This window comes from Lissotriton helveticus, chromosome 11 (assembly GCF_964261635.1).
Source record: "Lissotriton helveticus chromosome 11, aLisHel1.1, whole genome shotgun sequence".
NCBI lineage: Eukaryota > Metazoa > Chordata > Amphibia > Caudata > Salamandridae > Lissotriton > Lissotriton helveticus.
Window position 1 is genome coordinate 90,370,402 of NC_136072.1, and position 72,089 is coordinate 90,442,490.

The window sequence follows — 72,089 nt, forward strand, 5'->3', positions numbered from 1 at the left end:
CCAGCATCACGGGAACAACACCCGGAGCAGAACACCATGCCCAAAAGGCCCACAAACACCAAGCACAGGTCAGCCAAGAGGAGGACCGACGGGAAGCCCGCAAGCCACCGCCAACCAGACTGGAACCCCCAACAGTCGAATCCAGGCACACAACCACCAGGCAGCAGGCACAAAGCCCGCAGAGAACCCAGGTGAAGAGCCCGAAACCCCAACGGGCACAGAGCCACCGGAAGGAACCTCCACCGAGCGCAACATCCCGGACAGGAGAGAAAAACAAAGAGCCGAAGGCCAACGGGGAGCAGGAGCAACCCCCGAGCACAGACCCAGGGAGCCCGCACAGGAAAGGCCAGAGCAGCGGAAAAGCCGGGAAGGGAAATCGTGAGAAAACCCAGGACGAAGCAGAAACCAGCAAAGCAGAACAGCCAGCACACAGGTCACCCACCAAGGCAGAGAGCTGACAAACCCAGCACCCAGACCCCAGCCCACAGAAACAGGACCCAGGCAACCAAGGACAAGGACCAGAAACAGGACCCATCCAACCGAGGCAGAGGACCAAGCCACCGGAACGTCCTCAGAACCGCAGAGACTCCCGAAAGGGCACCAGGGCAAGCCCCAACGACACAACAGCCGCCAGCAAGAGGACCCCCAGGAGAGCAGCAGGAACCAGAACCGGAACCCGAACCGACCCCAGCCAAGCCCAGAACAGGCAGGCGACCGAAGCCACCACAAGCGGAGCAGGAAGAGCCAGCGAACACCCATCCAGAAGGCAACAGAGGCCGAGCCACCAGGAGAGCACCCCCGGGGACGGACCGACAAGGGCAACAGGGACAACAGACCCCGGAGACCAACCCAACAGGAGTCAGACAGGTAGAGAAGAAGAAAACGAGCCCAGAAACACCACATAAGCCAGGTGCCCCAGCACCTGCAGTGTAGGAGAGTAGGGTCTGCAATCCTATGATCACCCAGATTTTTGCTTTTTGCTGCACTGGTTTACGACTTTCCCTGGCTGTGGGCCTGCTAATCAGACCCACAGCCTAGCTGTTCTCTCTATCCAAATTGTACTCAGGTACTGAATTGGCACTGGGCCCTCTCTAAGTCCCTGTACCCAGGGCTGAGGTGCACCCAGAAGTCTCCCAGGGGCTGAAGCATGTATTGTGCCACCCCTGGGCTGACTAACTAAACTGACACAACTGGCTGCACGACAGCTGGGGCAAGGTGGTGTAATCACCCTTTGCTTTAGATATAGTATACCTATATCTAACCCTAAAAATGGACACACAGATCTCCTATCAGTCACTCCTATGGCAGGCCTTAACAATCCTGAAGGTAGAGTGCTTGGAATCGTGTGAGATGGTGCTCTGGCATGAGCGGAGCCTGTCTGCGGCTTTCGGGATCCATCCCTTAGCCGTTTCCATGATATCGCATACCATATACTCTTAAGTGCATTATAATCCTCGCGGTTATATGCCAACTCTGGTATCGCTTTATCAAAACATGTCGAGTAAGGTGTCATACGAATTGGAATACTAACCCCTCGCCAATTCTGGCGACGGGGTTAGCATTCCACCCTTCTAGAGGGACACGACATGTATGTAACCTGTAACCCCGGTTAAAGTCAGACATAGCCTCAGCTCCACAAAATGGATGCTGCCACCGAGACACAAGTCTGCCCTCCTGCTGCTGGGAGTCCTCCCAGAGCAGGAGGCAAGGACAAAGGGTTTCCTGCCAGGGGCGGTGCCAGCACCGTCCCAGACAGGGTTTTGTGTATTCCAGGTAGGCAGGGCTACAGAGGAAGGTGACTGCAAGTGGCACCCCGGTGCTCACTGTGCATAGGCCGGCTGAAACCAGTTCCAGGGGCACTCCAGCCCCTGGCCTGGGGAAAGCCCGCCAAAGGAGAGGGGTGTAACCACCCCCCTCCTGGTCCCACCCATAGGGCAGGACTTAGTCGCGTGCCAGCCCCCTTTTCCCAGATAAATGTAGGAGCAGGCCCCCTTCCAAATTAGATCTTTGGAATCAAGACACGACTTTCTACGAAAGGACATCAAGATTTCTTCTTCAAGATTCTCCCTTGTGGCTAAGGAGTAGTCACCCTGCATCCGCAGGCACCATCTTAAGAACACTGCGGTCTGCTGTAAGTCCTTCCTCCGGAATCCGACTGCCCAGCTCGACGAGAACCGGCTTCCCTGGCACCTCTGACCTCTACAGCCAAGCTGAGAACCGTGGGTGCGACGAGACCGAGGGACCGGCCATCTTCAAGACTGCACGACTTCTTTCCAGCACGACCGCCGAGGGATCCTCTGGTGAGTGCTTTGGGGACCAAGAAGCCCCGACCCTGAGCAGCTCCAGCACCAAAGTCCAGCCTCCCAGCATCTCCACGATCTGCGTGGGGTCCTTCTGCTTTTTGCTGCTCACCGCGTTGTTTGGCTACTAGCCCGCCGGCTTGTGGCCTTCCTGACGACGCCCAACGACATCACTGCTGCTGGTCTGGTTGCTCCAGACTGGCCCTTGCTCCCTTCCAAAAGGGGAGCACCCCGGACCCTCCTGGTCCACTCCAGACGCCATTTTAGGTCCACCGCGTGGGCTTGAATTTGCCAAGACTTGTTGCCCCAATCCTGGGTCCAGCGACGTCGAGAGCATCATCCATCGTGGGACAGCTCGTACCTCCATCCTGGTCGTCGACAACACCTCCTGGTCCGTGAGACTACAGAGCCCAGCAGCGCCCACTCACCTGACTGCGGTGACTTCACCCGGTGCCATCCTGGTGCCCACTTAATCACTGGCTAGTGATTCAAGAACTTGGTCCCCTCTGCTTTCAGGTTTCTTCTTCCCTGATCCAGGCTTGGATCTCTTCGAACTTTTCTTCACTGGCCGCCTGCCAGCAACTTCTTCAGGCTTCTGGTTCGTCAACGAGGAATCCCGACGTCTTTTCAGACCTATGCAGCCGCAGCCCCTGGGCTAGGTAACTTCGGCATTTCGGTGCCCCAGCATAGCCTCACTACCCAAGGGTCCAGATCCACTGTCGTTTGACCTACCTAGTCTGGTTCGCCCGAGAACAGTAACTTTGTGAGTTCTAGCTTCCATAGGCTTTTTCCCGCCTTACGTGTGAGAGTTCCCACTCTGCACGTGGTGTCCCTAGGCCTCCTGCTCCTAACCTGAGTGTTTAGTATTGTAGGCCTAGCGTTTCTAACGCCTCTGAGAATTGTTACTTACCTGCTAGTAATTCGCATTCCATTTTTAGAGTATATGGTTTTTCGTGCCCCTCGGGCATTTGTGTAAATTGTGCGACTTACAGTATTTTTATAAGAGTTTTGTTGTGTGCTTAGCTCCCTGTCTCATAAAGAGCCAGGGTAGTCTTGTTATAAATAAATACACTGTTTATTTTCATAACAACTTGTGTGGTGTCCTTTCACTGGGTGTTCAAGGGGTAATGTGATGGTAAAACAGCTGGCTTAACACGCCCTCTAGAGTCTTAGCCTTAGACTGCTCGTATCCATGCTACTAGGATAGCTGGTCTATAAGGTTGACTTACAACCAATCAATAAGGGTTGTTTGGACTGATATATAGTGATCACTAGAATAGTGAGCACTGCACATCAGGCCAACTTCTCACATGCAGCCACAGGACCGCCCGGGACAAAAAGGCCCAAACCCACGAAGGAAGAGACCAGGCCCCCCCGGACAAGGGAACGGGGCAGAGCACAGTCCGAAGACAGCCCCCCGACAAACCCCAGGCCCAGAGAGGGGATCAGCGAAGACACACCCCGGGCCACCAAAAACCCGACCACCAGAAGAACCACAAAGGATCTCCCGAACAGACCGAGCAAAAAGACACCCCAGCCGTAAGTCGCAAGAGGCCGACTAGAGAAGGAAGAGGGAACACCCCTGCTGCACGAAGGAGAGCCACGAGAGCAACCGGACATGCCGGAAGACCCAGGTCGAAGGCCCGAGGCCGAAGGGCAAGGACGCATACCCAGCGTACCACACAGACAACCACAGGAAACGCAGAAAAGCAGCGTCAGTGGAGAGAAGCGCCCCCCCCAATAGCCCAGGGCACGCCAAAAACCACCAGGCAGAGCCAGCGGAAAAGCTGCCCGAAAGGCCAACACACGGAAGGGAACCGGCCGAAGCCAGGAGCAGACCCCCAGGAGAACCGGAACAGCCACAAAGCCACCGGACACCCCAGCCCCAGCAATATAACAGTGCGGGCCCAAAACCCGAGCCCCACCAACAGGAACCCAGCAGAGGGAACAAAAGGCAAGCAAACAGGACACCCAGTCCAGGAGAGCCACCCAGCAGGAACCGGAGACGGGCACCGGCAGAGGAACCCGCAACGAACCGGAGGAACCGGCACCAAGCCGACCCAGCACCCATGAACCACCGCACACAGGACCCCGTCAACAGAAACGTTCCGCAGCCACAGAGGAAATGCCAAAGACGACCACCCACAGACAGGGAATCGACCAGACAGCAGTGACAGGAACCCAACAGGGCACGGCACCCAGAAAAGGAGGCAGCAAGTCAGGGCGAACAAATGGCCAAAACCACGAACACCCGAAAGCCAGAGGAGACACCCACAGCGGGGAGAACGGGGAGGCCCCAGTGCAAGGCACGCGGGAAAGGCAGGACGCCCCATCCAGGAAACCCCACATCAAGGAGGGCACAGAAGAAGCAGAGAACAGGCCACCCAGCGCAACAGCCGCAGCCAAGAAGAACAGCAGACCCACCAAGCAGCACGGCCAGGACAGAGTCCGGCAGCACAACGGGAGGAAAGGGGCGACCCCCACCAAGAAGCAAAGCCACTGGAGGAAGAGAGGGATGAGCAGCACAGAAGCGAAACCCCAGACACCAACAGAGCGTGTAAAGAAACCTGAAAACCCTCCAGGACCAACACAGCGCAGAAGGAACACGGAGGGCAGAGGAGAGACCCCATACGGCAGGCCCATAGGCAACCAACAAGCAACTGTCAGCAGGCCAGTACCACAGTGGACAAAGCCACAAGCAGAAAGCACATACAACCAGTACGAGCAACGCACGCCACACACATCGCACCAGCCCCCACCCCGGGACCAAAGGGCAAGGCCAACCGGGAGGGCCGGAACACCAAGGAAAGAAACCCAGAGTCCCAGCCCAGCAGGAAAGAGGAAAACCCAGCCGACCAGCACAGGAGCCCAGCGACCCACGTCCTGCACGCCCACCACCCTGGAGCCACAGACAGCGCCAGAGGCGGGGGAAGGATCCACAGCATCCAAGCACCCAGACGGGAAACAGCCGCCCACAGGAACCGATGGACGAAGAGGGGATAGAAGGCACCAACAGAACCTCCACACACCAGAACACAGGACAGCAGCAGGGCACAAGTCCTAAAGAAGGAAGAGGGGGGACGCCGATTGCATCAGAGAAGCCAGCACGCGAGCAGCGGTCCAAATGAGCTCCGAACTCGCGCCAGAGAGGCCAAAGAGTGAATGTGCGGCTCCAGATGTTCCAGTAAACGAGCCCCCAGAGAAAAAAGCGGGGGGACGGCGACCACCCACGTGGTACCCCGACACGAGCCCTGCCGAGCAGCCTCAATCCAGGAGAGCACCAGCCAGACAAGAGAGGCAGAACAACCCCCACGGAGCCCAGGCGACCAGGGCGCCCAAAGGGGGACCGGAGTCCCAGCCGCAGAGGAAGAGGACAACAGCATGCCCCCACCAACCCCAAGCGACCCAGCGGCAGACAGGCCAAAGAATCAGGAGCACAGGCAGGATACAAACCCCGGCCTCCAGGAAAACGCATCAGCGCCAACAAATGGAAGGGGAAAAACAACTGAAAACGGGCAGAAACCCGCCCTACCTGGCCTCCGGGAAGACAGCATACCGGGAGGAGGCAGCCACACAGCCCGACCCGGAAACTCAGCCCCAGCCACAGGAGGACCGCCGGACACTGCCGAGGATTCCTGAACCACCGCTCCGCCCCCATACCACGAGGGAGACGAGGAGAGGAGGCACAGCCAGGAGAACGCTGCAGAGGGCTCCGCCGTAGCAGAGAACCAGACCGAAGACTCCCCGGCACCGCCACAGAGAGGAGCTGAAAGGTAAGTCTCACTAGGGAGACAGAAAAAAAACAGGTGGGGGCGGGCAGAGTTTTTATGCTGGGGGTGAGTCTGGGTGGGAGGCGGGGCCTCAATTGTGCTGAAGGAAGGCGAGGGAGGGACGGGAGGTAATGAGGCATCCCAAAAATAGCCCACGATCTTACAATGCATTAAGCATAGGTATATCATTTTGAATTAGCTCACTGAAGGTTAGTATTTCTGCTATTGTGTGGTTTTGTAACTAACTTCCAATGTTGTAGAGGGAGATGTCAAAGTAGCTGCAGAGTATGGGCCATTCCTTTCTGTACATTCTATCCTGCGAGCAGGAATTTGTGTTACACAATTCCTAGGAGTTTGGAATGTCCTTGTGAACATTACATAATCCAGTGAAAATAGTAATTGACTGCGAACTACTAAAAGCTCATCTGGATACATGATTTTTGTCCAATATAGGATTGTAAAAAAAAGTCTGCACATGTAAAACTAGTGCAGACTTTTTTGACTAACACAAGACAACTCATTCATCTAATCATCCTGTAAATAGTGTACAAGTTTCAAATTGCCTTTTCCTAAAGTAAGAAGGGTTACTAAGTAAGTTTGTGCTCCAGGGTACCACACAAGCAGACTACTTAATGCGCTTTCAATGAAGGAAAACAAAAATCAAGATTTCACAGCATGTGTTGATCATATACAAGTCTGAAAGCTCAGACTGATGACCAAAAAATGCTTCCTAACAGTACAAACCACCTTAGACACGTCTAAGAAAAAGCACCATTCAAATGCTGATATGAACTCAAAGCTTTAGACAGCCCGGTTTACAGTAATTAAATAGTACATGATTTCAGCAGTAATCCATCCTGGTATGCAAATATATTCAAGATGGTTTAACAGGATACTCCTACAATATACTGGAGCATTAACAATCAAGCACTACATCCAAGTTTCGGTTAGAAAAAACCTTTAAGAGAAAGCAATGGAGATAGTACAGTACACATTGCACTAAGTGCCTCCCCACAGCCCCTCAAAATTAAGCTAGTTTGGTGCTTTCACAGTTGGTAATAAAGCCAAAGAACCGGCCTTATTAAAAACAAAAACTACATTCGGACATTGAATATTTTCCAATCTGAAAATGTAAGTCACTTTAAATGGGCAATCTTCATGCTATCACAATGGCAAGCTCCAATTTTTAAACCCCAAGATTAATACACAAAATGCAACTGCCAACATTTTAGGGAAATGGGTTACTACTAGCACAAGATTATACGCCTACCACAGTCAAATGCAAACAGGTTTGCCTAAGCGAAGATTTAAATCCAAGGCAATAATAATTCTGCTAGAGCTAGTCCCATGGTACAATATCAAATATTCAACCAGTTCATAAGATTACAGCAGCTGCCACAGTATTACACAGGCAGGTGGTTTAGGTTGGACAACACAAGGGACCTGCACCTCTTGCTCATTGGAGGCATGTCTTGATGCAGACTAGCATCACTCAGTTTCTAGACAGTCTATTCCTAGAGACAATACATGGTCTTTATTGTATAATGTAGATTGCTATAGCCCCTTTTGATCAGTAGGACTTTAAAAAGTGAGAACATCTAAACAGGCAAACTATTTATGTAGATATTTTCATGCTGTAACATTAACAATGCTCCATTTTATAGCAGCAAATAAGTGCAAACAGTCTTTGAAACGGTTTGTTCAAGATCTTTGTTCAATTTTCAGCAATGCTGCAAGAATGCTTAAAAAACAATCTCCAGTGGAAACCAGAGTACAATTTCTGTGGTTTGGTTAGTCAACCTTGATTTGAAATGGTTATACATATTTTAGCTCATTTTGTTCACAAGTGTTTTATTTAGAAGATCTCTAATTAGATTCACAGCTGCACAGTGATCTATGATGCATTGAAAAGACATGCTTCAATCTTAACAGAACTTTTCAGCGCAGAAATTAGAGTAAAGCTCAAGGGAGCAAGAAATAAAGTTGGATAAATTGCCATGGTAGACCGTAGGAAATTCTTTCCATGAGTAACCACTTGACACGGCCTAGATATGCTCCATGACGTCATCCAAGATAACGTAGGCTCAAGTAAATTTCAATTTACTAAAAGGAGAAATTGAAGTCCAAGTGTCCATAGTATACTTGGATCTTCCTCAAACAAGCAGCAAGACCTCTTGTGAAACCAAAGCACGAGAAGCGAAGAGCCAAACAATTTCTCTCTTTAATTCTTTAGGGACGAAGCAAGTGTTGACTGTGGTGAAGCACCAAACAAGTTTTACCAAAGAAACTAAAATCGAGAGAATTCAATGTCTACTTCGTGATTTTTGAATATCACAGAGTATCATTTCAATATAAAATTGATTGAAGTTTGCTAAGAGTCACCAAATTTTGTAAAGAACTGCTCTTTCAAAACAGTTCAGATTGCACCCACAGGAAGCATGAATTTTGATTGAGCACCCTCCCCAAATGACGTTGATCTTTTACCACTACAATTGTAACAATTACATATGAAAGGATCTCCACGTACTGTTCAAGTGGAGTGGTCAATAAACTAAATGGATTGCTTTTGTACCACCCAAATAAGAATTAAACATGCGCAATCTGCATGCAGACAACTAATTTATGTTCATCTGTGCGGATGAACATTTGCACATTTGGCAAAAAGAGTCAACCAAACTTCATTGCTAGTGCATTTAATACTTATATAGGGATTTGCAACGCCTTTGCATTTTCAAACAGTATGTAGTACAGAAAGAGGTCATTGAAGAAATAAACCAGCAATAATACCACATTTTAACTGTTATGGACAGCTGCCATTTAATGATTTTGTACAAGAAAAAAAAAAACCTACTTGCATTGGTCACATCCGTCATGCCACCATGTTCATTCCCTATAGCAAAGTCAACCTAAATAGTGACGCTGCCAATGTACTCTATTCCATCACCATTACAGGTATGTTACTAAATTATGCTACCATTTTAAACTCCTTTTGGATATTAATCAGATGTATACAAAGAATTGAATCACCGCAGAAACACCATTGATTACCAATGAGGTGCATGTGATTAGAACATAACAAGGCTTGTTTAACTACATTATAATGCTACCAAATGAGATACCATGCAATTTAGAATTTGGTTCCACTTACCCAATTAACTTTTAAATTATGGCTTTTAGCAAGCATCTGTCAGTCTACCCGCCTTCCAGCTTTATTTAGGAAAGGCAATCTTAATTTGCATCAATGGGTCACAAGTAAAAACTAACATGAACTGGTTGCAATGATCATTTACATAGAACAGGTGAGGGAGGGGGTTTAAGATGTGATGAAATTGCCAATTTGCAAATACATACACAAAATTGCTTTTAAGTGAAAAATTCGGCACAAAGACTTTCAGGGCTATTGCCGGTTTGCACATGCACAATTCTTCAAAGCTTTTCAAACAACCTTATGTCATACATACAGTTTTAATTTAACATGTGGAAATCCAATCACGCAAACATTGAAACTCAGACTGAAACAAGTAATGGTTCAAGAAAGCAAATCATGTTACATGTTAACGGGTGACAATTCTGCATGCAAACCACAACTCCATCTGTTTGACCTGTTTAAAGTATACATCGACTTCTACTGAAGCTCCCTAATAAAATAGTGTTTCCTGTATATGAAACATTTGCCTTTTCATTATCAACAACCCCTCCCCAAACAATAAGTTTGGAACGAACCATGTAGAATCCAAACATTACATCAAAAACACTGGAAGCACTGCAAACAAATTCCTGGGAAGTCATTTACTCTTTTAATATTTCAAGATAAATACAATAAAAGAAAAAGCAACTTAACTGCATTTTTTATTTTTATTTTCAGTCTGATGACAAAGGCCTCGAGTGAAAAATCTGTAGATTTAACTGCCCCCCCATTTGTGCCATTCTGTACCTGCTATGCCGCATACACTGAGCAATCCGACTGCCTGCCTAGATCAAAAGCAGGCTCGGACACCATTAAGGTTACAAAATGTAGCCAACAAATTTGGCATAGAGTACAACAGAGGTAATACAGTTCGTTGCACACAGCCATCAGATTTTGGGGAGGGGCCAGGGAACTGGGAATGGGCAAACTAACTGGCATTTTTAAATCACTTGTGTATTTGCAGGCCACGAATTACACTGAATATTTTAATCCAAATTCAATTATAAATCAGTTTCGTAGTCGACACATTCCATAGGTTATCCTTCTTCCTTACATATTAGAAAGACTTCTTGCCAACATCTTAGTACGGTAGTTTAAGTAATACAAATTTAAACATTGTTCAGCTAAAGTTACCTTCTGCCTCAGGTGCCATTTATCATTTTTAAACAAAAAGCCCAATACTCCCATCTGTCCATGTGAACAAGTACATTATAATCCGGAAAATACTGTAAAACATCCACGAATGACACTTGATCTGGTTTCTTGGACCCACAAGCTGACACCTACAGGAATAGTAAAGGTACAACAACTTTCAAGATTTCATAATAAATTAAAACCTCAGTGATTTTGAAACTGCCAGTTAACCTGCAACACTATTCAAGGATCCAGCTCTATTTTGAAACAATCCAAAAGGAAATGAGGTTGTTTGTGAAGGCCATAGCTTTGGTGACAATCTGAACCAAATTCTTTAGATCCTTTTTATGGACTGCGCTGTTGACTCCAAGTGGGCGATTATTTGGTCATGGCCTTGATAGCAACAGCACATTCCTCCGCCATGGCGCACAGGACGGAGACCTGCAAAATAAATCAAAATATTACCAACATACAATGAAACGCCAAGTGCATAAGTGAAACTTTCACTAAACTTAGCTTCAGTCTGGAAGAAAATTTAACCTAACAAACAAATGGAAGACACATTGTTAGGGTCACAACTTATTTAGAACACACTTTTAGTGTCCTTATTCTAGCAGTAAGGACCAAATCAATCTCACTTTGTACTCAAATAACATGAAGTATAACACGCATTGGCAAAGCCGATAGGTCGCTCGCCTGTGCAAGACCTAATGGCTTTTCCAGGGTCTTAACCATGCAGTTCGGCCTGGTGCCAAGGCGCGACATTTAGTAACAAATGGGTGTACACATGTTCTAAAAAACAGACTGGAAAAAATATAAAACTGCAGAATTTGGGATAATAAAAACTTCACATTGACTGTTTAAAGAATCTGGTACGCACATAAAAGTTATACTACTACAAAATGAAACTATAAGAACACATTTAGGCATATGTAGCCTTTAATTGCATGAATAAAAAGGGGCAGAAAGAAACTGGCAATGTCGAAAATAGCTAGACCAAGAACATGGACGAAGTGCACCCATACGGACCGTTTAAAGCTAATGAAAGAAGTAGCTCCAAAAAGGCAGTGGAAGGACAAGACCTTAAACCATAGTCGATGGGAGGGGTTAGTACAGTGGTTCCCAAACTTTTTTGGACCTGCAGCTCCCCTGACCTATTTGCCATGGCTCCCTATTAGGTTACTTTTTTCGTAGGGTGGAGGGGGGGTGGGGGGGGGGTGGGGGGGGGTAGTGGGGCGGGTGTAAGCTTGGACTCGGAAGTACTTCCATTTTACTCCCTGAAAATAATTGGGATGAAGCTGATGAACATTATAATTATATTTGTAACGTAATAAAAATTAAAGCAGTTGTTAATAATAAATTTCAATTGTTTAAGTGACCAAGTGCATAGAAATCATTCCTGCGTATTTATGTGGCCCGTGTTAATCTCACTAAGCCTGTGCCATGATCTTCCTGACTTTGTTAGTGCCTCTATTCACCTTTTCCCTCCTTCTGTTTTGATGCATCGTTCTGTTTGGAGCAGAAACTTAGCTCAAGCACAACGGAGCTCTGAAGTATGGACTTATCCTCGTCTATTTGATCCAGCTCAATGTTCCTGCACATGCTTAGAGGCCCATCACGTTTGTAAAGGCGCCTAGATGCCCCGCTTTAACCATCAAAATGCTTAGATGCACCACCAATCAATCATGCCATTTGTATAGCGCACTACTCACCCGGGAGGGTCTCAAGGCGCTTGGGGGGGAGGGGTATGCTACTGCTCGAACAGCCAGGTCTTGAGTTGTTTCCTGAAGGTGAGATGGTCCTGGGTCAGCCGAAGGTGGATGGGGAGGGAGTTCCAAGTCTTGGCAGCCAGGTAAGAGAAGGATCTTCCTCCGGCGGTGGCTCTTCGGATGCGTGGTACGGCTGCGAGGGCGAGGCTGGTTGACCGTAGCTGGCGGGTGGGCGTGTAGAAGGTCAGGCGGTCGTTGAGGTACTTGGGGCCCAGGTCGTGGAGAGACTTGTGTGCGTGGGTGAGGAGCCGGAACGTGATCCTCTTGTCGACAGGGAGCCAGTGCAGGTTCCTCAGGTGGCTGGAGATGTGGCTGCGTCGGGGGACATCCAGGATGAGCCGGGCGGAGGCGTTCTGGATGCGCTGGAGTCTTTTTTGTAGCTTGGCTGTGGTTCCGGCGTAGAGGGCGTTCCTGTAGTCCAGTCGGCTGGTGACAAGTGCCTGGGTGACAGTCTTCCTGGTCTCGGTCGGGATCCAGCGGAAGATCTTGCGAAGCATACGCAGGGTGTTGAAGCACGATGAGGAGACGGTGTTGACTTGTCTGGTCATCGAGAGGGAGGGGTCCAGGATGAAGCCCAGGTTGCGTGCGTGGTCGGTTGGCTTGGGTGCGGTGCCCAGGGCTGGGGGCCACCAGGAGTCGTCCCAGGCGGAGGGCAAAGATCCCAGGATGAGGACTTCCGTCTTGTCAGAGTTCAGTTTCAGGCGGCTGTCCTTCATCCACTCGGCGACGTCTTTCATCCCTTCGTGTTAACAGGTTCTGGCGGTGTCGGGGTCTCTGGTGAGAGAGAGGATCAGCTGGGTGTCGTCGGCGTAAGAGATGTTGAGGTTGTGCTGGCGTGCGATGGCTGCGAGAGGTTTCATGTAGATGTTGAAGAGGGTGGGGCTGAGTGAAGATTCTTGCGGGACGCCGCAGATGACTTCGGTGGCCTCGGAGCGAAACGGGGGAGGCGGACTCTGTTCTTCCGGCGAGGAACGAGATGATCCACTCCAGTGCCTTCTCTTGGATACCGATGTTGCTGAGGCGCTGGACTAGGGTGCGGTGGCAGACCATGTCGAAAGCAGCGGAGAGGTCCAGGAGGATGAGGGCCAATGTTTCCCCCTTGTCGAGCAGGGTCCGGATGTCGTCGGTGGCTGCGATGAGGGCGGTCTCGGTGCTGTGGTTGGCTCTGAAGCCGGACTGCGAGGGGTCGAGGGATCCGTTCGTCTCAAGGAAGGCGGTCAGCTGTCTGTTGACTATCTTTTCCATGACTTTAGCAGGAAAAGGGAGAAGTGAGATGGGGCGGACGTTTTTGAGATCGGTGGGGTCCGCTGTAGGTTTCTTCAGGAGGGCGCTGATCTCGGCGTGCTTCCAGCTCTCCGGGAAGGGGGCGGTGTTGAAGGAGGCGTTGATGATGTTCCGGAGTTGGGGTGCGATGGAGGAGTCGGCCTGGTTGAAGACGTGGTGTGGGCAGGGGTCAGTCGGTGGTCCGGTCGAGGAGCCAGGCTTTCTCGAGGGTGCGGCAGGTCTTCTTGGAGTCCTTGAGGTAGTCTGTGAACCAGGATGCCTTCATACTTCTGGGTCTGCTGGGAGGGTTCTTTAGTGGCGCGAGGTCGTCGGCGCAGGCGGTCAGCCACGGTGTGAAGTTGCGGGCTGCTTCGTTGGGGTCCGTTGTGTTGGCGGTTGGGCTCTGGCTGAGGGAGGTGGTGAGCTGGTCTGCGATAGTGAAGAGCTCTTTGCTGTCGTGGGCGTTGTTGTCCAGTCGTTCCTTCAGGGATTTCTTCTTGGTGGTGCGGATGAGCTGGTGGTGCTTGCGGGTAGCGTGTTTGAGGGCGGTCATGTTGTCGGTGGTCCGATCGAGGAGCCAGGCTCTCGAGGGTGCGGCAGGTCTTCTTGGAGTCCTTAAGGTAGTCGGTGAACCCGGATGCCTTCTTGCTTATGGGTCTGCTGGGAGGGTTCTTTAGTGGCGCGAGGTCGTCTGCGCAGGCGGTCAGCCACTGTGTGAAGTTGTGGGCTGCTTTGTTGGGGTCCGTTGTGTTGGCGGGTGGGCTCTGGCTGAGGGAAGTGGTGGCTGGTCTGCGGTGATCTTGCTCCAATTCCTGTGAGGTACCTGTTGCGGGTGGTGGTGGGTCGTTGATCTTTTGAAGCTGAAGTGGACGCAGCTGTGGTCGGTCCAGTGGAGTCCGGTGGCGTGGCTGAAGGTGATGTACTTGCTGGAAGAGAAGACGGGATCAAGCGTGTGGCCGGCGTAGTGGGTGGGGGTGTTGACCAGTTGCTTGAGTCCGAGGTTGGCGAGGTTTTCCAGCAGGGCGGTGGTGTTGCGGTCCTTGTTCTCCAGGTGGAAGTTGAGGTCCCCGAGGAGGATGTAGTCGGTGGAGGGGAGGGCGTGCGGGCTGATGAAGTCTGATGTCTTTGCTGAATTGTGTGCGTGGTCCCAGGGGTCTGTAGACGAGGGTGCCTCTGAGGGTCGTCTTAGGGTCGGTGTGAATCTGGAAGTGGAGATGTTCGGCTGCGGCGAAGGAGTCGTTGGCGTCGGTCGTGATGCGGATGGTGTTCCTGTGGACGATGGCGATGCCACCTCCGGTCTGGTTGATGCGGTCCCTCCTGATGATCTTGTACCCATCCGGGATGGCGATATCGGGTGCAGAGGAGGCGTTCATCCAGGTTTCCGTGAGGAAGGCGACGTCCGGTGATGTAGCGTCGAGGAGGTTCCAGAGTTCCACGGCGTGTCTGTGGACGGAGCGGGTGTTGATCAGGATGCACTTGAGGTGGTTGCTGCTGGTGTTTGTCTTGGCGGGTGCGGGGCAGGTTCGGAGGCAGGTGAACTTGCAGGTGCAGGGTCCGTGGGTGCGTCTCAGGGTGGCTCGGCAGCAGGCGCGGGTCCGGCCGGCATTGAGTGCGTTGAGTGGCGGCGTCGTAGGTCAGTCGGGTCGACTTGCCTCGGCGGGGAGGGCCAGGGGTCCTGGCGCTGGGCGCGGGCCAGGTGCAGACGGGCTTACCTTTGGCGCTCCCGCTGCGCGCGGTCGCTCTGGGGGCGTCATAAGTAAGGAGCCGGGAGGGAGGAGCAGCTGGGTGGCGGGGCGGCGAATGGAATCACAGGGGGGCGGGGCCGCAGGGAGGCAGCGGCAGGAAATTCCAAGAAGCAGCAGGCAATTCCCAGGAGCAGCGGGAAATTCCCATGGTCCATAAGGTCGTGGTAAGATTTGAAATGGCTTGAATACACGGCTACTCTGTCGCTGCAGGTGCTTTGATGCGCCTTTATCCCTGAAGTCAGAGGTACCCTTCCTCTCTGTCACCACCAGCTGTGACAACCACCTCCCCCCTTGCAATACTCCCACGTTTGAGATGTTCACTTCCTGTGTGCTCCTTTCATATGAGAGACTCTCCAGTGGTGCTCCTGCCACCATCTGCGAGGTCCTCCCCATCTGTGCTGCTACCACTGGTTATACACCTTCAGGGTTGTGCTGTGTGTTTCTTCTGTTCTTCCTCTTGTGCTAGAGCTCTTGTGCGTGGTGTACCCATGGGCAACCGAGTTATATCAGAGGCAGTATGGGTGGTGCAGTGTAAGCCTGCTGGGAGGCAGCCGCCGTAGAGCTGCAGTGTTTGTGTGTGAATGGGACACAGCACTGCTTTTCACACTAAATCATTGCTCATTAGTGCCTGCTGGGAGGCGGCCGCACTACAGATGTTTATGAGTGGGATGCTTTCCAAAACGGAGTTTTGGTGACTTCCCAGTCATAAGGCAGAGGCTGAGATTGTGGCAAACTAGCAAAGTCCAGTTTGACGAGATCTCTCCCCGTGGATTTAAAGTACAACAGGCGTACACAAGTACTGCTTTTTGGCTTGCAGTTCTGAGACTTTCAGAACTGCATAACAATAGCAACGGGTGATTTACTTGCCAGATTCTCTTTAGTTTCAATTTAAAATGACAATTAGTTTGGGTAATTTACATAGAGACTGTGTGGTGTAGATCTCGGGGAAATCTCTCATGATTTACCCGATCGTACATTTCACTTCTGAACCGACTTTTAAAGACAATGGCCTAGAGGCGCTGTAGAACACCGGCAGCAACAACGCTTCGAATTGCTCCTGATCCCGCCTAACTGGAAGCTTTTTGAAGCATGTTACGTGCTGGGGCTGTGCCAAACCATTTTCTCGAGTAGACGCTGACAGGGGGGTCGTTCAGAACTCCCCCACGAGAGTCCCAAATGGGTTACTCTGCGCCGCAAAGACGTAATATACAAACTTTCCACATTAAAAAAATCTTATTCAAAACCTACCTTTCCCACATTCCTAAGAGCGCGGCGCCCCAGGCTAGTTCTTACGGTGCACCAGGGTGCCACGGCGCACAGTTGGGAACCACCGGTTTAGTAGATGAAGATAGCGAAGCAGACCACACCATGAGTGACAATGAAGCCAACCAATGGTAAGCCATCGGCTGGTATAAAGTCTAGACAGTAAATTCTAGAGACAGCACATACTATGTCTACCTAGGCAAGACCTAAAATTAACACTGCAGATTTTAGTCAACAGAAAACGCCACACAAAGCATTAAGTACACATTGTTCAACTAAATATTCTGTAGTTTTATTTATGCAATTAAGCACACCTACCATAATCTCTTCTCCTGCCTCATATTTTGACTCAATCTCCTTTCCAAGGTCACCTTCGGGTACCTTCAGATCGTCACGAACATCACCGGTATCAGTAAGAAGAGATAGGTAATTGTCACAAATACCAATAAGCTGTGGAAGAAATGGTTGGAGTAAAATCCATTACTAGAGGGAAATTTAGGACTGGCCATGAAAATTAACTTTATTTACTGAGTCACAAGTAGAGATATAACTCGTTTATCTGCCACTGAGCGAGACAGGTAAAGGTCCAATTAACAGCACAGCTGGTGCTGTGCAGAAAGCATGGCATGCGACAAAGTACTGCAACCCAAATACTCTTCAATCTAAAGATCCCAGGTATGTTGGAGAACAAGAGAAACTAGGAAAGACAGCATGGAAAAAGGTACGTTACACCAAATCCCTGGAACCAGCATTTTTGTTCTTACTATACACTGAATATTATAGCCCAAGAACAATAAACTTTCAGAAATGTGTTCCTGGTTTTTCAATATAACTATTTAAAAAATATGAAAAATTGTTCAAGACAGTAGGACTCCCTCACAAGCTCCTTTTAATTTACCCCATTTTCAACACTAACTGCCAGGGGTTCTATTTATTTTTATGCATTTTGTGACTGGTATACCACATGGGCATGCAGGACAAAGGAACTGGCGGAGTCCAACTGCTATCATGGCTTTTTTTTTAAAGAAACACTAAAGGGGAAATCCAGAGTCCGGGAAGCAAGGGTGGCACCATACCCATTTGGTAAGAACTTTAACCTGTTGTATAAAGAGAACTACAGGGACCGGCAGAATGAACAGCCATTCACGCCGTTACCTTTGTAGTGTGGAGGACATGAACACATAAGCACCTTCTCGTGCAGGCAACAGCAGAATTTTCTTAAACTTATTGTGCAACGAGCACACGGACGAACACTGAAAGACATTGCACAATTAAAGTTAAAGCAGTCTGCACCATCCAAAGAGGAGCAAAAAGGCCAGGAATTTTTTTTTTTTAGTGGGTAGAGCATTGATACTTCGCACCACTTCCAAATGGTCCAATAGTATTTTGTGGGTGTTTACCCCAATATCTATGGGGCAGAAAGTCTAGACTAACCAAAAAAAAGGAAAAAACTGCCTCATCTGCATTAAGTCACACATCCACGCCTAAATCCCCAACAGCTTATTCCAGCGAGCATACACATCACGAGTGCAAAGTGCAGAAATTTGGTTTTGAATATTGTTGGTGTTTTTAACCATGGGCCATCAAAAGGGAAGGAGAGGCTATACCCCATTTCCTCTTGCCATGGTGACTGGCTGCACTATTTGTAATCAGTTAGCAACAAGGGAAGCATTTTTGAATCCTAGAGAGCCTGGGGGATCAGGATTAATTGCTTTTGTGGATCCCAGCACAGTCTCCCACCCCATGATCTGTGACTGTCAAGATATAGGTTAATAAAATGTCACTTACATTTATAACAAACTCCACTTTTAAACAATGATCTAAGTCTTAACACCATACATTCTTAAACCACTATGAAACAAGAGCCCTCCGTCTCCCCCAACGTGGATGGACCCAACGCACAAAGGAACAGACCACAATCGTAACCATGTGAAGATCTCAGATTCCACATGTACAAGGTGTCCTAGTGTCAACCTTGTCAAAAGTCTTTCATAGTGGATTTTTTTTAAAAATGGTAGCATTTGGATCCTCACAGAAAGTACACCTCCCAAAATACATATGGTAAAGATCTCTGTACACACTGGACCTTAGAGTTGCCGAGATGTCATCTTTTGCTCCACACAAGTACATTTATAGAACCCTCAGTACAAATAGTGTGGAGACCTGTGCTAGAATTACTGAATAAAATAATTAAGCAGACAGACTGACACCATTACATGGTTAGTGTAATGTCAATGAGGCTAAGACAATTTAAGCTCGCCAACTTTGACAGACTGATGTCAAGGAAGACAGTTCTTAGTGGGCATTACAAGTGCTGAAATTAAGGCACATGTAGTCGCTCAAAACTAGGAGCCATCCAGTCTTTAAGAGCTGTAAAAGTGTTGTGACGCTCAAGTATGTCAAATTTCTAACTCCATTTGTTGGCAGTCTAGAATTTGCCTAACTTTCTCAAACCTTTCAGTGGGAACAAAAACAGTGAGTAAATTGCTTTGACTGCTTCAGCTGTAAGTTTGCTTTCTAGTGAAGATTTAGCAGGAAATAGCACTTTTAGTGTAACTAGGTGGAATAAAATCAATCAGCAAGGAGACCGTAATGTGGTAACCATCTGTAAACAGCACACATCCTGTTTTTTTATTAAGATTTTTTCAAAAAGGACTTTTGCTTGCTGAAGGTGGGGGAGGGAGGAGTTGTGGCAGTAGTCGAAGTCAGACAAATGCTTTGAAGTGCTCCGGCACGGATGCATTTACTGTATTGTGCAGAAAACATGCATCAGTAGGGAGATAACAAGCGTGTTCCTCAGGCAGCTGGGGGAGGGGCAAAGGGCGAGAGGAGGAGGCAGCAAGTGCAAGCTTTTCACTTGCGAGAGCGAACGCCAGGAGCAATTACTACCATATGGCTCTGCGCGCTCCCGCAGGTGAATCGCCACACGTGCACGCGTTGCCATTGAAGGCACTGGTACGCGTGCACCTTTTTGGCTGAAAAGCCAAAGCGATCTCAAAAGGTCTTGGTCTATGCAGCGCATGCACGATGCGTAGGCGAAACCTAAAAACTACTAATGAGGCTAAAACAAAAACACAGCAACACTGTTTCTAGGAGCTGTAATGGTTCAGTTCTAAAGGCACGCAGCATCTAGAAGTTGAAATGGTTTAGTTAGTCAGGCTCAGAAGCCGTAAACTAATTTTCCACACAATGAACTGTTTGTGGGTTGCTGCCAGCCAGTTAGAAAAATAAAGGATAGAGTAATAAAAGGTTAATCATGCGAACTAATAAATGTTCACAAACTGTATGGATATCCATAAAAGGGGCGGCCATAATATACCCCTTATAATGTTCAAAACGTATACCATGGATTGCTGTGCACAAGGCACATGAACACTGCCATTAGGCCAGAAATCCACTGGTCTGCCCCAAAGAAAATTGAGCCAGTCGCGCACCTTCACTGTCCATTCTGAGCTTTCACTCACAGCGGGATCTTGTATGGGCTAACTCAAGGTATTTAATGCCTCAAAGTCCAATTGCCAAGAAAGGTTTGATTAATCCCAGAGAACACTCAAGTTAACTCAGTACAGATTAAAGGATGTAAGACCACCAATCATGAATGCTCCCAGTTTTCAGTCTTTACTGATTTTAACAGATGGAAGTCCATCAATTTTCCTATGGACTATGAATAAATACGGAAAATAGGCTTTTGACAAGTTGCACTACGGTCAATCATAAATGATAGGTCAACGGATGTGCTGAAATATTAATTTGTGTAACTATTTGCTAATGAAGCTTAAATAACTTCACTAGTACTGCTGCTTAAGCCGTTCTACAATACAAGTGGTTTCAAATGACCGTATTGTAATGTAAATGGGTAACTAAGCCACTCAAACATGAGCAAATACATGTGGGTTAAAAAAATGTGGAAATTATCCCATGGCAGATTCATTTTTTTTTTTACATCAAGAACAAAACTCCTACAAATAAAATAAGTAAAAGTATGGTTAAATACAGACCGAAACGTCAAAAAAGTAAATACCATAAAACCGACCTAATCATAACAGATACATGCCAACACATTTAAAGGGGGATGAAAATCATACGGACTAGAGACCCGACAATTACTGCGGTACTTGATCTCTCCACTACTAATCTGCTAAGGGGCTGCATGGCTGAGACTTCACGTTAAAAATAAGGCTCAAATTAACCAAAGGCTTCCGGGCTCTACGATTTCAATAACCAGTCTTGGCAGTGCAGTTTATACTTCGGAATCTTTAAAGGCACTGTATGTGCTACATTAAGCAAAGTTCCTCTGGTCGCACGGTCATTCCTCTGGTTGCACGGTCATTGCAGGCAATCACTCTTGAAGCATGCGCTTTTAAGATTTGACCAACAAAACCCTGAAGATGGGTTTCTCAGAGTGCCAGAGGGATGAACTAGAGAACTGGTGGTGGAGCCTCTGATCACTTCACTATTGCGATGCAGTTTATCTAAATCAGTCTCTAGCATCTCACATAATGGCAGAGATAGCACGTGATATACAGAGTAAACCTTTCCAAAGGAACCTCTTGCTAAAGCCAGTTTGAGAAAGCTAAATGCTTGACCCTAGGAAAGCCAATTCCTTATGTTTCAGAAACTGCCAGTAATAGACTAATCAGAGGACTATAGCAAGGGGTTTGAGTGGATGCATGACAGCACAAGTTATTGGCAAACAGAAATCTAAACATGCCAGAAAATGTCCAACATCAGAGACTAGTACAACATCCACACGACTCATGCACACCAGATAGCAATGCAAGCCAAACTGCTCACCATCCGAATCCAAAGCATGCCAAGAAGCTACTTTGCTTGCGAAAGGAATTTTGCCTATCTAATAAAAGTTCACTGGATGTAGTGTGTAAAGTGCTCTCAGTTATAGAGTCAAGTCACAATACTGGGGGCTCAACTGTTTGGTTATGTAGGAATGGGGAGACCACCTTGGGTAATTTAGGATTAGTTCAAATCCACTCATTGTGGACCTGGAAAAAGTGTTCCTGCAGTGAGGGTCTGTAAACCACGGATACCTCTAAAAGATATGCCTACAAAGAAGGCAACGTTCCAGGAAGAACTCAAGGGCAAGAATAAAGTGCTCGAAAGTGGGCCCAATAAATTAGGTGAAGGAGATTTCAAACTGGGGCAGAAGGCACAATCGTTGGAACGCCATGTTTAAGGATTCCATAAAAACCACCACGAGGGAATGAAGGCAGTCGCCGAGTGGATGAGGAGCAGCCGCCTGAAACTGAACTCGGACAAGACAGAAGTCGTCATCCTCGGCCCCACCCCCTCCGCCTGGGACAACTCCTGGTGGCCGACCTCACTGGGAACAGCACAAATACCCATGGACCACGCACACAACCTAGGATTCATCCTAGACTCCTCCCTCTCCATGTCGAAACAGGTCAACGCAGTCTCATCCTCCTGCTACAACACCCTCTGCATGCTTCGCAGGATCTACAAGTGGATCCCGACCGACACAAGAACGGTGACCCAAGCCCTCGTCAGCAGCAGGTTGGACTACGGCAACGCACTACGCAGGAACCCCGACCAAACACCTACAATGCTTGAAACGCATCCAGAACTCCTCCGCCCGATCCTCAATATCCCTCGATGCAGCCACATCACCTCCCACCTTAGAGACCTGCACTGGCTCCGCGTCAACAAGAGGATCACCTTCAAACTCCTCACCCACGCACACAAAGCACTTCACAAAACCGGACCAGCCTACCTAAACAGACTCAACTTCTACACCCCCGCCCGCCAACTCCGCAAGCCTCACCACCGTCCCACGCATCGAACAAACAACATCGGGAGGCAGATCCTTCTCCTTCCTCGCCACCAAGACCTGGATCACCCTCCCCACCCATCTGCGACAGACCCAGGACCTGCTCACCTTCAGGAAGCTCCTCAAGACCTGGCTCTTCGAGCAGTAGCAGCATCCCCCCTCGCCCCCAGCACCGTGAGACCCTTACGGGTAAGTAGTGCGCTTTACAAATTCAATGATTAAGAGTGATTTTGGAGATGTTACACAATTTTAACTTTTATTCAATATTTTGCTGGAAAGAACGGCTGTACCAATTTACAGATTGCATGACTATTTAAAGAATTAAGAGTGGGAGTGTTTGCCCCCCCATCAGAGACAGCAGCTAGGAGTAGCCAAACTGATGTGTAGGCAGGCAAACCCTGACTTGGTTTGTATCTACTAGGCATAAGGAGGACTGTGTGGTTTGGAGTTTGCGGATGAAGTGCTTCCACTTAGCAGCATTGCAGGTATGCGCAGTGTACCTTTAGGCTTCCCCAGAGTACGTCCATGTACTTGAGGTAGGTCAATATTGCCAAGCTCTAGGAACTCCGGAGCCTAAGCGCCAGGTTGATCTGCCTGGGTTTTGAGCAACTGCTATAGTTTGTGAGACGGTTTGGCCTGCAGAGCATCTTGCGATGGACATCTGTAGAAATGTTGGGAACCATAGTTGTCTGGCCTACGATGCAGACTAGATGCCTCTGATTTCGTACCTTATATGGTAGAAGTGGGAGAGAAGGAAAAACAGACACCTGACCAGTCCATTCACAGCGCATTGAACATGGAGGCAAAGTTTAGGCATTTCCACATGGTGAAAAGTGGATATAGGTGTCCCACCTGCAAATGTAAGGGAGTAGGACTTCTGGATGGAGCTCCCACTTGTCCACTGGTTGCTGCATCCTGCTAGGAGGTCTGCAAAGTTATCCACTCATGGAAGATAATCTGCTGGATGTACTTGATGGATCTGCCAGCATCAGATTTGCACTAGTACCAACAGCTGAGGGGTGCACGCGCCGGCTTGCTTCTGTTGTAAAACATGGCAGCCCTTGGTCTGTGTACACCAGAACTGCCTTGACTCAAATTGCTTGGAGAAGGCTTTGAGGGCTAGATAAAGGCTTAAAGTTGCAAGTGAATAATGGGAAGACCCCATTGAAAAGGTGGCCACAGACACGGGACTGCCCAATCATTGAGCTGCATTCGCCACCAGCTAGAGGTCTATAGTGATGGTCATCGGCAGAGCTACATATTTGAAGAAGCCGATTGTTCCACGACTGCATAGAGCAATGGGTGCTGGCTACCAACAACAATAGGGCCTCCAACTGACACTCTGCTTGTGGATATTGACCCAAAAGGCACGCCTGAAGCAGGTAAATAAGGAGCTGTGCTTGAGCTCAATGGTAATGCATGAAGGAATAACTCAGGAGACGCATTACAGGTGAACTGAGTGGATGAAGTGCCCAAAAAGGCAGAAGCCCCTGAATGACTACCCTTTGGATGCTGGGGTCCACCGTGCCCACAACTGCATTAAAGACTGATCCTGGAAATGGTTGCACTTTGAGTGACTTCAGGTATGTGACTTAAAGTGTGAGTTTGTGCCTTCACTGTAAACTTTTGGCTTTGTAGGAGAGCAGGATTGCGTTATGCAAGCGATAAACCTGCATTTGTTGAATGTTGTGTTGTAGATTCACATTTTCTACATACTTCTGGCATCTAGTTATAGGCCTTAAGTTAGCAACTTGTTTTTCTAAAGTCTTTCTTGACTCAAGCTCCTGTGACGTCTCTGGTAATACATATGGTAATTGGCTCCTTCAGAATATTTTCTTCACACTGAACTGCTAACATAACTACACATGTACCCATGTTATGTAAAAAGCAAGAAAATGAACATCTATGTTCAATTTATATTCAACACCCAATGACTTCCAGGGAGGAAGCTGGTTGCAGGTGGATCTACAGGACTACATGCAACAACCTATGCTTACAGGGTAAATATCCCAGTTATAGCGTCTGTGCTGTAGCTACATATGCCCAGCATAGACTGTTAAGCAGTTCTCCCCTTGCAGTAGTCAGTGGATGTTGCACATGTTTGAAACAAAGTTCTGAGTATCGTTTGTCCAATGCGTGCGAGGCCATCCACACAACTGTTTGATACATGTGTGGTGTTGACCAAGTAGCTTCTTTGCCGGAGTCTGCTAGAAGGTTACCAAAAATCCATAGAATCACCTGTTTTCCTAGAGAAATGTGGTTTTGGAGGGACTGACAATGTAACTTTTGAGATGGATAGTGAAATGTATCCAAACACATTACATCAATCTCGTAATATCAGCTTTAGATCCTGCATTACCCTTTCTAGGGTAGGTTAAAGATTATGTTAGTTCTGTCAATGTAGTATAATGCCCTTTTAACATCTAGTGTGTAAAGTGCTTTCTGCTACAGAGTCTAGATTAGTTAAGACTACTTTTAGAAAGCACTACTTTCGCCATAATTTTGAATGCATCACACGGACGGTCTTGTCCGGGTGCATTTGAAGTAAGCTCTTGCAAGTTGAGCATGTGCACTGGTCCTCGTCTTCCTAATGAGATAACCAGGAAAGGAGTTTATGTAGATCAATTAAATGGTAGTGTGCGCACAGCCCAAAGTTTTCGGAATAGTTTTTTTAAAAGTTTAGTGTGGTCACTTTTGAGATTACCAATGTTTCTAACGAGATTGTGAGACTTAGATATCAAGCACATTTATACCATTTTAGCCGCTGTCGTGCACCCAGACCAGCAGTTTCACTTTTCTTTATATTGGTACTTTCACTTACGGCAATTTTTAGTTAACTTTAAATTCACATGCAAGCGCCACCTTAATGCAGAGCACTGCACATATCCCCATCACCTTTTGCATACACAGGAGTAATTGAGCACAAAACCGAATACATCCAGAGCACGGAGAAATAGACGCTGAATCACAGACACCTCAGTTTTAACTACACGTTGAACACTGAAGGAAATAGCAGATACTAATCACTGACACTTGCTAGGTCTCCTCATGTAGTTTCACACACTTTTTCAAATTCCAGCTGGTTGTTCCCTGAAAGGTATGTTACCCAAAATGCATTGGAACGCAAACAGTGTATACGAAATTAGCGCAAATTTACGGTTGAAGAAATACTAAAGTAGGTTGAAAAAATTAACATGAAGAAATGTTTTGACAATTAACTTGAAGATTGAAATTCATTTAAAGAAAACCAGGAACCTTAACAGGACCAAGTTGTGCCTGGGGGGGGAACGCCCCCGAGTTACGGGTAAGCATAAGTGCATACCAGGAAAGAAACATTCCATGAAAGAACTATAGCAGACATGAATGCAACCACTAAAGGGAGGATCCATGAGTAGATAGTGTTTTTGAATGGATTCTTTTTAAACCTTCCATAAACCTCAACTGGGATTCTAAAAAGTGGCTGTTCCCGTTTTGTAGATATGCAGCAATGGCTGCGAGATGTAGGCATATAAACGTGTACGCCAAGCCTGTATTTTGTAGATTTAGATAACAGTACGTTCTGCGCTGTAGACTTTGCAGCATAGCAAGCTCTGGCGATTGGTGGTCTGGTTTCTGAAAAAATGTCCATACATTTAGAGAGATGGTCCAGATATCTAAATTCTAAGATTTCAGGAACAATACTGCTAGATTGAGTGGTCTGGGATCCCGGCATCCAATTGTCCCTGGATTCGGGGTGAGAGTCCTGCCTGCCGGAGAGTCTTGTGGAGGGGTGCGGCACTGAGAAGTCGAGCAGGGTGATGTACCATGGTTGCCTTTCCCTTAGAATTAATCTGTGGCCTGTTGAGCTTCCTCACCACATACAGAAGTGGGAGAGGCAGAAAAGAGTAGGCAAAACCGGACCAGTTCAACCAGTGCATTGCCTTGCGACGGATTAAACTTGGAAATTAAATTTGTCATTATGCTCTGTGGCGGAGATATATTTCTGGTGTTTCCAAAGCATGGACCTACAGCAATGTGACATGGGTCCCACTGAGACTTGTTCCTGAATCCTGCTTAAAAGATGCACTAGATTGTGGTTGACCCCCAGGGACATTCTGCCAGGAGGTGAATGCAATGTTGTAGCGACTGTTTATGTATGGTCTGAGCAAGCTGCAGAGAAGGAAAGCCTGTTACTAATTAGTCACTCTTTATTAGAAACACCTTGCAAATCTACGCGAAGAAGAATCAGTGAACCCATTTTATTGTCAGAATGTTCGAGAATGCTACTTGCGCACAGGGTATGTAGACGCCCCAACCCTTTCAGCACATTGCTGCTGCTCCACCATAGAAAGGAATAATACATGTCTGAATCAACACTAGATCTTCTAGATCCTTCAGTTAGGACCACCGACACCAGTAACTCTTGTATGAGGCACATATATAGCCTTGCATTGGGTAAAATTGTTACAAGAGGTCATGCTTAGGAGATATTACTGTCTTAACTTGCAGGTGACTAGGTAGAGGAGCCAGTTGGTTCAAGAAATTGTGAACCGTGGCGGAGCCGGGCCAGCGGCCAAGATGGTCGCACGAGTGCCCGGCTCCGCCGGCTCTCCTCTCCCGCCGCCTGAATACCCAGTCTGCCCCGCACATCATCGGAGCCTCATGTGTCGGAGGGGGTGCCAAGTGGATGTGTTCGCTTCTGAGCGCTTTCCGCACTTCAGGAGCGGAGTTACGGCTATTTGTGTCCCTGGCCAGAGAGAGACTTCCAGCCAGGCCCTGGCGTGATTGAGACGCCGCCAGCGAGATCCACAGCGTCGGATGCTGAGCTTTGGAAGGTTCCGCCCCACGATTGCTCAGGTCAGCCCGCCCCTATGGACTTGGCTCCAGCGCTACCCATGCACCGGGAGGACGGAACGTGTGCTGAGTATCGAGCCGTTTTGATGTGTCCCCCCCCCCCCCCATTCCACTCTAATGGGCTTATTCGGCCCCTACTTGTTGCGGGCTGTTTGGATGGCGTGATGCCTGTCCTGCAAACAGCTGCCTAATCCACGTCTCCGCCATATGGGGCTGGCTCCGGCGCGGTCTCACCAATGCGCCCTTTTGGATTGTGGGGGTTTGATCCTGCGTATTCACCTGCACTGGGGCAAGGACACTAATGAGTGGTGCATGGGGCTGCTGACTCCCTTTCCCCTTTTATCGATCTTGGGGCGGGCGGCCATGACACTTGTTTGGACGGGGCTTGGGGTCCCCCCGACGCGTGGTCAGTGGACCGGTTGAGCCCACGGTCGGTGTTGGAAGTGTAAGCGGTGACGGCTGGGCCATGGAGGGGACGTCCCCCGTGCGCTGAAATGGAGGAGCTGGCTTGGGATTACGACGGGGGGCACCGGACACCGCCGGGACAGAGGGACACAGCGTTGCAGGCACTTTGTATGCGAGACTTTGCCCGTGCAGCTTTTGCTTGGACCTTTCTTGCACAGGTTTGGTGGTGGGTCCCTGCTCTGCTTTTCTTGGCGACATGTGAGAGTGTTTGCATTAGTATCACTTCCTGTATGCTCTTCATAGACTACCTATTTGACGCTGTTTCATAAGCCTATGTCGGATGCCCGCAGAGTCCACTGATCTAATTTGACACATGATCCTTCTATTTGCTTTTCCTGATGTCGAACTCAGCAATTACGAAATGGCCGTCCTGGTTTTCCGATCTAATTTGCTTGGCAGGCAGTCGCAAAATGGCGGCGGCGCCCCGGATGGTGCGGCCGCTTGGATTGTTGCAAGACATTCTGCTCCGTTTGTGTTGGCATGCCCTCTCACTGTGCGGTTTTATTTGTGCTTTCTCGTTTATAATTTCGCGCCATGTTTCTATTCGGGCCGGCGAATTGTATGTATAACATTGACACTTGGCTCCTTCCCTAGCATGGAGAGTTTTCCATATTGTTTGGTCGGCTCGCGGGGGTGGGCTGTATAATTGATTTTGACCCTGCTTATGGTTTTTTCGTATTTTATTCTTTACAGTATTATTGCAGGGGTGCCTGTGATAGGGGCTCCCCCTGGATTCTTTCCCCTTCTGTGGGGTTTTCGTTCGTTCTCCTTTCTTTCGTGTTGAATATTGTCTCTTCTTCTTGGTCTCTTCTTTCTACATTTCGGGTTTCGACAATGGGCGACAGGCACGCTGCTAGGGGGGTGGGCCGTGGCCGTATGCAGTTGTGCAGGGTGGGGGGATGGGTGTGGGGTATAGGGTTCTTTTGGTTTCCTTTTTAGTTCCATGGCCTTTTTCATGTTGTTCTTTTGGCTTTTCTTTTTCTTTCTTCTTCCCCCCCCTTTTTTGAGGGTTTGATTCTAGGTATTTCACTGGGCGTTGCTTTAGTTCAGTACGGGGTCTCTGTCTTACTGCTTCATTCCGTGGCGGGCGGGTACTGTGTGGGCAGGGATCTGACTTGTTTGTCTAATATCCTGATTGTACGTTTTGCTATGTATACCCTGCCTATGATGGTCCTGCCGCAAATATCCTGTCTCAAGTGTAACCCTAGTATTGGTGATATTTAACTGTATGATATCAGATCCTGCATTTTTTCATTTAAAAAACACAAACCTTTCTGATCCTGTTACCTTGTTCCATACAGCTCTCCTGAGTTACGCATCGATACTGTGAGGTGTACTATCTCTTTGATCCTGATTTACATTGTTCGACTGTATTACCTCTGTACCCTTGCTTAACCGTGCCGTTTGTCGGACTATGACTAACTGTGAAATATCAATAAAGGTTTAAAAAAAAAAAAAGAAATTGTGAACCCTCTAGGATTTATGGAGGAATCTTCGGCTGCGACCATATTTAGAATCACCCACAGACAGATGCATTTGGAGGGGTTCCAAATGTGGTTGTGGTATGGATTGTGAACCCCAGCCTGTGGAGCTGGTTGATCGTGGCCTGGGTATCTTTGGCAATTTGTTTGCACTCAGTTGTGTGTGTGTGTGGAGGCCCTCTCAGGAGTGTGACCACCACTGCTAAACATTTAGTGAGTACCCTTTGTGCTATTGACTCAAGGGTAGGCCTTTGTACAGATAATGATGTCCACTTACCACAAACCTTGGGTAAGAGTTGTGAGCAAGACGGGAATGTGGAAGTATGCATCTTTTGGGTAGATTGCTGTAAAGAACTCACCTTTTTGCAATAGTGGGATGAAATCCTGTAGTGTAAACATTAACATGTTCCAATTGGATGAATCTATTTAGAGGCCTGAGATACAGTACAGGCTGTAGAGTCCCATCCTTCATTGGGTTTAAGAGAGCCTCGATACGGCTTTGGAACTGGTTTGATGTAGCTACTACTAAAGCGTCTGCTTGGGTCCCCTAATGTAGAGTGGACCCAAGAACAATGGCTTGTCTACTTAGCCTGCCTGTACATTTTGAAAGCCTGGCAGGTGTATTGCCACCACGGTCGTTCCCTTTTGTCCACAATGAACCAGGAGGTACTTCGAGTGGACATGCCTAATAGTGGCCTTAAAGACAGATTTTTGGAACAAGGAATAAACTTGTGTAGACCCCTTGTTAGATTTGTTTGCGAGGACTTCGTATTGCTTGCTTTAACAGGAACTCTAAATTCCTGTTGTAGAGTAACTCTAGAGTCTCTTTACCGTGGTGTTAATGGAAGCATTTTTTTTTAGTAACCTGATGCAATCTGTGCTCTTCTATTAATTTGTCGGAGATGAGTAACCTCCATTCTTTAAGGAAGAATCCCCAGTCTAGTACAACTGCTGTTTTATGCTGGGGTGTGCTTCAAAGTCACTTTGCCACTGCCCTAGAATTAATTGAAGGTCAGTCCACTTCAACTGCCTCTCCCAGGAAGCGGTATTGTGGCGGGTATTGCCATTGCAGCAGTGTCTTGTGGGCCTGAAAGCTAGTTATGGGGTTCCATGTTGAAACTCCACTATTCAGTGGCATCTTGGTTAGTGTAATTCTTGTATGAAAGATTCTTGAAAATGAACAGCTCCAATTGCCTTTGCGGTTCCATGGTCTTTGCTGAAGATCATTGTCAATTATTGGTTAAACAGTCTCACATGTGAAAGGCATGTTGATGCAGGAGACTTGCACTTGGGGCTTGGCCGTGAGACCCTCAGTGGGGGATGTCTTCTCATGGTGGTTCCTGTGCACGTTTGTCCGCTGGCCATGTCTACTGCATACAGGGCTGAATGTAGGCAAGTGTTCATCTTACACAATTGTTTTTGCCACCTGGTACTCCTCGGGTGCTGCATGGTCTGCTGTATTTCCTCCCATTGCATGTGACCACTGCTGTTGAGGAAAGGATCGCATTAAAGTTGAAGATTCTCTAGTGAGTGGCAGCTGCTCTATACATCACCCTTCCCACAAACTTCATCTGCTTGCTCTCCCCTACATGGTGGAGGTCCCACTGATGTGATGGCATTTCTGCTCTCTGGCTTGTGACCAAGACAGTAACAATTTGTCAAAGAGTGCTTGCTGCTCAGCGTCAGATGTCCCTTTTTAGGCGACATCTAGCTTTCTTCACCCTTTCTATATATTGCGTCCCTGCATTAATAAGAGTATGATGGTTTGAGTCCCTGCATTAATGAAAGTATGATGGTTTGCATCCATCTGTACTCCTGGGGTTGGGCCAGTGCCTCCGCAATCTGCTAACTGCATCCACACTAAAGTAGCCCTTTGCTTAGGGTCTGCTACCGTATATGCCTACTGTAGGAAGCTGGCTCTTTGCATGGTATAACAAAAAAAACCAAAAAAAACAACTGTGCAAAAAGTCCGAGTATCCCTTATTAGTGGACAGGGGCGTAGCGTACTCTAGCAATAAAACATGTTCTTTGTGGGTTAGTATTAGACATACTGCAAATGATACACTTGACCGAGATCCGCACCAATTTAAACAAATAACAGGTCTTTATATAACTTTAGGGACAAAGATCAAGTAAATACGGTCTGATATAGGACTTTACAGGTTTGAAAAGCTGTAATGTTATGTATGGGAGGAAGGGGTGTGCTGCATACATGTCAAATCTTCCAGACTTGTGTTGTGTATGGGGTAGGGTCCAAGGCAGCACCAAAAGGTCACCTCAGGCAGCACTAGGGAGCGGCCAGAAACAGGAGCATTTCAGTGTTGGCTGCCCTGTTGAACTCAATGTGGAAATATCCGTTCAAAAAAAAAAAAAAAAGCTGGGACTGGGGTCTATTCTAGCTGAAACAAGGGGGCTCAGGTCTCACGATGCTCAGGGACGTGGGGGCAACTTCGTTCCTCTTTGGACCTGGGCAGATGGGTGCAGAGGTGTCCTACGGTTTCGGGTTCGTCACAGAGAATCACAGCAGAGGGGGGCCATCACAAAGATAGCCAACTATTTTCCGGTGCCCATCACGTAGTCCACATTCATGGTGGAACTAGACAGAGGGTGAAAACCCCTCAGACTACAGTTCCCCCCCCCCTCAGGTGGCAAACAGGCCTTGGTCAGAGAGGGGGCATCACCCGAGGGAGGCCATATTTGCATACTAATGGCTGTGGGCTCTTTAAAGTTCCCTGCTTTGGAAGGCTAATTTACAAGTCATACTGTACTGAAGGAGGCGTTCCCAACGTCCTGAGAGCAGGGGCCCTCACTCCTGGTGGTCAGAAACCAGTCAATACACTAGTAGTTGCTCCTGCAGATCTGTCCAAATCATGTAGTACAGTGCACCCTGCATTAGGTATGCAAGGCCTGCTGTAGGGGTTACTTGCACTGAGCTCCACCTGCCCATTAACACTTATACTGCAAGGAATGTCTGCAGGCATGGCACACAGGGAGGTCTCAATATTGAGTTTACTTGTCTGCACCAAGACACGCAGCCTGCAATGGCAGTCTACTAGAGTTAGGCAAAGGGTCCCTTAAGAGTGGCACAATGCATGCTGCAGTCCTTGGTGACACTCTTCACTACCCCTGCCCTTGGTATAATTTACTAGGGACGTGCAGGGGTGCCAAAAGTATTGACAATTAGGTAAACCGTACAGTTTTGGGGAAAGCAGGAAGCAGGCGCACTTCTGTCAAATACCAGGGAAAAGGTGGGTGACCACGCCAACAAGCATTTGCAAAGCAATAGGACTTGCAATAACTAGAGTTTAAGCTATTGGCAATGCAATAGATTAATCTTTAGCAAATGCGAGACCCATCCCGTATCATATGAGAACCCCTTCAAAAGTGAGTACAGCAGGCCTGCTCTACAAAAAAACCAAATGATTAAACATACCAAAATTTGCTTTACGTATAATAATAATCTTGCCTCTTGGGGATGTGGCCAGGAAGGCACCATGAACAGAAGTTTCACATGGAGTTTGCGCTTTTAGTCAGGCCCAGTATCTTATTCTGAACCGGTCTCACAGCTGTTGCCATCCACGGCTGCCCCGGCTTGCTCTACGTGCCAGGATATACTGTGGATCCGCCGAAAATGCTGTGGAAGCGGAGACTTCCAGTGTCCACAGAGTGGGGGCTGTGGCTGACATGGGATATAAGCACCGCATTTGCAGGCCCCAGCACCAGAGGTCATTTTGGTGATCCTTTAAGCTGCAGGCGCCCAGCCATCTGGCAGCCTGTTGGTGTGCGCCCTCAAGTGGCTTCCTGCCCTGAACTGGTGGTGCGGTGAAAAGCCGGGTGAAGACATTGACCAGGTGTCTGCAGTTGCACAGCCTTAGTGGTGTGGCCACAGCTGAGGGCCCTGGCATATCAGGACGTCTGACCCAGCAAGAGGCAGCTGCGGGGACTGTGGTCACAAGACAGGACCCTGGTGGGCTCCAAGCACTGGGCTCCCTCCGGGAGTAAACGCGCCTACTCTTTGCAGTGTGCGCAGCCAGAACAGCAAGTTCGCCTCCAGCCAGAGAGCGACACGCACCGTAGCTGGCCACCTATGGGGAAGCAGCACCACCGCTGACCAGTGTGCGCCTGAAAGAAATTAGTGCTCACTGACTTCATAACGCCAACCGTGTAACACCGCAAGTAAGAGGTCGTCATTATGGGCGGTCACAAAAGGATAGGGCGGGAACAAGATGGGACCAAGTAGTCTCGTATTGATTCGGAAGCCAGCGTTGACCAAAGACAATGACACCAGCCAATAAAAAAATATAGCCAGTGAGTAGGCGAGGTTTACACTACCAAAAAAAGATTCCTCTGTGTGTGAGCAATATGCCTACATATTAATGTTACCTTGTTAGTATTTGATAGTGACGCTAATAATTGTGTCTGCACACCAATGAATTTACTTTCAACTCAGATATTTATTTATACAGTTTTGATTAAAAACATTTTTTATAAAAACACATCTTATATAGCACTTTATGACAATCGTGTACTCAAGTACAGGGTACTGCACTGTGTATAACCAAATCCTATTCAGTACAAATCAGAGTAGATATCCCATACACAATAAATAACATCAACTTTCCCGTTTTTAAAAATCTTGGTACACATGAAGTAAGAGTGACCAGGAAGTGGACCTAGAAATAAATCTTTCCAGTTTGGTCCAGAATCCCAAGCGAAGACATACTGTTTTTAAGTAAAGATCTGTCCTGAAGAAGGTGTGATAACAGATCAAAGCACCGAAACGTGACAAAGGATTTTTATTATTGTTTTATTGATGATATATTGTGATATGTTAAAATTATTTATTGTGTATGGAATATCTACTCTGATCTGTACTGAAAAGGATTTGGTTATACACAGTGCAGTACCCTGTACTTGAGTACACGATTGTCATAAAGTGCTATATAACGTGTTTTTATAAAAAAAATTATTAATCAAAACTGTATAAATAAATATCTGAGAGTTGAAAGTAAATTCATTGGTGTGCAGACAATTATTAGCGTCACTATCAAATACTAACAAGGTAACATTAATTATGTAGGCCTATTGGTCACACAGAAAATTATTAACACAGAAAGGAATCTTTTTTGATACTGTTTGATACCCAGTCCTTTCTGGTTTTCTGGGAAACTTTTTTGAAGTTGGCGAGGCTTACACACCACACTACTACAGCATGCCTCAGAGTGAGCAGTGCGTGCGAGCTGCAACTCTAGGCTCTACCTAAAAAGGGGGCTCCAAAACTATTCTCTCATTTCTTGCACCATTAGACATAGTTCTTCAGTTTTATGATAGACCTTGACTTGGATGCAGATATCCCCCCCGTCCCAAAACACCAACAATCCAACTTCGGAAGATAGTTCACTATTTGACCGTTTCGTACCTGAACTAGGAAAGTCAACAAATGAAGGAAGACGCAGCCTCAATGTTTAAACTAAGTAATTGTTCAAGTATTCTTCAGTTACTAATACTTCGACGTCTGGGAACTGGTCATGGATGGTCGATGTCCGTGCAAGCAAAGACTTGACAACCGTGTCAGATTTTTCTTCAATATTCAAAGTTTTAGGTCCAAACAACAAGCAATAGCAATGTGCTGATCTATGTTCCTTTGCAACACATACTGGATGCTGGTCATTGACATAGTTTTGGCAAAATTGCCATATCGATTTCTCTTTAATCCAAATCGTAGTGGTGTTGAAACAAAAGAAACAATTACAGTGCAACATCACAAGAAACAAATTTGAATATTTAAATACCTCATTTATACACTATTTGCTTAGAACTCAAAAATTGTTCAACTCTGTAACCAAGAAATGGAGCCCAAAACTAGCTGATCCAAACTATTGCCCTCTCTCCCATATTGAACCCGATCCAACATCTCTGAAGTAAAATGCCCAGGTTAACATTAGAGACATGGAAAAGCACTACCTTGAATGTGGCTATCGCCAACCAGGATTAATTTTGTGACACGGATTTGTTAAAACTCAACTGTAGCCAAAAAACATCTCAAATAAGCCCCTTGCAATTGGTCGCCAAGAGTGTCCTATTTACCTTGGTTACGTGGAACCACAACTAATGACCCTTAAGGCTCAGAACTGTAACTTAACGAAGACTTGCCCATTGACATAAGGCAGAATAAAATCTGATCTTGGCAGGCTTACCAGTGACCTGTCAAACTACCCCGTTATTAGGCACCCTGCTACTTACCAAGTATACACTGTGGCTCTATCTTGATGGGGAATTCCAGACCTGTCCACAAACAGTCACGACCAACATGGTGTACAACTGTTAGTGTGTTACTGTTGCCATTCTTAAAGCCTCCCGATGAGGACACTCTCACATCTACAATCAAAAGTTGGCAAAGAGTCTGTGGCACTTTGCCTTAACTTTTACTAATGACCTTATTTCTACTAATACATCAACGCAACATGCCAGCTACAGAGACCTACATGCCATCAGAAGTGGCCACTACATACAGCTGTCCCACTAATACAAAACCCCATGTCTAGGAACACATATCAAAGTCCCATTTAAGCTTAGTCTTTGTTTAGCACTCTTGAGACAATGACAGATGCATCCACAGGCATGCAAGAACCAATCGTAAGTGGATTCACCAACCCAGCTTTAAGATTAGAGTGGAAATGTAATCACTTCTGCAAAATGCATAACCACCCCCTTACAATTATTAAATTAAACTGTAGGAATGAATAGCTCCTGGACATGCAGTGCTAAAGCTAGTCTTGTGACCAACAAGGAGCAATTCAAAGACTTGTAACTGTTTCATGAACTACAAAGCCCAACTGTAGTGTTATAAGGTTCTTACATTTTCCGGGAATGGGAATGAGTCAGTAGCGGAGTTCAAAAACCGCATCACCACGACCCCCCCCTTCAAAGAGCACGACTTCCCCACCAATTGATAAGCATCTTAAACTATCAACAAATCCCAAACTACACTCCTTGACACTGGTACAGAAGAGCCAATAGAGGTTCCATTGCAATGAATGAAACCAACTGCATTGCTGTACACATGGGCCTGAATATCGCGTTCATGAATTTTATGTAAAGAACAGTTGGTTTACTCACTTGGTAATCTTGTCTTTTGATATTTGGAACATCCATGTTGTGAGTGGAAGGGCAGATATCTTCATATTTCTTACCACTGAATATATCAATGCCAACCAGGTGAACCTAAGGAAACCAAATTAGACAAATAAGGATAATGTTTACAAATAAACGGCCAAAACCATTCAAACAAGCACTGGTGAAATCATATGGACAGGTAATGTACTAGCTGGAAGGCATTTGTACTTTCAGTTTTAAAATAGCCCTTTGCACATTTTAGCGGAAGCACTTCTTCAGGGGACAAGAGGATACAGACAGCATGACATACTAAAATAATTTTGGACAATCCTTGAGAATAACCATGTCAAGTGAATGGCTGAAGGCACTAATACAAGCAAAAATTATTTGAAAGGGCTAACTCAAAAGAAGGGGCTGTTGTCAGACCTACAGCATCAAATCGACGCAATCAGACTGATGCTTTGACAGTGCATTGAACTAGAGACAATTGCATGTCAACAGCAGACATGCCAATAAGCAGAAAGGAAATGGGCAAGTAAAAAACTACATCCTACCAAGTTGTTTAACTGGCTCAGAGGTAGTCAAATCTGTGCTTCAAAGTTGAACTGAAATAGTGTAATCGTGTCCAAATCAATCCATACGTTAACCAAACCATGGTTAATGCAAAAGCAATTAAATAAACATTGGCAAAGCCAATAGGTATTGCCTCTGCAAGACCCATTGGCTTCGCTAATGTATTTTACCCATGTTGTACACCAGATTGGCTGCGGTTCAGAATGGCTTAAAGTTTGTGGTGAAGAGTGTCGAAGACCAGAATTGAAGAGTAAAGTAGTGTGTGGTAGAGTGCAGTGGTGTAGAGCATTGTGTATTGGAGTAGAGTGCCATAGAGCGCAGTGACAGTCGCGTAGAGTTCAACAGTGTACAGTGTTGCATACTGGAGTCACGCAGAGTGCATGGGGTGGACAGTGTTGCAGAGTAAAATGGTATACAGTACACTGACAGTGGAGTTGCCTTGAATGGAGTGGTGCAGAGCAGAGGCATATAGTGAAGTGCAGTAGAGTATTGGCATAGGAGTGGTGCAGAGAAGAGAGTGGCATAGAGTGGAACATGCATGGAGTGGTAGCACACTTCCATTACAGACAACACTTCTTAAATTGAAGTCACCATTACATTTGCACAGCCATACGGTTAAACTGAAAAGTATACAGTGCACAAATGATGCATGGAAATGTCATCTAGTGTATTGATTTTTATCATTTTAAAAAATGTGTTTTCACCACACTCGTTACCCAAAAATGTGCTTCATTTTGGCTTTTATTATTTGGACACTTAAGTTTTGTTATGTACTAGAAGAAAACATTGAGAAGCGTGTCTCAAGCACTTTGCGGAGCCCGCGTAATGGTCACAACACCTCTCACTTTTGAGACAGAAAGAAAAGTAAACATTAAGCTCCATGGAAGAGCGCCTGACATTTGACCTCAATACACAGCAAATGTGACAAGATAGAGGAGCATGACTGAAAATTCTATTGACCGAAATCTAGCACTGGTGGACAGACAGTAAATTGGGGGGGAGACTCGAGAAACAAACAGCCAGCAAACAGCCAGCAAGCAAATGCGATTTACAAAATCAGTCGATGGCAAACAATAAGCGGAATGCATTCCCAGGAAAGCTTTCTGAAGGTCCAAGATATTGTTAGCCAACCAGACAGCTGTGATGTATGGCAGGCTACGACTTAAGGAGTTGGGCTAGTTTTGTCTGGAAACCAACAACATCCTGGAGCAAACGCTCCCGTTTATCCTGTGTATGATATAATAAAATGCTTTACACTGTTGAGTTAGAGCCTAGTTTGTGTTGCATTACATATACTGGATAAAGTTGCTATGAAATTTAAACCACACTCAAATGAGCACAGCCCAATAGCAACTCAAAACCGATATAAGCAGCTGAATGTAGAAGTGATGCCACCTTCTTGACCCTTAAATTTGTAAAATAGGCTGAAGAAACTGGTGGACCTAACGTGGCAATTCTTAATGCATGTGATATTCCGTGAAACATTTAAACCCATTAGAAATCTGAACTTCTCTTCATAGAAAAAGGATTGTATGGATCCAGGAAACTTTAATGTATGTGTAGGACAGTAATTTTCATTTGCGCTCTAAACTGGATACTTTTTCTCAAGTTATGAGAGCATGAAAGGTGAATTTGCATAAAATCCCTTTGATATTTAATGCTTTTACTGCAAAAATTTATAAACTTCAAACAAATGAACTAAACTACTAACAACTATCAAAAGGGAGAAGACTCTTCTAAACCAAACCCTTGACAACCCCATTCTTTGTGTAAGCATCAGTATGTGCTTAAAAAAAAAGAAAGCTAATAAATCTAGAAGCTGAGTTTAATAGTTAGATGCGGGACTTACCCAAACCTAACAAACCAAAACATATCTGGGATGACCAACTCAAAAAGTTCTATCTTCCAATATAGGTTGGCAAAACAGCATATGGTAACCAAAATCAATTACCCAAAAGTCAGAACATGATGCACCAAAACTAGTTTCAACGAACCGTTCTCGAGACCCTAAAATCTGCCACAAGAAAAGTTTACATTTATAACTCATAACCAAAAGGCTGCAATGGGTAAATAGATCAGTAACTCCTACACCCGAACTGTACAATTAAAGGATAGTCGCCATAACATTTTGAAGGTGACAAGTAACCCAGCAATTAAGTGACAAACCTCATTATGTATACGTAGCTGACAGAATAAGTCGTGCACATACCATCTCTACATTGGTTTCTTCCTACAAACGCACCAGATGCCCAACGTGCATATTTGGTAATGGCAACATACAAGGATCGGAGTCGGATTAACTGTCATTCTTGTGCACGCATATCACATCGGTCGTTTAGCATTTACATCCATTCACCACAATTTTACATACAAAGCCTTCAGAACACCTGGCTACGCTGAAATCACCCATCACTCCATGCAAATTGAAAAAATACCACCCTTCGAGACATGAGCATGATCCAAAATACAAGCCTAGTGGTGATAGGCCTTGTTTCTCAACCTGTGACAGAAACCATCATACAATAACGGGGTGCTAAAACGAGACCGTGCATTACCATCACTTGCAAAAGCAACATGTTATAGTACAGATTATATATTACCTTGGCATGTCCGTGCTTGCCAGTTTTGGAAGTTGACATTTCAACGATCTTGCAGGGACGTCCCTTCAGTACCACAAACCCATTTTTGCGCAGTGCAGAGCACTGCATAGGGAAAGTGGTGGAAGCCCCAGCATCTCCAGTGGTGAAGTCAATGTCATCAGCCATGGCGAGGAATTTGTACCAGTACTGCAACAACAAGATCAACTTTTGTTAAAAGAAAGGACCGCCGACAAAGAACAGAGTAAAGTCGACTACCTCAGGTGCACAACTTTCATTGACATGTTAAAATAGTTTACACCATGGTTTCTAATACAGAAAAAAACGTCTGAAAACTGGCCCGTTTTATATTTAAGTACGAAAGCGTGTCAAAATACGCGACTTTGAATGGTACAGTTGTAAAAGGAGCAGTGTAAAATTTAAGTGGGTCTGAATTTATGAGAAAGGCGAGAATTCGACCCATTGCATGCATGGAAAGGATCCAATGAGCGTAAACATGCATCCCGTTACACTGCACTAAAAACTAATCATGGTGCAAAAAGTGAGCAAAGTCTAAGGCATTGTACATCGCTTGCAGTCACAAACGAGACTTTGTCCCACTCAGCTTCTTGGAAAAGCTCCGGTTGTGTCCTGAGCCCTGTCCACGTGTCTAAGGAACCTGGCTCAGGAAACGGAAACCGGCCTACTGAAGGCGCAGCATCAGTGCCTAGTACCGAGAGCCGACACCCACTGATCTGTTGACAGTTCTCCCGGGATCGCCCCGCGCGGCCTCGAATCCAAGCTACAGAGGGTATGCAAAGCCGTCTACGGGGCCCGCCAGAAGGTACGTGCCCCGCTGTGGAAGCAAGGAAAGAGCGGCCTTCAACCCAAGCAGGACCCGACCTTTGGAGCACGCTTTCCAAATACACGAGGCGCTTACACAAGATGGGGCACACTATCCGCGAGCCTAGCGGTTTCCCCAACTTAAAGAGCCCCAACACTGGCCCCCCTCCCCCGGCGCACTTCGAGCCGTGGTACCGGTGAGCAGGCACAGACTGGAGCAGCGCGCGGCAGCCACCCAGCGATCGGGCCTCCACAGCCCCCGGTCCACCCAGCCTGTGAGCTCCCGCCATCCACCACCACATCCAGCGTCTTCCGCCTTGCTCCTAAACCCCCCGGGTTCCTAACCCCAAGCGCTGCCAGCATAGGCCTCCCCGCCTCCAGCAGCCGCCCCCTCCCCACCTCAGCCGAGCGCCGCCACCACCACCCAACTCCCGCTCCCTAAACGGGGTGCTTCAAAAACGGCTCGCCGACGCGCCGACCCGGCTCTTGGGGGCGCTGGGGGAGAACCCACGCGCCATGCCTAGCCCTTACCTTCCAACAAAAAAAGGAACGTCACTGCGCATACGCGCCCAATTTCACTGCGGCAACCCTGCGAGAAGGGGAGGGCCTAGCCGACGAGCTCCCAGCCACCCTTCCACTTCCGGCTCGCAGGCCTGGCGTGACGCAGCCTGCCCCTCCTGGCGGCCTGGCTTGGCACGGTGACCGCGACAGAGAAGACAGACTACAGTCGAAAAGGAACCACCACCTGCCCTTCAACCTTTTCATTATGATAGCCATCTTGCATGACGCACTGACTCCCGCTTCACACCTCCGAAGGATTGTCAACTGAATCCGCTGTAAAATGTAGCTAATATTTTAGTTTTTTGAGTAAGAGAAAAAAAATGTGTGCAAAAGTATCGGCAACTGATATTTCAAGGGGAAAGTTACATATGTTTTCTCTTTTATACCAGAAAGCTTGAGTCGTTTGCAATAAATTCATATACATTGGCTTGTTTACTTTCATTAAACCGTATGCCTTCTCTCCCTCACATTCGTGTCTTTCTGTGAAAATTAACCTTCGGCAACATGGCGGACAATTATGACAATTCAGATTAGGCTGGTTTTACTTTGTGTCCTTCTTTACTTTCCACTATATGGTCTGCCTCTGGGTTACCTTCTTGCGGGCTGACACCCCGTGCAACCCCGCCTTGCGGCATGCAGGCAGTGGCCACGCCCCTGGCTCCTGTGAATGGCTCACTGCTCCAGGCACTGCTTGCTGCTGCTTTCAGACGCATCAGTTGTACTGCTTTTGCAGCGGCAGCAGTTATATTAGTGCTGCCTGGCCCGAGGTTGGAAAAAAACCTGGCTCCTGGTACCGCCATTATCCTGCCCAGTCATTGCTGACGCAAGAGCCCTCGTGTAGAAGTGGGCCTGGTTGTCAGTGGATGTAATGACTTCTCTGACTTGGAGAAGCAAGGCGGGCAAACAGGGCATAAGCACACCCCATGGAGAGTCGTTTATTGAACACAACTGTTTCCATTAGAAACTGTTACTTTTTAAACAAACTACTCGTATATGAAAACACATGCAAGTGTATTGCATTTAACTGGGTAAATAAACATGTTGGTTGCAGCAGTAGGACATTTATTGTTTTCACTAAAACGAATGCCACAAGAGATCTTAGCTGCTTTTATAGAATAAAAAGCTTACATGGTTCAGATGCTCCTTTTAATTTTTTTGTTTTCAATGTTTATTTTTAATGAAGACATTATGTAACAGCCTACATCCCATTCAGAGGTGAGTAAAATCCGTGATGTCAGTGTGAAAATAGTACTATGGAATGCCATAAGTTAGAGGTAAAAAATAGTGAGTCGAAGCGGGTGGAGTCACGAGGACAAGAGTCTGAAGGTCAACATATAGCATTTGTTTAATTTGCAGCAAGGAAGAATGTGATAGGAATATATGATGTTACAACACAAACCATTAGAACGCATGCTATTACAACGCAGCTACAATTACATTGCATGACTTTACAACGCATACCATTGCATCGCAAAATCAGATGAATGCACTAAAACTTCCATTAAAACGCAAACCACTACAAAGCATACTATTACTATGCATACCATTTCTACGTTTAAAAAAATAATAATAATATTCAAATATTTTTAATTAAAAGTATAACTAACCCCTGGGACGGGATGCAAGGGAAATAGGGGTTTTGGGTGGGGAAGTGTATTAATACACAGGTATTAAAAATAAATACTCACTAATCCACAACTCGCCAAAATGGCAGACATTACAACAAAAGAAGATATAATGAACATTTATAAAACTATCAAAATAATTATAATTTTTGTCATCTTCTAAATTACTCCAAAACTGTGCACAAAACATATTTTCTTTTAAATTATGTTTCAGCATCAAAAAAATGTATAAAAGCAGCCGACCACCATTTTGAAAACAGTGGTAAACTGACTTCCAAGGTGACCTAACACGTTTTTTAAGGCATTCAACAGTTGAACTTTGAATAACACAAACAGTGCCATCTACAGTCTGAAGTAAGTGTACAATTTAAGTATATTTAAAGTACAATATTATCACATAAACCTGAAAAACTAGCAAGTGATATTTTAAATGTTTTCCAGCATTTGCTAATTTTGAAAAACAGCAAGATATATTAACCAGATACAACACAGCCAAAATATCCACAAACTCTGTAAGTAAAAAAAGATTTATTAAAAAGAAATAAATATGATTAGGCGTTTTAATAATAAAATATATATACAACTCTAAAGATTTAGGGCCCAAAGTCCGCCCACCACCGTAACGGAAAATGGGACCGACCGCAAGAGGTGCGGCGGTCCCACTATGCCAATTAGGATGCGCCTGCCACACTGGCGGGCACATTCTTGCCTTTAATATTGCGGCGGGAGGTGCTGTAAACAGCACCCGCCGCAATGTTAAAGGGGCATGTTGTGCATTGCAATGCACAACGTGACAGGCACCGCGCGGTGCCTGCCACCTTGTGCATGACAATGTAGGGGGGTACCATAGGTATCCCCCAAGTGCAGTCACCCCACGCCCCGGGGGCCCGTAACGGGACCCCAATGCAATTACCCCCGGCCGATACCAACATGGAAAGGCCATGAAAAATGCACATCATAATATGAATGGGGGTGCCTGCTCAGACCCGCACGGCAGTCAAACGTAACGATTGCCTGCCGGCGGAAAACGGCAGATGGTCTTTCCGTCCGTCGCGGTACCCCCGCCATCGTAATATGGCAGGGGTAAATGGCGGTCAGGCGGGGAGTTATGGCGTGCGGATCGCCACCGCCGGTCGGGCGGTGGCGATTCACACACCATCATAATGACCCCCTTATATTTGGGCAACAGTCAATAAAATGTAAATCCAAAAACAGTTATACTTTCCTCTAAAAAAAAAAATTGCTTTGTGATTAAATATACTATTCCACATCAGATCTCTGATTACCAATAGTAAAGTGTGTGATTGTGGTCGAGTAAAATGTAATAACAATACACAAGCAGTGTTTGTCTCTTGCAAAATGTGGGAGGGTCGAAAAAACCAAATTACAATTCGAACTATGACCTGTATTTGACTCAGTGAAAGTACAAGATGGTGGGGGAGGCACATTTACTATTCCTACTCCGATCTGTGTTTGCCTCAGGGAAAGTGCTGGATGGTGGTGGTTAAAAATTTACTATTCCAACTACAAGCTTTGTTTGGCTCAGGGAAAGTGCTGGATGGTGGAGGGAGCAAACTAACTATTTCAACTCCGACCTGTGTTTGCCTCAGAGAAAGTTGTAGATGGTGGTGATATCTAATTTACTATTCCAAAACCAAGCCATGCTGACCTAAGGGAAAATGTAGGATAATGGGGGGGGGAGTTTATTGTTCCTAGTCAGACATATGTTTGCCTCTGAGAAAGAGCTAGATGATGAGGGGGCAAACTAACTATTTCATCTACAACAGGGGCAAATTTACTATTCCGATTCCGAGCAGTGTTTGCCATAGGGAAAGTGCTGGATAGTGGTGGGGGTAAATTTACTATTCAAACTCCGACCTGTGTTTGCCTCAGGGAAAGTGGTGGATGGAGGGGGGGGGCAAATTTACTTTTTCAACTCCGAGCAGCGTTTGCCATAGGGAAAGTGCTGGATGGTGGTGGGGTCAAATTTACTATTCCAATTCCGACCTGTGTTTCCCTCAGGAAAGTGGTGGATGGAGGTTGGGGCCAATTTACTATTTCAACTCCGACCTGTGTTTGACTCAGGGAAAGTGCTGGATGGTGGTGGGGTAAAATTTACTATTCCAACTCTGACCTGTGTTTGCCTCAGTTAAAGTGGTGGATGGTGGCGGGGACAAATGTACTATTGCAACTCCGAGCAGTGTTTGCCTTAGGGAAAGTGCCGGATGGTGGTGGGGGCATATTTACTATTGCAACTCCAGGCAGTGTTTGCCATAGGGAAAGTGCTGGATGGTGGTGGGGGCAAATTTACTATTCCAACTCCGAGCAGTATTTGCCTCAGAGAAAGTGCCGGATGGAGGTGGGGGCCAATGTACTATTCCAACTTTGAGCAGTGTTTGCCATATGGAAAGTACTGGATGGGGGTGGGGCAAATTTACTATTACAACACCAACCTGTGTTTCCCTCAAGGAAAGTGTTGGATGTTGGTGGGGGCAAATATACTATTCCAACTCCAACCTGTGTTTGCCTCAGGGAAAGTGCTGGATGGTGGTGTGTGCAAATTTACTATTCCTACTCCGACATGTGCTTGCCTCAGGGAAAGTGTTAGTTACAAATAAATGCAAAGTTGTAGATCTCAAATAAAAAGTGGTTATTTTTTTAAATATAAAAATACCATGCTTATATGCATTATTTGCAACAAATATAAAACATTTATAACATTTATAATCAACAATGTAAAACAATAAAATCAAGGTTCATAGTGCCTAATATTTTAGCTGCAAAAATTGTACATTAAGGGCTCTATTACGCAACGGCTAAAGGGACCGCCCCCCATAGGTGCAGCAGTCCCGCCGTACGCATTATGATGCCACCGCCACACTGGTGGGCGCATTCCACATTCCTAACATTCCGGCAGTCGGTGCTGTCAGCAGCACCTGCCGCAATGTCAGAAATGCATGTCATGCATTTGCATGCACAACGTGACAGGCACAATTCGGTGCCTGCCACCTTGTGCATGCAAATGCAGGCGGGTACCATAGGTACCCCCATGTGCAACCTCCATCCCCCAACACCATGGGGGCCCGCAAGGGGCCCCCAAAAGCAAAGACCGCATTCCTTTCCATGGCAGCAACGCCGTCACGGAAAGGTTCAACATCCTAAGTGAGCACCGCCCGCCACAATGTTATAAATGCAGGATGTGCCCGCCACTGTGGCGGGCGCATTCTAATACCCCCCACAGCACCCCCGCCCTTATGGCGGGCGGTCCTGAATTCCGATAGGATGGCGGGCGGACTAAGTCCGCCCGTCAATCCAAGGACCCCCTTTGTTTTGTTCCTCCTGACAGTGTAGAAGAATACTACACACCTATTATAGAATCTGAATACTTTACTGCAAAGACAAATTGGCACCCCTACTAAATTACTTTGAAGGCACATGGATTGGCATTCTAAGCAGGTCAGGTTACAGGAGGAAACCACATTTCCATTTGAAGTGGTGGAACTGCTATTCAACCTGCTTAGAGGGAGGAGCAAAAACAAACAATGCCAAAGAGGGATGGCACAACTCCTTCAATAAAACAATTGGGAAACCACATCCTAACTTCTATAATTTCTTGGAAGTTTTGAGGAAGGATCAAAGTTTCCAAGAAATGAGAATGTTGCAATCATTCACTGGCAGTTTGAACCCACGAATTTCAAAAAGAAATGTCCGAGCGACTGTTGGGTGCAATTCAACAATTTTCGTTGATGGTGGCTTCAGACTACCTAGATAATATTGTACACATCCTCCATTTCTAACTATACTATCTCCTATAACTCCTTACCTGCCTGTTTTGACCCCAAATTCCCCCTAGTTCAATTGGCATTTTTCTAAAAATACTTAAATTATAATAAAAAGTTAACTCAGGTTTTCTTACCTTCTGATGTCTTCTTTTTTCAACTCTTGGACTTACGTTCAAATCAGATTTCTACCAAGTGTCCTTTGTAGTCATTTAAACCATTGCAAATATTCTATAATCCTTGTTCAAATCCATATCCTGAATTAAACTCTGAAAAAATAGCTCATTCTGAAAAAAACATATTTTTACAGTTAATAAATAAACTGTAAAAATGACTGTACACACCTACAAAAATCGCACCCAAAAAATAATCCTGAAAAAGATATTTTGGGGCCCATTATGATGTCGAGTGGATTGCCACCGCCCGACCGGCGGTGGCGATCCGCCCGATATCTTTCCCTGCCCGCCCGCCATTTACCCCCCGCCATATTACAATGGCGGGGGTCCAGCGGCGGACAGAAAGACCGTCCACCGCTTTTCCGCCGGTCGGATTGCCGGCCTGGCGGAAAATGCACACAATATGGTAGCAGTGCCTTGCAGGCACTGCTACCATATTGGCATTCCATATTATGATGCCTGCAGTGCGTATGCTGTTCCATGGCGGAGACTCCGCCATGCGGTAAATGGCTAAGGGGGCCCGTTGCGGGCCCGCGGGGGGGAGGTGGGTGGCTACACTTGGGGGGTACCCTTGGTACCTCCCTAACATTGGCACGCACATGGTGGCCGGCACCGTGCAGTGCTTGTCAGGTTGTGCATGCCAATGCATAACATGCACATTTTACATTGCGGTCGGTGCTGCTTACAGCACCGCCCGCCGCAATGTAAAAGATGCAGGATGTGACCGCCCTTCGCAGTAAAACCGCACCTCTGGCATTCGGTCCCATTTTCCGTTACGGTGGCGGTAATGAGACCCTTAGTTTGGCAAAGTATGCATAAAAAATCCAGCGGTGCATTCCAATCTCGTTGAAATCCAAATCCGAAATAAATCGCTATCCAAAAATCCATAGTTGCAAGCCGCTCCAAAAACAATTACTTTCTCTACACTTTTGTTTCATTACATTTATAATCTTGATTTTTTTATACATTTTATTAAACTAAAAGTGTTACAAAAGAATGAAACCTGACGTGGGCCTACGACTTCAACCTGTTTTGGAATTAATTTTTATGTTAATACACACAAAATAAACCCAAAACACATTCACTATTTCTAACTATCTCCCTCCTCTCCCCTTACAATAAACAATACCACAATTTTTTTTATTTTTAATAATTTAAAATCGCCTTACCATGACGGACCTCTCCCTTGCATTTGACCCGTTGTGTGACGATCCTCGTAATGACGAAAGTTACATATACACGGCAACGTGACTTCAATGGTAAACCGTGGGAAAACTTACAGAGAAATTAAAAAATATATGTTACAGTTCATAGTACATTCTAAAATTATTTTTAATAAATATTTTTTGAACATTTTTTGCATATTATTTATAATGTTATAATGTTTTTTAATGTTAATAAAAAGAATACATTTTTAAACTACATCATTAAACTGTCTATTGTTTATTTCTTTACTGAATTTATTTTGTAAAAATGGTTTGAGATGTACACATTTTTATGTGTATTTTTACATTCCTATGTAGTTCTATTATGCTTACTTTAATGTTATACTGTATTAAAATTAAATTAATATGTATATTAAATTCATTCTATTTTTATTCTTAATAATTTCTAACGATTTTTTAAAAATATATTACATTTTGCACTTATCTCCTTCCTCCATATTCTACATTTTATTAAAAGTAAATATGTTTTTTAAATAATTTAAATATATATTACTATTTTTTATACATTTTAAATATACTTTAAATATTTATTAATAAAACATACTCTAGTAATACAATTATTACTTGAGTATTAAATTACTACCACACCCAAACCCCCTGTTTTCCTAGCATCCCGTCCCACTGGATTTGTGCAATTTACTTTTTTGTTTTTACAAAAGTATTATTATTTTTTTTAACCTGTGTATTAAATCTTTTAATATTACCTGTCTAATAATTAATTAGATGATGAGTCTTTAAATATCCTCCTCCTTCTTATTTTTTCATTTATTAAAAAAAGTTTAATTATAATAAAATCCCTTTAAACCCCATTAATAATTACTTTTTTAAAAATAACTCACACCCACAAATAATTACATAATTTTATAAATAGTATTCAACCTTCATCAATAAATTTTCTTTGTCCCACTCACCCCCTAATTTATGAATAGTTTTTAAAAAGAATTATTAAACATGTTTTAAGAAAATAATAATTAATACCTTTTCAATATTTTAAAAATGAATCTATGAATAAAATGTAATACACTAGTAATACAAATATTACCTGCTTATTGATAAACACCCCACCCAATCCACAATTGACCATATTAAAAATATTAACCAAGTATTAATATTCCATAAAAATACTCTAAAATTAATATTAAAACATGTATCTAAGTTAAATATGAACAAATAACACAAATAACACTTAACACAAATACTTACCTTATAATGCGTTGTAATGGCATGCGTAGTAAAGGCACATGTGTTTTAATAGCATGCAATGCAATGGTAGTTGCTTTGTGAAAGTTGCGTTGTAAAGGCATTACGATTTAATGCCTGTGTTGTAATGGACGTCTCCCATGTGATAGTACATCTGTTCTGGCTTACTTGATTGGCTACGGACAGCATTTTAAAATATCTTACAAGATTAAGGCACCCACTGCTGAGATCTTTGTTCTATCCAGCAAGTTCCAGGGCATAATACTGGTAGGATAACTCTGATGACTGATGCCCTTGCACAAGAGATCTGTATACGTTGTAGTTGTAGTTGTGGCTCGCCATAAAATAGCTTGAAGCTTTAATGCACATGCTGCACAGTATAGTGTGTAATAATATTAATAATAATAATCATTAGGCAACAGCTGCAGATACATTAAGGCAATACGGGCTTGTCTAAAACTCATTGCTTTTAAAAGATGTTTAAGATATATTCTCCTAGGGAAAGTAAAATATTTACATAAAAGTACAAAATGTAGGGTGTCCTGTGTGGATCTATTGTTGAAACCACAGGGGCCTCTCATCTCATTATGTAAAACAAAACCAGCCGGCTGAGCTAAAAGATGGAGGAGCTGATTAAATCTAAAACGAGAAATTAAAAATCTATCAGAGGCATTTCTCAACCTGCATAAGTAATTCTCCATGCCCTGTACTGATTTTAGGAGAGCATGGCCCCTCACCACTGGCTTGGTTAGCTCGCTATTTTAACGGGCAGCCATGGTATGTTTAAAAAAGTAGCTCCTTCACTATACTCAAGTCCTGTGACTTCACTGAGTCAGGCTTTAAAAAAATGATTGCCCTACCCAAAGTAACAGACATCTCTTTAATATAGCGCAACCTGGGTATTTTTAGTGCATGGTCTAGTGATAAACAATCTGATACAATCAGTCGATTGAGGGCCAACTCGTTATTAGACCATATTTTCACCCAAGCTGCACGCCGGTTTACATTGGGGAACCTGTCTCTGTGGATCTCTGTACTCGGAGTTTTGTTGTAGATTGTGAATGGGGAGTTATTATCTCTGGATTTCTACATTACAGCTTCATGAAATTTCCAGGCCCTGACGAAGTCATTTGGTTTGGATGACCTTGACGAAACACGTGTTGGCAGTGGTTGTTTTTGTACGTGTGAAGATTGGATTAACCCCACTAAAAGATCAAAGAAGAATAAAACGGAAAAACTCACAAAAATTGGGACTTGATATCTTGATTGAACTACTTTTCTTTAGCTCAGGATCTAATGTTCATGGTGTAAATTGTACAAAAGTGGCCCCTTTGGAGTCACACTTTGTCTGATCCTGGTTGGGTGACCAGTATCTGATCCTTTTTGAGCTTACCAAATAGTGTCTTGAACTAATAATTTTTTCTTTCCAGCGCAAACTTTCCCCATTCACCCGTTTTCTTTTGTGTTGTACTGGGTATTTTTAGTGCATGGTCTAGTGATAAACAATCTGATACAATCAGTCGATTGAGGGCCAACTCGTTATTAGACCATATTTTCACCCAACATGTCAGGGGTTTTACTGCCACCATGTCCGTTATATAATTTACTCCTAGTTCCTTATGCACGGAAAACGAACAATGCCCTGTGGGACCTTAAATATACATTTCAGAAACTTATTTTCTATGATCAGAAGTTTGTTGGTTGCTGTATAGCCCCACACCTCACTTCCATACAAGGCCTTGGATATACAAAATGGCTGGTAGAGCTTTATAACCACACCCAGGGTCCACGTACCTAGTTTGTGGGCATAGCTTCCAATGGCTCCCTTGGAGTTGTTCATATCGCCTACCTTCGCCTCTAGCAGCTGTTTCCAGTTCAATTTCTCGGCAAATAAAATTCCTAGGTAATGAAAAGCCGGGACCTTAGCTAAATTATGGGCACCTGCTTTGAATGTTTTAAAGCGGGTTCCCCGGGGGCCAACTTCGAAGACATACAATTTGTGAAGTTGGCCAACAGGTCCAACCCACTCATAAAAGCTACAAATCCATCAGCATTGCATCTTCGGCATATAAAAGAACTGGAATTGCTTTCCTACCCACTCGGGGACAGTCTGTCTGCAAAGATGTCAAAGCCACCTCTAGGCCGTTAATATATAGGGTGAATAAAAAAGGGGCTAAAATTCAGCCCTGGCTTACCCCCCCGGTGCAATTAAAATAATCAGTGGTTCCTGCCCCCTGTGAGTATCTAACTGTGGCTTTAGTGTGGGCGTGGATGGTTCTCAATACATTTACAATAGCAGGCTTGATCCCCAAGGAGTCAAGTAGGGCCCATAGCTTTTTGTGATTCACCCGATCGAAGGCCATGGTGAGATCCATGAAACCCAGAAAGAGGGCACCAGATTGAGCAACCGTGTATTTAGCAATTATCAAGTAAAGATTCAAACATTGCTCTGTGGTTGATTTTCACTTTCGGAAGCCATACTGCATGTCAGAGATGATGTTATTTGAGTCGGCCCACTCTAAGAGCCTGTTAAGTAAGACCTGCCCCAGGACTTTGACTGTGGAGTCAATAAGCGAAATGTGGCTGTAACAATGGGGATTCATTTTGTCCCCCTTCTTGAAGATCGGCACGATCGTGGCAGTAGACCACGACAATGGTATCCTATTCCTTACAGCTGCATTTAACACCCTCATCAGAACCGGGGCCCATATTTCCGTGTTGTCCCGAAAGAGATCTGGTGGAACCCTGTCTGGACCCAGGCCCTTACTCTGGGCGAGTCCTTCACAACCCACACTTATTTCATCCAGGGTGACGATTATCGGAGTATCCGACTGAGGTGACCTTATCTCGATGCCAAATCCCTCGCCTTTCCTATAATTATAAACTCCTTCATAATGGGCGATCCAGTCTTCTGGGGGTATGTGTTGACATAGGGCGGGCTTCAGTGGATCAGAGAAACAGGGTCTATTTATTGCTTGCCAAAATAGAGTGGTGCCCCTCTGCTCACTAGCTTGAATGACTTCTTCCTAAGCCTACCCATGTAATGTTCACCTCCGGTCCTTGAGGCCCGCTTTATAAATGGTGTGACAATCGATCACCCTGTCTCTATCCCTAGGAGTCTCATTCAAGGCCTTCTTTAGGAGGTGAGGGGCCTGGGAGCACTTATCGTCAAACCATTTTGGATGGTTGGGGATGGATTGGGCTCCAGAAACTAATAATAAACTGGCAGTTGACTGCGTTATGGCAATGAATGAGTTAATAATCTCTTTTTTCCGATGCTAATGACTCTAGGCGCTCGTAGCCGCCGGGTGAGGACGCTGTGACTCTGCCATATTCCCTGCTTGTGGAAGTACCTGTTGTTTCTCGTGACTCTTGCCGAATTGGGGCTGAACACTGGTGCGGGACTGCGAGGACCAGAACCTCTTGCGGGCTGACATCCGCCGCACCTGGGACCTCTTCCCGCCCCCACCTCTCCGCACCTTATTACGGCTCGCGGCCCCCGCTCCGCGGGCGCCGCTCGTAGCCACTGGGTGAGGACGCTGTGACTCTGCCATATTCCCTGCTTGTGGAAGTACCTGTTGTTTCTCGTGACTCCTGCCGAATTGGGGCTGAACACTGGTGCGGGACTGCGAGGACCAGAACCTCTTGCGGGCTGACATCCGCCGCACCTGGGACCTCTTCCCGTCCCCACCTCTCCTCACCTTATTACGGCTCGCGGCCCCCGCTCCGCGGGCGCCGCTCGTAGCCGCTGGGTGAGGACGCTGTGATTCTGCCATATTCCCTGCTTGTGGAATTACCTGTTGTTTCTCGTGACTCTTGCCGAATTGGGGCTGAACACTGGTGCAGGACTGCGAGGACCAGACATCCGCCGCACCTGGGACCTCTTCCCGCCCCCACCTCTCCGCACCTTATTACGGCTCGCGGCCCCCGCTCCGCTGGAGCCGCTCGTAGCCGCTGGGCGAGGACACTGTGACTCTGCCATATTCCGTGTTTGTGGAAGTATCTGTTGTTTCTCGTGACTCTTGCCGAATTGGGGCTAAACACTGGTGCGGGACAGCGAGGACCAGAACCTCTTGCGGGCTGACATCCGCCGCATCTGGGACCTCTTTCCGCCCCACCTCTCCGCACCTTATTACGGCTCGCGGCCCTCGCTCTGCGGGAGCCGCTCATAGCCGCTGGGTGAGGACGCTGTGACTCTGCCATATTCCCTGCTTGTGGAAGTACCTGTTGTTTCTCGTGACTCTTGCCAAATTGGGGCTGAATACTGGTGCGGGACTGCGAGGACCAGAACCTCTTGCGGGTTGACATCTGCCGCACCTGGGACCTCTTTCCGCTCCCACCTCTCCGCAGCTTATTACGGCTCGCGGCCCCCGCTCCGTGGGCGCCACTCGTAGCCGCTGGGTGAGGACGCTGTGACTCTGCCATATTCCCTGCTTGTGGAAGTACCTGTTGTTTCTCGTGACTCTTGCCGAATTGGGGCTGAACACTGGTGCGGGACTGCGAGGGCCAGAACCTCTTGCGGGCTGACTTCCGCCACACCTGGGACCTCTTCCCGCCCCCACCTCTCCCCACCTTATTACGGCTCGCGGCCCCCGCTCCACGGGAGCCGCTCGTAGCCGCTGGGTGAGGACGCTGAGACTCTGCCATATTCCCTGCTTGTGGAAGTACCTGTTGTTTCTCGTGACTCTTGCCGAATTGGGGCTGAACACTGGTGCGGGACTGCGAGGACCAGAACCTCTTGCGGACTGACATCCGCCGCACCTGGGACCTCTTCCCGCCCCCACCTCTCCGCACCTTATTACGGCTTGCGGCCACCGCTCCGCCCCCGATTCCTGATTTGCCGAGTTGAGCCCTTGGACCCCTATTAAGAGCAGGGTATAGGGGCAGCAATCTGGGGGGAGGTTTATCACAGGAAGAAAAGGGTTATTGACTGACAACTTTTGCTCCCTCCCCCTACCAGGGCCCAACCAGCAATTTAAAAGCGCCTCCGGGCGCGGGTGTAGTGACATCGGTGCGCGGCGGCTGCCGCGGTCCCTTCTGGGGCTTGTGGTCTACCTCAGGAGTCAGAAAAGCGTCCGTGTGTAACATCTAGGTCACATTTGTAATCTAAGTAGATAGTTTAGCAGGTTACTGCTTTTGTTTCAGAGATCCTTGTGTTACTTGTAGGTCATAAGTTACTATCCATGTATCTTACTAAGTTATGATGAACCATCATCATAGGGCTGTACACACATTGCAAGACATACGTTAAAAATCTTACTGTTGTTTTCTAAGTATTTTGTTATTCTAGAGTTGCTTAATTGTATGCTTTGGGTATACATGCTGTATAAATGGTTAGTATTGTAAATATTCTCAGACAAATACATCTGATATTTTTAAGATGCATGCACATATTTTACATTCAGAATTTGCAAAAGTAAAAAAAACTGCCTCCAAATTATAATTTATCCCTTCAGCATGTGTGAAGTGACAAGCTAAGTGTTTCCCAAAGTCATTGACATCAACATATTAAGTTCCAGGTACTTCCCAATCACCATGATATTCGAACAAAAGGTTGGCAATGGCCTTGTAAGTGAAGCATTTAAGTTGGGCCTATCTGGAACTGAAAAATAAGAGTCCTCTTTTATCTCTGCAGGATGCTGCTCTGAACGCAAAGCACTCAAAGTGAGGCGCCACTGCATGTGTTTCAAGGTATATAAATTCCACCAGACAAAATAAGCACATTTCACTGGTGCTGACCCATAGCCCAGATCAAGTTCAATAATAGCAGCTGGTTCTGGTTTGCAGGTGGTTCCCCCTCTTGTCCTCAACTGAGTACAGATTTAAGTGGAATACTTTACATCATCTGGATACAGCATTAAAGTTGGGCAAACCAGAGAATTTCAGAGAACAGCAGAACCTGGGACTTTGCTTGGCTGTAAGGGTCAAAGCCCTAGATTACTGGGCCAGCTGAGACAGGGTTTTGTTGAAGGTCAGGGGAGGGGAGTTAAGAATCAGACTGACATATAGGTGGATCTGGACGTGATAGGATAGCACCTGAAGGGCTGGAAGTGCAGACAGCTACACGTCACCCTACTTGCTCTGACCCAGCCTACCAGTCTGTTGCAGCTTTTGGGCTTCAGATCAGTTTTTAGCATAACATTATGGACTGGGGTTCATGCCCAGAAATGCCATTATTTTACAGTCACGAGGCCATAACATTAATCATGCAAATGAATGGTTTGCAATGGGAGTGAAACAGTGAAACCCCACGTTCTAATATGTGAACTCAGCAGCATGAAGGCAGATATATTCCTTTAAATTAAATGTTTACATGATGTTTGAGGTTGATTACTAGTCATGATCTAAGATGGCTGTCTGTCTGCCTTTGCCTCATACTCAAAACTGTTATTATCACACACGCACACACATATCTCTCTCTCTCTCTCTCTCTCTCTCTCTATATATATATATTATATATATATTATATATATATATATATATATATATATATATATATATATATACAGCGCCTTGATACTCTCAAGGATGAGAAGCACGCTCTATAAATCCTTAATTGATTGATTGATCCCCCAACCTTCTCTTTAACTATCTTACTCTTTCTCCCTTTCATTTTCTTCTCCCTGCCACACTGTCTACTTCTCCTTCTAATTGGCCACTTTAGTTCTCTCTTATTTCCATCTTTTTCATTTTTCCTGGTCTTTCTCTCTCTACCATTTATTTCTCCTACTCAATCTCTTTTCCATCTCGTATTACCCTTTTCTCTTCTGTCTCTTCCCTCATCTCCTCGTTTTCTTACTGTCTCTAACACTCTTTCTTCCTCCCTGTCCCATAGTTTTGTTACAAAATCGTTTTCCCCCAGACATGAGCCCAGTTGCACTTTGACCTAAAAGAGGGAGAATTTTTCAGGTTTCAAAATTACTAAGCAGCATAACAACAATGTCTCCGGAAATGAAATCATACCGTGTCACTCAAGAGGCTGCTGTCCCACCAGAATGTCCAGGACATGCCACAGCCACTATGGTAACATTACACCTATGTCAGTAGAGACAACCATGTCAGTCACTGGCATTAAGAGATCATTTTCAGTCACGCTAGTGCAATTGAAGTGGATGAAGGCAACAGCTCACAGAATGCATTACATTGTTAACGTAAGCCCTGGACTGGAATATGTAGTTCCAGATAACTCTAAGGAATGTATGATGTTACTACGCATACATTTACAATGCATGCCTATACAACGTAGTTTTTACATCGCGACATCCTTTACCACGCATTCTTTTACATAGCATGCTACCTTTACAACGCATACCATTACAATGCATACCATTACATTGCATTTAAGGTAAGTGTTGGATAGTATAGGGGTAATAATTACTATTCTAACTTCAGTGAGTGCAACAGTAGGGTAAGTGTCGGATAGTGTAAGGGTACTATGCGTTGTAATGGTATGCGTTGTAATGACTTGCGATGTAGTGCCTGCGTTGTAGTGACATGCATTGTAATGACATGTGTTGTAGTGACATGCAATGTAATGGCTGCGTTGTAATGACATGCAATGTAAAGGATGTTGAGATGTGATGACAGCAATGTAAACGTAGTGCGATATAATGAGTGCGTTGTAAAGGTTGTTTCCCAACTCTAAGCCTCTCAACTAGCTATTGAACTACTGGGGCCATGGGGCTCTCCGTTTGCCTAACATCCGTGTTGTACAACATAGCACACCAGATATCACAATTTTTGTATTACTTCAGTGATCGTATGGAAACACTGGACTGGGCACTTTTGAAAAAGCATATACAAAATGACAGCTCTGGTCACAAGTTATAAACAGGAAACAACAACATGCCATAAACCAAAATATTTCCATTGTACACAGTTCAATTTGGGCACAGGCTTCAGTGCGCAGGGTCTTGATAAAAATGGTTTCATCCATCTCACTGTCGCAAACTGGAACAACGGCAAGTTATTTTTTTTGTTTGTTTGTTTTCTGTTGTGCATCATGTATTTATTTAAAGAACGAAACCAGAATGTCAACCGTCACAGTGCAGGTGATAATCAATCATACTTTGCCAGTGAACGTTACAGGATATTGCGTATTGAAGCAATGCTTTTCCGATATCCAAAAAGCAAACTTGAGCCCAACTTAATAGGCGTGAAGATTTTATTTACAAAATAGCGTTTTGTTCGCTATTTTGTAAATAAAATCTTCACGCATATGAAGTTGGACTCAAGTTTGCTTTTTGGATATCGGAAAAGCATTGCTTCAATTGAATTAGAGGGTCACTACCTCGCTTGAGCCCGCCACGGACCAAGCGGATATATATATATATATATATATATATATATATATATATATATATATATACCACCAGCGCCTTCACCCAGGTAAGGATTTGGCAAGACACACTCCGACGACTGCTGTAAAACTTTATTGAAATTACACTGACACGAAATGCAGGCAGTCCATGAAAATGCTAAGGGCAGACATGTTTCAGCCTATCTGGCTTTCTTCAGTGGCGGTTTCACGGTCTACATGCTCTTCCTGGGGGTCAGGCACAATTGCCGATGTTAATAAGACTGCTCCCAATCAGGTGATGTTTTAGCCCCTCCTCCAATTAGCTGTTATGCCTGCATCGTGTCTTCACCATCCCAGGCAGATGCATGCTGGTTATTGTAGTTCGGGCGGAAGTCTGCTCAGTGGCAGAATCACTCCTAGTACCAAGTGATGCCCCAAATCTTGTTGGTTCCGAGCCACAGTCCAGTTCGAGTGCCCGGTCAGGTTGAAAATAAAGCTTCCAGCAGACTCCTTAATCAGGCAGTAATACTGTCTCCTCTCTCCCCATTACAGCCAATAGGACCGTGTATATATGTATATATTTATATATATCTATATATATATCTATATATATATCATTACTTCAGTTCGCCAATCCTCCAGCCTCCAGTGACGGTGGGCTTTGAGCGAGGGAGCGACCCCTCCAATATTAAACACAGCTCTTTTGCATACAAAAAGCGAAGCTCAAGCCCAGATTCATAAAGCGTGTTATTTATTCATAACAAAAGCGTCAAAAAACACCCGCCGCGTTTCGGTGCAGCAGCACCTTGGTCACGGGTAAATCAGTTTCCTGAGTGCCTCCATTATCTAGTGCTCAAACATAAACATAAAAGTAGGACTACCCGTCCCAACACTGTTGTTTCGAACAAACATTGGCAGACATCTTGGATGGTCTCAAAAATATTTCAAATTACTGTGGTTAATGCATGAACACACCTTGTATATAAGGAATCACCACTATTACACCCTAGTATATTTAGATACATTCTAGCATACTAAGCTCTCATGCATTATGTCCATAACCATGTTCTATAATTGTGCCCCAGTGGGCTCACGCCTGTTAATAGGTCACAGAAAAATTCATCCCGCCCCTGTGGGCGTTCCGCTCTATAAGCTGAACAATGTTCAAAACATATTGTGAATAGTTGTAGTCTTGCCCCAGTGGGCTTACATCCTGATAAGTTCGTGCAAGAAACACCACTTTCCCCAATGAAAATCCTTTGATGTATTTCATAAAGTTGTCGTTCAGTTATTCCTTCCCACAGTGTGCAGACAGCAATGTCTCCTACAAAAATAAATAAATATACAATCACTAAATTATTCGGTGCATATTAAAACCTGTGTTTCACGTTAGATACAGAATCATTTACATCCTACAGTTTGACATACATAGGCTATTCTTCTCTTGCTAACCCAGATGTACTTCCATCTCCTCATCCTTATTAAGACCCATCGGTTGTACTGTGTCATACCTGATTATAAATCTTGACTCCAATTGTAAACGTATATACCCCATAATTTGGGAATAACAGCTAACCAACACTTCCTACAACAACGTGAAGGCCAACATTTGACCCACACCAACATGTTATTAAGCATGATGCAGATTTGCCTAAGAAATAACTACTTCCTGTTTAACCACATCATCTATTGCCAGTCCCGGGGGACCGCGATGGGAACCTGCTTCGCCCCCAGTTACGCGGGGTTATTCCTGGGCTGGTGTGAGGAGCAGGTGGCCGTTAACATCTTGGCCTTTTCCCAGAATGTGGTCCTCTGGGCTCGGTATATAGATGATGTTTTCTGTATTTGGAGAGGCAGTAGAGAGGATGCCTTACAATTTGTGGAAGATTTAAATGTGAACGACTGCAATTTGAAATTCACATGCAATATAGACAATAAGTCTTTAGAATTTTTGGATGTAGTGGTTTACGCAGAAGGAGGCAGACTTAAGAGCAGGTTATTTCGTAAGCCGACTGCAGGTAACAGCCTACTACACGCGGCAAGTTGCCACCCACAGAAATTGATCATGAGCATCCCGTTTGGCGAACTATTACGAGCCAGACGTAACTGTGGTACTGACAGAGATTTTGAGAATGAACTGTTAAACATGAAGATACGTTTTAAAGAAAGAGGGTATTCTGACAAAGTAGTCGAACAGGCCTGTTTAAAAGTGAAAACTATTGATAGGAAGGAACTGTTATATCCAAAAGCTAAAATCACAGAGGATAATGAACCCATAATGTTCATTACAGCTTACAGCAATCAATCGTGGCAGGTGAGGAGAAGTCTGAAAAAGTACTGGCAGGTACTTAATCTGGATCCAGTACTCAAAAGCTATGTGAGTGGTCAACCACAGATTACATTTAGAAAATGCATGGCGCTAAAAGATCTGCTATGTAGTAATAATCCCAAAGATAAAACGGATGTTAGATCAATCAAAGGCTTTTACACTTGCGGAGTTTGCAAAGCATGCAAAAATAGTGTTAACAGAAAAGAGATACGACTTTCCAATACCCAGAAACCGCACACAATACAGAAACATTTGACTTGCAAGTCAGACTTCTGTGTGTATGCTCTGTGCTGCCCGTGCCCTTTAGTGTACATTGGGGGCACAATACAGCAGGTCAAGAAAAGAGTCCTTGAGCATACAAGAGCGATAGTAAATGAGGATAAGAATTATCCCATCGCTAAACATTTCAAGGACCTACATAATAAAAACATTGGCCTATTCGAATTTTGTGCCCTGGACAGGGTACCAATTTCAGAAAGAGGGGGAGACAGAGTCAGACAATTGCACCAATTGGAGTCAAGATTTATAATCAGGTATGACACAGTACAACCGATGGGTCTTAATAAAGATGAGGAGATGGAAGTACATCTGGGTTAGCAAGAGAAGAATAGCCTATGTATGTCAAACTGTAGGATGTAAATGATTCTGTATCTAACGTAAAACACAGGTTTTAATATGCACCGACTAATTTAGTGATTGCATATTTATTTATTTTTGTAGGAGACATTGCTGTCTGCACACTGTGGGAAGGAATAACTGAACGACAACTTTATGAAATACATCAAAGGATTTTCATTGGGGAAAGTGGTTTTTCTTGCACGAACTTATCAGGATGTAAGCCCACTGGGGCAAGACTACAACTATTCACAATATGTTTTGAACATTGTTCAGCTTATAGAGCGGAACGCTCACAGGGGCGGGATGAATTTTTCTGTGAACTATTAACAGGCGTGAGCCCACTGGGGCACAATTATAGAACATGGTTATGGACATAATGCATGAGAGCTTAGTATGCTAGAATGTATTTAAATATACTAGGGTGTAATAGTAGTGATTCCTTATATACAAGGTGTGTTCATGCATTAACCACAGTAATTTGAAATATTTTTGAGACCATCCAAGATGTCTGCCAATGTTTGTTCGAAACAACAGTGTTGGGATGGGTAGTCCTACTTTTATGTTTATGTTTGAGCACTAGATAATGGAGGCACTCAGGAAACTGATTTACCCGTGACCAAGGTGCGGCTGCACCGAAACGCGTTGGGTGTTTTTTGACGCTTTTGTTATGAATAAATAACACGCTTTATGAATCTGGGCTTGAGCTTCGCTTTTTGTATGCAAAAGAGCTGTGTTTAATATATATATATATATATATATATATATATATATATATATATATATATATATATATATATATATATCCGAAGCAAGACTCCAAACCACTTCCAGCACACTCGCCGGCGAAGAAAGAGAACGGACCACTCCAATGAGGTAAGTTCTTATTTATTAACCAAGTTTTTCCAGCAGTGACGCGTTTCAGGCTAGATAGCCCTTTGATCACACATCGGTTACAGGGGAAATGTACCTTTTTAAATGTTTGCTTAGTGCATACCTACTACCACCACGTGGTTTGGGTCACATGACCATGAAAATAAAAGAAATACTTGTGGCACGATATACATTGATTATTTGCATTGTATCACATCGCCATTTTATCACAGTTAAATACATAATAGAAACGCAATTTAATTTCTAACATAAGCACCAATGGGTAAATTTTAAAGGACGAAAGCCTATAAATGTATATATATATATCCCAACAAATGTTGCCTGCAGATAGGGGAGCCCACATGAGTACGTCAATTCCAGCAAACATCTTTATTGAAGGAAGGCACAGGAAACAGCATGGTGCTTCGCATCATTAAAAAGTCCAGCCCTGGCGGGGTGTCAGGATATTTGCAGGAGGTGTTGATTGAAACTGCCGTTGTTTTTACCTGAAAGCCCAAAAGCCCATGAGGAAGTGCTGCTGTCAAGATTCAAGATTCAAGATTCAAGATTCAAAATTACTTTATTCGGTTAAAAAAGCAAGATAACCATGAAAGTAGCATGACAAATACAGTTTACAAGAGGTGAAGTAAGCTTATTTTAAGAACACAAAAAGAAAAGAAAACATCAAAGTATAATTCATATATACAATAAAAAACAATCAGTCCGTTTGAATTGATTTACGGCACTTAAAAAACAGTTTTAAAAATTCTGCAATTGAAGCAACCATAAAAACAGTTTCCATTTTCTGGCATTCTGTAAACGCTAGGCGGCATCTATATACATTTAGATCCTTGAGGATAGGGATGATAAGATTCTTTCGAGGAAGAGTATAAAATTTACAAAAAAATAATATGTGTATATCTGATTGATGGGATACTTCATCGCATGGACAAAGACATAAATCCTTCGACCAACAATTCATCAAGGGGAACGATAGTGTCCTAAAAACAATATTCAGTCTAAAACGGGTCAGAAGGTAACGTTCATGGTTAGGCATATACAATGAGAGATATGGCTGCAATTTTTCTCCACATAGAATGTCCTGGTGGGCAGAAACAGTCTTTTTTCTCACCTCTTCCATATATCTCATTTCCTTGAGGTGCACCATACATAGATTTTTCAAATCCTTTCTAGATATGTATTCCATGGATTGAGGGTCCTCAAAGTATTGGGGGCAATTTATTTTCCCAAGAAATTCTTTGACGAAGCCTATCCATTTAAAGTTGCTAATATTGTCCAAAACCATGATGTCCTTTAAAATGGCCCGATTGACAGCACATTCCTCATTTGTCCAGACCTTATGCCAAAGAAGGACTGGCTGAATTTTAATAGTATCTGTAATATAGGGTATACCCAATTCAACATGGCATATCATCGTTGCAGTACTTTGGGGTACGGACAGAATGTGACATAAGAACTTGTTTTCCATGGTTTGAATCACACTAACATTTGAATACCCCCATAGTCCAGCACCATAAGTGGCTACAGATATACAGGTTGCATTATAAACAGTTAAAATCTCCTTTATGGGTTTTTTTCCTATTTTTTTCATAAAGCATTTTAGGGCCATAATAGTTTTAGAAAATAGCAGAGACCTCGCATGAATTGCTGTAGTCCAAGAGCCACCTTCATGGAACAGTATCCCTAGATACGGGAAGGTAGGGGTCCTTTCTAAGGGATTAGTATTTATAAAGATTGGCTTCAAATGCTTGCTTGTTCTGGACCCACAGAACATAGATAAAGTTTTAGAACAATTAATTTTCAAATCTAAACCAAGCATAAAGATGTTAAAGGCTGTCACCAAAGTTTGTAAAGCCATTGGTGTGCGTGCCATCAGAACGGCATCATCGGCGTACATTAATGCCGGGACAGGCCTACCTCTCACCATAGGCATGTCTCGGCCCTCCTGCACGAGATGCTTCTCCATTCCATTTATATATAACAAGAATAAAAAGGGGGCTAAAACGCACCCTTGGTGCACACCCCGGCCAATCCCAAATTGTCTGCTACATTCACCACTATTTCCGTATCTTACACTAGCAGTGGCCCCGGAATAAAGCTCTCTCAGAAAACATATAATGGCATTGTCTACCCCCAACTCGGCCATAATTGACCATAGTTTGGTGTGTGACACACAGTCAAAAGCTGATGTTAAATCAACAAAAGTGAGGTATAGACGTTGTTTTTTAACCTTTATATATTTTTGTTGCAAGGTGAAGAGATTCAAACCTTGCTCTATGGTCCCCAGACCCTTTTGGAACCCAAATTGGAAATCACTTAGCACCCCATTATCCTCAGCCCAGCTCTGTAGTTTTGCTAAAATCACTCTCCCTAAAATTTTTATAGAGGAGTCCAATAAGGAAATTGGCCTATAGCAAGTGCAACTAAGCCTGTCCCCTTTCTTAAAAATTGGGACTATTACCGATGTAAACCAGGTAGGAATTGGGCTATTTACCAAGGCGGCATTAAAAAGCTGAACCAGCAGTGGCCCCCATAGTTCAATGTTAGCTTTATAGAGGTCAGCTGGTATGCCGTCTGGCCCTGCTGCCTTGCCCCCCTTAGTCGCCTTCAAACTAGCTATAACTTCTGGAAGGGTTATAGTCAAGGTACTGGTAGTAACTAACCTTAACATCCCCGCATCCTGACCTGTGTCAGGAGTTGGTTCCACAGCCTTATAAAGGGAAGAAAAATGATCCACCCACTCATCTTCTGTGATAGCGATTTCTAGGCGTGCTTTTTGTTCATATAAAAGGGGGGTATTAATAACCCTCCAGAAAGCTGTCGGATCATTTGATTTTGAGGCAGCGCATAGATTATCCCAGGCCTCCCTTTTTATCGAGGCCTTCCTATCCTTCAGTGCTAAGTTATAGTCCTTCCTAGCAATTCTAATTGAGATTACATCCCGTGGTCTTTTATGAATTGCAAGTCTAAGCTTTGTTAAGGCTCGAGTGCAGTTCCTATCGAACCATTTCCTATTGGACTTTAAGAAGTTTTTCCTTACAACCCACAAAGCTTCCTTAATTGTACTAGAGATGGTATTAAAATGGGTTATTATATCACCGTGCTCTGCGTATTCGTCTAAACAAACCAAGAAACTACTCATGCATTTCCTCAATATTTTATACAGAAAGTCATCCGGAACCAATCTGCTCCATTTAAGGTTATAACCATTTTGAGCACCCAACCTCACGTCCTGGACCATTTGGTCCGGACCTTCTCTAGTATCAGCTGCAACAAATAAGTTCTCCATTTTTAATACCTGTGGCAGGTGATCACTCAATGGTAAATCCATGACATTTGCTTTGATCAATCTACTCGCAGAGCTAAGTGTACATAAATTAAAATCAATAGTAGATGAGGCACCCCGCCCCACAAATGTTGGAGCAAATGGCGTTGTAAAGTGTGCTAGCTCATTAGAAAACCCAAAATTGAAGTTAAAAATCATCTCATTTAATGAGTCGCCTAGTAGGGTGTGTTCAAAATGCGTCAGGTTTACATCTTGTTCCAGCATTAGGCCACAAATACCCTTTTGGCCCTTTTTGCAGAGAGTACAATTAAAATCACCCCCCCATAATAACATAACTTCAGCCCTCTTGCTCTTATCGAGTTCGTTTTGCATTTCTGTAGTTAATGTGTCAAGTACATCCTTAATCATGCTATCTGGACAATTATTATAAAAATTAAGAAGGACCATCTTTGGACCCTTCCTTGTGTAGATTACTATTTTTTGATAATAGCTGGATCCAGGGGAGAAGGAGATTTTATCGTATACTAGAAGATTAGATATATATACAATCAACCCCCCCTTAGGTCTCCCATGTATACTACCCACCGCCGGGGTGAAGTATGTTTTATAGCCATTAAGATGTATCGGGGTGGTAGCCCAAGTTTCTTGGAGGGCTAATATTCCCACGTCGGTAATGGCCTCATCCCAGGTTGGATTAGTGATCTTTTGTTTTAACCCAGCCACGTTCCAAAAAAGCACCTTACAGTAATCTTTTTCAGTAGGTGAAATATCTACACTGTCCCCTAGTCTACTGACCAGGTCCCCATGTATAGACTGATCCCCCACCTGCATTTCTAAGGTTTCCTCAGACTCTAGACAGCTTATAGGACCCAAGCCCAAAGCGTTGTTTGGCAACAAGTCATCTTCCTTGGTCTCGGGGAGTCAATCCACTCCTTCTAAGCAATCATACCGGTTGTAACACGGGAAAAATGAAGGGAATTGCGGGATGCCTGTGCACCCTAAATCATAACCTTGAGGACAAGAGTAAGGGGGCCTCCCTTTATATTTCACCGTGTTCCAACCATCTTCATGCCTCCCAGACCACTGTATGTTGAGGTGGTTATTGTCAAAAGCCTGACCGCTATTACCACCATGGTATCGTTTGTCCCTGGTCCAGCTCCATTTATTGTCCGGTTGTTCACCCTCAGGGTAAAAATAGGATAATGACCTAGCCACAATAGACAAACCGTAATTTCTTGGGGGCCTCGATGTAATGAATTTGGCGGTGCGGGGATTCTCGAATGTTATCACCACGCAATCACCGTGTATCCTTTTTTTATTATTATTATTATAGCCCACCCAAGGAGCCCTTTCAACCATGAGGATATTGCTTTTAAAGGCTGGTGGCAAGGGGTAATTATCGTTTAGCCAATGTATTGTTTTATTTATAAGTCCCCCATTATTTTCATATGATTGATTATCAGGTTGTGGGACTCCAGTAAGAACCACCACGTATGGAAATGCTTCCGGTGGTAGATGTATATTTCTACGTGTCTCCCTTTTTCCAACATTAGTTTTATCCTTGGGAGTTTGCCTGGGTGACGCTACTTTATTAATTGTGGTTGGATTTTTGGGTATAGGTGTAGATTTTGGAAGTGGATTATTGGTGGGTTTTGGAGGTGGATTGATGGTGGGTTTTGATGGTAAATTGATCGTGACATCATTTTTTGCAGCTGTGGGTGGTCTATTCATATTTGGTTTTTGTTGTGGAGCTTTATTGTTCACATTAAAGCTAGGGGCACTAATATCTTTATGGATGTTAGTCAATATTCTTTCCAGACATCGTAGCCTTACCTCAATAGGTTCTAAAAGAGTTTTTAGCATAGCAAAGATGTTATTATTAGCCATGCTTAGGCTACTACAGTCCTCTCCCCCTCCCGCTTGGTTCTCAACTACCCCACTTTGGTCAAAAATACCCTCCAAACTACTATCCAGTATAGTTTCATCTGGCAGGCTTAATGTTATACCCGTGCTTACCCGAGGTCCCCCTACGGTGTCATTAGTATTACTGGCAGCATCTAAGTTAGTATTCTCATTCGACAATGTTTGATCCAGCTGAATTGGGTCGTGGATTTTGATAGTCTGGGGTTTATTACCTTTTCGAGTGGTCGTCTTAGTGGGCTTTTGTTTAGGGATTGCCCCCTCCTTCCTCCCCCTTTCAATTAGGGTACTATCTGATGTATCATTTTCAATTGCCGCAGGGCCATTTTCCAGCAGCAAGGAAAGATTTGGGGTTGCCTCCAGGCCTTCCTGTGAGGCTGATAAATCAGAACCCTGATCCTTGTGTACCATTACTAGTGTTTTTGAAGCGGATACATTTTTAGGTGTGCAAGCTTGAGCAATATGGCCCAGAGAGGAACGTTTTGCCATGGCTAAGTCTTGGGACACCCTTCTGTCCATCAGTATGATCCCTTCATCGATAAGGGCGTTTGTGCGTACTATAAAGTCATCTAGGGTACCGGTTAGTTCCTTTGCCCCAGCGGCTGCCCTACTTCTGGTCTCTGGGTGATTCATAGTGAGTCACACAAATGACCCACTATACAACAGGAAAGAATTATGAACAAAGACCAGTCCCTGTTTCAATACAACAGGTTCTCAGATATTCACACTAATATATGGCACCAACTTATTATTTTTTAGCCAACTTACAGTTTTGCAGTCTCGATGTCCTTTGGCTATTTACAAACGGGCAGGGTATCTGGCCCAGGCCAGGCTCCTCGGGCCTCTGAGGGCCTAAGAGGGCCCGCCCTTTGCCCGGGCTTAGCCCCGGGCGTCCCGCTCGCGTCCCGCGACGCGGGGGTTGCTGCGCTTTATGCTCCCCGTTGGCGCTCTCTGTGCGCAAGCCGCGTCGCTCTGACGCGCCGCCGCGAGGCCTGCCGGGATTTGTGGTCTCCCGGAGCGGCGGCGCGGAGTCCGGTACCTCTGGACTCTTGGCGGTGGCGGCGGTGTCCCCTGCGTCTCCTGTGTCCTCCTCTTAATCACCCCCAATGTGACTCTCGGCGGTGGCGGCAAGGGTGAGTAGGTTTCCCCCGCTCTGCCGGGGTTGCTGCGCTTTATGCTCCCCGTTGGCGCTCTCTGTGCGCAAGCCGCGTCGCTCTGACGCGCCGCCGCGAGGCCTGCCGGGATTTATGGTCTCCCGGAGCGGCGGCGCGGAGTCCGGTACCTCTGGACTCTTGGCGGTGGCGGCGGTGTCCCCTGCGTCTCCTGCGGCTCTTAATCACCCCCAATGTGACTCTCGGCGGTGGCGGCAAGGGTGAGTAGGTAGGTGAGTGCTGCTGTCACGAAAAGAGTCAGGCTGGACTTTTTAATGATGCAAAGCACCATGCTGTTTCCTGTGCCGTCCTTCAATAAAGATGTTTGCTGGAATTGACGTACTCGTGTGGACTCCCCTATCTGCAGGCAACATTTGTTGGGTTGTATTTGCGGCAATGCCTGAGCCGCGGGGAGAGCCCTGCTTCACTTGTGTGAAGACCTGCTGCGGCGCCACATGACGAAGCAGCTAAGGAACGAGCACTCAGCTATTAAAGGTGTGAGGAGGCATTTGAAACAACGGAAGTGCCTTCAGCAACCCCACTTGGAGGAAAACTTTTCTTTATTATCAGCAGGACACGATAACTCACTAGAGTAAAAATATCAACACTACGACTACCAAGAGGCCATGCGGGTGGCCACGTCCCTTTGGGGTGGGGTGTCAGGATATTTGAAGGAGGTGTTGATTGAAACTGCCTTTGTTCTTACCTGAAAGCCCAAAAGCCCATGAGGAAGTGCTGCTGTCACGAAACGCGTCGGGCTGGACTTTTTAATGATGCGAAGCACCATGCTGTTTCCTGTGCTGTCCTTCAATAAAGATGTTTGCTGGAATTGACGTACTCGTGTGGGCTACCCTATCTGCAGGCAACATTTGTTGGGTTGTATTTATGGCACTGCCTGAGCCGAGGGGAGAGCCCTGCTTCACTTGTGTGAAGACCTGCTGCGGCGCCACATGACGAAGCAGCTAAGGAACGAGCACTCAGTTATTGAAGGTGTGAGGAGGTATTTGAAACAATGGAAGTGCCTTCAGCAACCCCACTTGGAGGAAAACTTTTCTTTATTATCAGCAGGACACGACAACTCACTAGAGTAAAAATATCAACACTACGACTACCAAGAGGCCATGCGGGTGGCCACGCCCCTTTGGGGCGGGGTGTCAGGATATTTGAAGGAGGTGTTGATTGAAACTGCCGTTGTTCTTACCTGAAAACCCTAAAGCCCATGGAAGTGCTGCTGTCGCGAAACGCGTCGGGCTGGACTTTTTAATGATGCGAAGCACCATGCTGTTTCCTGTTCCTTCCTTCAATAAAGATGTTTGCTGGAATTGACGTACTCGTGTGGGCTCCCCTATCTGCAGGCAACATTTGTTGGGTTGTATTTGTGGCACTGCCTGAGCCGCGGGGAGAGCCCTGCTTCACTTGTGTGAAGACCTGCTGCGGCGCGACATGACGAAGCAGCTAAGGAACGAGCACTCAGCTATTGAAGGTGTGAGGAGGCATTTGAAACAACGGAAGTGCCTTCAGCAACCCCACTTGGAGGAAAACTTTTCTTTATTATCAGCAGGACACGATAACTCACTAGAGTAAAAATATCAACACTACGACTACCAAGAGGCCATGCGGGTGGCCACGCCCCTTTGGGGCGGGGTGTCAGGATATTTGAAGGAGGTGTTGATTGAAACTGCTGTTGTTCTTACCTGAAAGCCCAAAAGCCCATGAGGAAGTGCTGCTGTCACGAAACGCGTCGAGCTGGACTTTTTAATGATGCGAAGCACCATGCTGTTTCCTGTGCTGTCCTTCAATAAAGATGTTTGCTGGAATTGACGTACTCGTGTGGGCTACCCTATCTGCAGGCAACATTTGTTGGGTTGTATTTATGGCACTGCCTGAGCCGAGGGGAGAGCCCTGCTTCACTTGTGTGAAGACCTGCTGCGGCGCCACATGACGAAGCAGCTAAGGAACGAGCACTCAGTTATTGAAGGTGTGAGGAGGTATTTGAAACAACGGAAGTGCCTTCAGCAACCCCACTTGGAGGAAAACTTTTCTTTATTATCAGCAAGACACGACAACTCACTAGAGTAAAAATATCAACACTACGACTACCAAGAGGCCATGCGGGTGGCCACGCCCCTTTGGGGCAGGGTGTCAGGATATTTGAAGGAGGTGTTGATTGAAACTGCCGTTGTTCTTACCTGAAAACCCTAAAGCCCATGGAAGTGCTGCTGTCGCGAAACGCATCGGGCTGGACTTTTTAATGATGCGAAGCACCATGCTGTTTCCTGTTCCTTCCTTTAATAAAGATGTTTGCTGGAATTGACGTACTCGTGTGGGCTCCCCTATCTGCAGGCAACATTTGTTGGGTTGTATTTGTGGCACTGCCTGAGCCGCGGGGAGAGCCCTGCTTTACTTGTGTGAAGACCTGCTGCGGTGCCACATGACGAAGCAGCTAAGGAACGAGCACTCAGCTATTGAAGGTGTGAGGAGGCATTTGAAACAACGGAAGTGCCTTCAGCAACCCCATTTGGAGGAAATTTTTCTTTATTATCAGCAGGACACGACAACTCACTAGAGTAAAAATATCAACACTACGACTACCAAGAGGCCATGCGGGTGGCCACGCCACTTTGGGGTGGGGTGTTAGTATATTTGAAGGAGGTGTTGATTGAAACTGTTGTTGTTCTTACCTGAAATCCCAAAAGCCCATGAGGAAGTGCTGCTGTCACGAAACGCGTTGGGCTGGACTTTTTAATGATGCGAAGCACCATGCTGTTTCCTGTGCCGTCCTTCAATAAAGATGTTTGCTGGAATTGACGTACTCGTGTGGGCTCCCCTATCTGCAGGCAACATTTGTTGGGTTGTATTTGTGGCACTGCCTGAGCCGCGGGGAGAGCCCTGCTTCACTTGTGTGAAGACCTGCTGCGGCGCCACATGACGAAGCAGCTAAGGAACGAGCACTCAGCTATTGAAGGTGTGAGGAGGCATTTGAAACAACGGAAGTGCCTTCAGCAACCCCACTTGGAGGAAAACTTTTCTTTATTATCAGCAGGACACGATAACTCACTAGAGTAAAAATATCAACACTACGACTACCAGGAGGCCATGCGGGTGGCCACGCCCTTTTGGGGCGGGGTGTCAGGATATCTGAAGGAGGTGTTGATTAAAACTGCCATTGTTCTTACCTGAAAACCCAAAAGCCCATGAGGAAGTGCTGCTGTCGCGAAACGCGTCGGGTTGGACTTTTTAATGATGCGAAGCACCATGCTGTTTCCTGTGCCGTCCTTCAATAAAGATGTTTGCTGGAATTGACGTACTCGTGTGGGCTCCCCTCTCTGCAGGCAACATTTGTTGGGTTGTATTTGTGGCACTGCCTGAGCCGCAGGGAGAGCCCTGCTTCACTTGTGTGAAGACCTGCTGCGGCGCCACATGACGAAGCAGCTAAGGAACAAGCACTCATCTATTGAAGGTGTGAGGAGGCATTTGAAACAACGGAAGTGCCTTCAGCAACCCCACTTGGAGGAACATTTTCTTTATTATCAGCAGGACACGACAACTCACTAGTGTAAAAATATCAACACTACGACTACCAAGAGGCCATGCGGGTGGCCATGCCCCTTTGGGGCGGGGTGTCAGGATATTTGAAGGAGGTGTTGATTAAAACTGCCGTTGTTCTTACCTGAAAGCCCAAAAGCCCATGAGGAAGTGCTGCTGTTGCGAAACGCGTCGTGCTGGACTTTTTAATGATGCGAAGCACCATGCTGTTTCCTGTGCCGTCCTTCAATAAAGATGTTTGCTGGATTTGACGTACTCGTGTGGGCTCCCCTCTATGCAGGCAACATTTGTTGGGTTGTATTTGCGGCACGGCCTGAGCCGCGGGGAGAGCCCTGCTTCACTTGTGTGAAGACCTGCTGCGGCGCCACATGACGAAGCAGCTAAGGAACGAGCACTCAGCTATTGAAGGTGTGAGGAGGCATTTGAAACAACGGAAGTGCCTTCAGCAACCCCACTTGGAGGAAAACTTTTCTTTATTATCAGCAGGACACGACAACTCACTAGAGTAAAAATATCAACACTACGACTACCAAGAGGCCATGCGGGTGGCCACGCCCCTTTGGGGCGGGGTGTCAGGATATTTGAAGGAGGTGTTGATTGAAACTGCCATTGTTCTTACCTGAAAACCCAAAAGCCCATGAGGAAGTGCTGCTGTCGCGAAACGCGTCTTGTTGGACTTTTTAATGATGCGAAGCACCATGCTGTTTCCTGTGCCGTCCTTCAATAAAGATGTTTGCTGGAATTGACGTACTCGTGTGGGCTCCCCTCTCTGCAGGCAACATTTGTTGGGTTGTATTTGTGGCACTGCCTGAGCCGCAGGGAGAGCCCTGCTTCACTTGTGTGAAGACCCGCTGCGGCGCCACATGACGAAGCAGCTAAGGAACAAGCACTCATCTATTGAAGGTGTGAGGAGGCATTTGAAACAACGGAAGTGCCTTCAGCAACCCCACTTGGAGGAAAATTTTCTTTATTATCAGCAGGACACGACAACTCACTAGAGTAAAAATATCAACACTACGACTACCAAGAGGCCATGCGGGTGGCCATGCCCCTTTGGGGCGGGGTGTCAGGATATTTGAAGGAGGTGTTGATTGAAACTGCCGTTGTTCTTACCTGAAAGCCCAAAAGCCCATGAGGAAGTGCTGTTGTCGCGAAACGCGTCGTGCTGGACTTTTTTAATGATGCGAAGCACCATGCTGTTTCCTGTGCCGTCCTTCAATAAAGATGTTTGCTGGATTTGACGTACTCGTGTGGGCTCCCCTCTATGCAGGCAACATTTGTTGGGTTGTATTTGCGGCACGGCCTGAGCCGCGGGGAGAGCCCTGCTTCACTTGTGTGAAGACCTGCTGCGGCGCCACATG

General features: G+C 45.7%; 1 protein-coding gene across 1 annotated transcript; it reads right to left on the reverse strand.

Annotated features, from left to right (window-relative positions):
* Positions 1 to 8,747: 8,747 nt before the first annotated feature.
* On the reverse strand, positions 8,748 to 40,816 carry EIF5A2 (eukaryotic translation initiation factor 5A2). Its single transcript, XM_078668103.1, has 5 exons — positions 40,653 to 40,816; positions 39,303 to 39,488; positions 36,133 to 36,237; positions 16,750 to 16,881; positions 8,748 to 10,832 (listed from the first exon to the last, which is right to left on the reverse strand). The coding sequence occupies exons 2-5, from the start codon at positions 39,465 to 39,467 to the stop codon at positions 10,770 to 10,772; spliced, it is 465 nt and encodes a 154-aa protein (XP_078524229.1). The 5' UTR covers positions 39,468 to 39,488; positions 40,653 to 40,816; the 3' UTR covers positions 8,748 to 10,769.
* Between the last annotated feature and the right edge of the window lie 31,273 nt (positions 40,817 to 72,089).

Excerpts from the sequence above, each read along its gene's own strand:
- EIF5A2 (XM_078668103.1), bottom strand. The coding sequence starts at position 39,467 with ATGGCTGATGACATTGACTTCACCACTGGAGATGCTGGGGCTTCCACC. Across the intron at positions 36,238-39,302 it reads GCAAGCACGGACATGCCAAG|GTTCACCTGGTTGGCATTGA; the intron begins GTAATATATAAT and ends TGGTTTCCTTAG. Across the intron at positions 16,882-36,132 it reads TCAAAAGACAAGATTACCAA|CTTATTGGTATTTGTGACAA; the intron begins GTGAGTAAACCA and ends TTTCTTCCACAG.